The sequence below is a fragment of the Lepus europaeus genome, chromosome 22, assembly GCF_033115175.1.
Source record: "Lepus europaeus isolate LE1 chromosome 22, mLepTim1.pri, whole genome shotgun sequence".
NCBI lineage: Eukaryota > Metazoa > Chordata > Mammalia > Lagomorpha > Leporidae > Lepus > Lepus europaeus.
The window spans coordinates 14,608,757-14,680,845 of record NC_084848.1 but is presented as its reverse complement, the minus strand read 5'-3'; the positions used below and the strand labels follow the sequence as shown (position 1 = coordinate 14,680,845).

General features: G+C 37.7%; 1 pseudogene; it reads right to left on the bottom strand.

The window, feature by feature from the left end:
• Positions 1–25,991: 25,991 nt before the first annotated feature.
• LOC133751189 (heat shock cognate 71 kDa protein-like) lies at positions 25,992–48,189 on the bottom strand (annotated as a pseudogene).
• Between the last annotated feature and the right edge of the window lie 23,900 nt (positions 48,190–72,089).

The window sequence follows — 72,089 nt, the reverse complement described above, 5'->3', positions numbered from 1 at the left end:
TGCATCTATATGACAAACCAGTTTTTTTTTATTTGTTTATTTATTTTGTTTGAAAGGCAGATTTACAGAGAGAGAGAGAGAGAGAGGGAGAGAGAGAGAGCATATTCCATCTGCTGGCTCACTCCCAAAAGGCTGTAACAGGCAGGGCTGGGCCAGGCTGAAGCCAAGAGCCAGGAGCTCCACTCAGGTCTCCTACATGGGTGCAGGGACCCAGGGATATCTGTTGCTGCTCTTCCAGGCACATTGACATGGAGCTGGATCAGAGGTGGAGCAGCCTGGACTTGAACCGGTGCCCATATGGGATGCTGGGTGGCAGGCTGTGCCTGTACCGGCAATGCCAACTCTGACAAACCATCTTTTTGATCTTTAACTCTTCTTTTCAAACCAGTCGCTGTCATTGACTCCCCTTTTACAACTCTTTTGTCCTCCAAGGTGATGAAATTCCTATTAAAAGTGAACACTAGCTATTTATTAAACATTTATCATCCACTTAGAAAATCTGCTTTGCTGTGTCCAGAACAGCAGAGTGTCAGGTTAACCTGACTTCACAAGCAGACACAGATTATATTTTTAAAAGATTTATTTTATTTATTTGAAAGACACAGCTACAGAAAGAGGTAGAGGCAAAGACAGGAGTTTTCCATCCTCTGGTTCACTCTACCAGCTGCAATGGCCAAGCTGAGCTGATCTGAAGCCAGGAGCCAGCAACTTCTTCTGGCTCAGGTCTTCCAAGTGGGTGGAGGGACCCATGGACTCGGGACATCCTCTGCTGCTTTCCCAGGCACATTAGCTGGGAGCTGGGTCAGAAGTGGAGCAGCAGGACTTGAACCAGCACCCATATGGGAAGCTGCACTGCAGGCTGGGGCTTTAACCAGCTATGCCATAGTGCCTGCCTCAGATTAGAGATTTTAATGTGGGGAAACCAGGGGACACTCTGTCCACTGCCAAAGGTGGAGGCAAAGTAGAGGCCCAGATGTCTGGTTACTCCAAGTATACTATCAATGGTGATGCGATTGATTTTCATAAAAAAAATGAGCAGTTTCAGGAAAACAGGATTTCATGATGAGGGAGTTTAAACACAGTGAAACAGGGAACAATGGGGAGGTTTGTTGTTTACAAGAAAGATATGTTTGCTTGGAAGCTGGGATTAAGAGCACAATCGCAATGAGGAGAAACCTTGAGGGAGACTAATTATTAACTGTGGCAAATGGCCCTCTTACAGTTTACCAGCGCCCACAGCATTTCCTTAGCTGCTTCAGTACCTCGTCAAACAACCTTTGCCATTGTTAACATAACTTGACCTATCGCCTTTGCAATTTGGCCAGGCATATCTTCAGCAGAATTCAGGCCATACAGTAAGTTCTGAAATCTAGGCCTTTAACAGAAGCCAGGCCACGCGGTCGTCCCCAACACTGCTGAAAACACCGTCCTGCAGCATTCATTGCCACTGGAGTGAATGGAGTTCCAGTTCCTGAGGCTTAGATTCTAGTAGCCGTGACTTTTTAATAAAGTTCTCCTTAGCGTTTCTGTCCATTATCTCTGCTTCTTCCATCCACCACCTACTTAGCATTCTTCAGACATAGTCTGTGTATGTTGACTTCTGTTCCTTCTGCCTGAAATGACTTTCTTCTCCATTTATATTGCTCCAAGTTTGCCTTTCCTTCTAAGTGAAGTTATATGTGCTATTTCCTGGGAGAGATTGTCCCTGCTTCACTCAGGTGGAAAGAATAACTTTCCCCTCCATATTTTGATATCATTTTCTCATGTCGTTCAAATGGAAGTATTTACTGTAAGCCTCACTTATTTATCTATTCATACTACTTGCACCAATAAACCATATGCCTCCCAAGAACGGAAACTGAAGCAACTGACAGCATCCTTGCCCACAACAAACATTAGATAAATATTTCATGAATCAATGAATCTGCCTGCCTAACACACAGAAACATGGACTTGACAAAAATTTCCTATTGCTCTCATAAGAAGTATAGACATTTTGTAATACTCAGAGAATCAAACACTTTGAGAGACTGAAACAAAAGTCACTAAACTTAAAAGCTTTAACACATTTGAAGGTTTTTTTTTTGAGGTTTATATTTAAATAGACAAATTATAGTTTGGTAAGAGGAGACACTATGTCATGGCACACATAACTCTGCCTAAGGAATACTTGGGCTTGTTCATCGTAGAGGTAGAATTTAGACTAAATCCTGACCTAAAGGAATATTTCCAAGTGAGGTAATTGAGAATGGCTACCAAATTAAGAAAAAGCAAGATCAAGTTATAAAAATGCCAACTTATGAAAGGAAATTAATAACAATCAGAATAATTGACATTTGCTGTGCTAAGAACTAAGCTAAGATTCTTAATAATCCCCATAAACCTAGACATTAGGAAAAATTATAATTCACAACCTACCAAAGCTACTGTAGTGTATTAGAAGAAGGGTTCTCCAGAGAAACAGATAAGATATGCATATATGTATATATAAGTTAAGTGTCCTTTACCTCAAAGAGTTGGGACCAGAAGTAGACTTTGAAATATTTTCATGTGCATAATGAGTTTTAGCATGAAATTCATTTTGTTTCACATATACCTTATACACACAATTGGAAGGTAATTTTGAACAATATTTTTTATAATTTTGCACATGAAACAAACTTTCATGGTATGGGATTTCCCATTTATGGTGTCATATTGATGATAAAATATTTTAATTTTTGAGCATTTTGAATTTCAAATATTTCAATTAGGGATGAGAGAGAGGTGGAAGGGAGGAAAAATATTTCTTTTTTTTTTTTAATTGGCTCACAAGATTATGAATTTGGTTGCCAAATTCAAAATCTCCAGGGCTGGCTTCCAGGCTAGGGACCCAGGGAAAAGTTACAGTTTAAGTCTGAAGGCAAACTGATAGCAGAATTCCCTCTTATTCAGGGAGGTCAGTATTTTTATTTATTGCAAGGCATTAAGCTGAATGGACAAGGCCAATCTACATTATGGAAAATAAGTTTCTTTACTGCAAATCCAAAACTTAAATGTTAATGTCATCCCTAAATCATGTTCACAGATTCATCCAGAGTAGTGATTGACCAAATATGTCAGTACCATGGCCTAGTGAATCTGATTAAATTAACTGCTGCATGCAGCCAGTAGAGATCAAGTCAACTGGCATGGCTCATATAGTGGATTTGTGGCAAACTTCCACTTATAACACCCAGCTCACAGACCCAGGAAGAGGTTAGATTTCTGGAAGAGTTGATACATTATTTTAAAAACTGCTTCTTTACAGGAAAGTTAAGAGTCAAGAAATATGGCCCTCTTCAGATGGGTCTTCTTGGCCTTGGACTTCCCAAACTCCAGACTTCAGGAACACAGAATACATTCAGTGCCTTTGAATCAGCATCAGGACAGTTGCAGGGCCTAGAATTTAATGGCCAACAGACACATGAAAAAATGTTTAAGATCACTAGCAATCAAGGAAATGCAAATCAAAACCACATTGAGGTTTCGCCTCACCCCAGTGAGAATGGCTCACATTCAGAAATCTACTAACAATAGATGCTGGAAAGGATGTGGGGAAAAAGGGACACTAATCCACTGTTGGTGGGAATGCAAACTGGTAAAGTCACTATGGAAGTCAATCTGGAGATTCCTCAGAAACCTGAATATAACCCTACCATACAACCCAGCCATCCCACTCCTTGGAATCTACCCAAAGGAAATTAAATTGGCAAATAAAAAAGCTGTCTGCACATTAATGTTTATTGCAGCTCAATTCACAATAGCTAAGACCTGGAACCAACCCAAATGCCCATCAACAGTAGACTGGATAAAGAAATTATGGGACATGTACTCTATAGAATACTATACAGCAGTCAAAAACAATGAAACCTGGTCATTTGCAACAAGATGGAGGAATCTGGAAAACATCATGCTGAGTAAAATAAGCCAGTCCCAAAGGGACAAATATCATATGTTTTCCCTGATCAGCGACAACTAACTGAGCACTAAAGGGGAAACCTGTTGAAGTGAAATGGACACTATGAGAAACAGTTACTTAATCAGTTCTTGTCCTGACTGTTTGTGTACAATGTAATACTTTATCCATTTTAGTATTTTAGTATTTTTTTTGTCCTAGTACTATTGGTTGAACTCTGTAATTAACACACAATTATTCTTAGGTGTTTAAAATTTAACTGAAAAGTGATCCCTGTTAGGAATTTGGAAAACATTATGCTGATTGAAATAAGCCAGTCCCAAAGGGACAAATATCATATGTTCTCCTGGATCGGTGACAACTAATCGAGCACCAAAAAGGAAACCTGTTAAAGTGAAATGAACACGATGAGAAATGGTGACTTGATCAGCCCTTGCCCTGACTGTTGATGAACAAATTAATATGTTATCCCTCTTAGTATTTTTGTTTGTTTGTTTGTGCTACTTAATACTTTTGGTTGAATACTGTAATCAATACACAGTTATTATTAAGTGTTGAAACTTAACTGAAAAGTGATCGCTGTTAAATATAAGAGTGGGAATAAGAGAGGAAAGAGATGTGCAATTTGGGACATGCTCAATTGGACTTGCCCCAAACGGTAGAGTTAGAAACATACCAGGGGATTCCAATTCAATCCCATCAAGGTGGCATGTACCAATGCCATCTCACTAGTCCAAGTGATCAATTTCTGTTCACAATTGATCGTAATGATAGGACTAATAGCCAAAGAGATCACATAAACAAGACTAGTGGCTGCAAATACTAACAGATAGAATCAAAAAGGGAGAGAACGATCCAACATGGGAAGTGAGATACACACAGACTCATAGAATGGCGGATGTGCTAAACAGCACTCTGGCCTCAGAATCAGCCCTTAAGGCATGCAGATCCGGCTGAAAAGCCCATGAGAGTATTTCAGGCTTGGAAAGCCAAGACACTCTGGAAAAAAAAATGACCTAAATGAAAGATCTCCATGAGTGACATCCCAGGGGAAAGAACAGGTCATCAAAGAAGAAGGTACCTTTCTCTGAAGGGAGGAGAGAACTTCCACTTTGACTACGACCTTGTCTAAATATGATCAGAGTTTGTGAATTCAAAAGGCTTCCATAGCCTTGGCAACTCGTGATAAGAGCCCAGGGTGATTACTGATGCCATAAACAAGAATGTCAATTTGTTAAGTCAACAACAGGAGTCACTGTGCACTTACTCCTCATGTAGGATCTCTGTCCTTAATGTGCTGTACATTGTGATTTAATGCTACAACTAGTACTCAAACAGTATTTTTCACTTTGTGTTTCTATGTGGGTGCAAACTGTTGAAATCTTTACTTAATATATGCTAAACTGACCTTCTTTATATAAAGAGAATTGAAAATGAATCTTGATGTGAGTGGAAAGGGAGAGGGAGTTGGAAATGGGATGGATGTGGGTGGGAGGGAAGTTATCGGGGGGAAGCCATTGTAATTCATAAGCTGTACTTTGGAAATTTATATTCATTAAATGAAAGTTTAAAAAAAGAGTCAAGAAATGACAGACTAGTTACAAGTTCCAAATCCAAATGATTAAGCTTAGGGTTCATAGCCAAGCACAAACATAATCAATATGAGAACAGGTGTTGAACAAGAAGAGGTTTTGCAACACCTAATCACCTTCTGGGACAGTTGAGGGCATGTATGCATTGGTGTATTAACTTCGATTTCAGGAAAAGTATATTTGAAATCAGGCTGACGAGTCTGGAGGACACACAAAAAAAGTTCATGGTGACTCCCTATGTCCAAAGTTACAGGGGTCCAAGCTAAGTATAGTAACAAAATAGCTAATCTGGACATAAAAGATGTCAAGTTCAAATTCACAAAGCTAGAAAATATGGAACTCTTACTCTTATTTTGTAATTATATAACTGACCAGGTTTATAAGATTTGCTGAGCACATGAAGATATTAAGAGCAACCAGTAAAATTCAAAGATCTTCATTGAGAGTTGCTTACCAAGAGATGGTATTGTAATTCTACAGATAGTCAGCCCCTGAAATCACAAACCAGAAAAATTATAGCCGCATGAGATAGACTATTTCATGTTGAGAAAAAGAATGTGCATTGCATAAATGAAAGAATGAATGAATAAAATGAGAGTAAATGACTTCATTGCTTAGCAAAGCACATACACTATGCTCTTCAGATGTGTAATCTAATTTATTCCAAAAGATACTATTTAAAGACAGGTGTTTGTATCTTTTTTACATCAAGAAAAATAAATAATCAGTCCAAGGAGCCTTAGCTGCTCTTTTTAGCTATGGTATGTGATGGTATGCGGACCATGGATGGTTATTTCCAAATCTCATGTTATTTTCATTACAATAAGTCAACCCTCTTAAAGAACAAGCCAAACACATTGGTATTCTCCTGATGTTAGAGGGTGAGAAGATGTACAGCTATTAATGTTCCCTTTTTACAATAAGCTCACTGAACTTTGATAAACATCAGAATCACCTGTCTCAGGGATATTACTCCCAAAGACATAATGTCCCACAAATTGTCCTAGGACATACATCCACTCTTCACTCTATACTGTAGAACATCTGACAACATCCAAAGCTTCTCTCCATACCAATGGAAAAATTGAGGGCTGTCCCAAGAATTTCTCCCTACCAGAAACCTGCTGTCTACCCTTGTTACTGCCTGTCACAGATGGCTCTGTTGACAGGAGTCTGATTGGATGCCTTTCTGATTGATTCTAGGCCAGATGTCTCACGTGCGGGGGCGAATGGCAGTATCCTGTTTGAGGAGTTACTGCTGGGCTTCCAGCTCCTGATGAACCAGGACGAGTCAGAGAGCAACTTCACATTGATTCTAGTGGATCCGAGCACAGAATATCAGCCTGCTGTGTGAATCATTCATATCCAAAGCCATCTTTAAATCCTTGGTAAACAGTTCAATAAATTTAAAGGAATTGCAATTGCTCATAAATTATAAACACTTCAGCTGTCTGTATAGTTTTATCAGCATATAAACAACATGATGAAAGCAATAAAACTGATTATTTTATGAACTATAATATGGTAATATAGTTAGAGATTCTCCAAAAATATTTAAACTTCCAAGGAAAGTTCTAAAAGGAATTGTTACTGAAAATCATCATATATTCACACACTCTTAAAAATTATGTAAAGACTTAACATTGCTTTCTACGTAAAACAAAATCCATTTCTTTTTGTGTTTTCAGTACCTTATTATGTCATAAAATGGTCTATGTTAACTGTGTCAGCACAGGTAAAGAATTCTTCTTCTATTTGTATCTTTAGGAAAAGAATATAGAAATACATGTAATAGTTACACAATCACATGCCTAAATACTAGTATCTAGGTCATTCTTTGGCCAATAATTTTGGAAGATCTATTATGTACTAGACTCTAAGGATTCAAGTAGGCAAAGCATAGAAGGAAGAAAAAAACCGGCGCAGGTAAATTTTATGCATATAACCAGCTCATTAAACATAAATAGAATAGTGGAAGGATGCATGGATAATTGGAACTGGGACTTAACTGTGTTGTTGCCCTGCAAATTTATTTTTGTGGAGCTCTAACCACCAACATGACTGTATAACTATTTTATGGGATTTTTTTTTAATATTTATCTAATTATTTGAAAGGCAGAATTAGAGAGGCAGAGGCAGAGAGAGAGAGAGAGAGAGAGATGTTCCATCCACTGCTTCATTCCCCAAATGGCGGCAATGGCTGGAGCTGGGCCGATCTGAAGCCAAGAGCCAGGAGCCTCTTCTGGGTCTCCCACATGGGTCCAGGGGCCCAAGGACCTGGGTCATCTTCTACTGCTTTCCCAGGCCATAGCAGAGAGCTCAATGGGAAGAGGAGCAGCCAGGTCTCAAACTAGCATCCATTTGGCACTGTAGGTGGTGGCTTTACTAGACATGCCACAGCACTGGCCCCATTGATGGTGTCTTTTAACAGGTAATTAAGGTTAAAGCAGTCTTGAGGGTGGGATCCTAATTCCATAAGTCTGGTGTCCTTGTAAGAATAGGAAGAGACACCTTGAGAGGATGTTGTTCTTTCTCTCTCTGCAGGCAATGGAGAAAGGGCCATGTGAGGGATACAGAGAGAAGGCAATTATCCACAAGCCATGAAGGGACCTCACCAGAAACCATCCCTGCCAGGACCTTGATCTTGAATTTCTAGGTTCCAGAACTGTGAGAAATTGAAGGTCTATTATTCAAGTCACCCAGTCTTGAGACTTTTTTCCTGTTTGATTTGCTTATATTAAATCATAAATGATTGGTATAGCCAGTAAAACCACTGCCTGTGGTGCTGCTTCCAATATGGGTGCCAGTTTGAGTACTGGATGCTCCACTTTCAATCCAACTCCCTGCTAATGCACCTGGAAAAGTCCTTGAGCCCTTGTACCACGTGGAAGACCTGGAAGAAGCTCCTATCTCCTGGCTTTGGATCCATCCAGGTCTAGCCATTGTGGCCATTTGGGGAGTGAACCAGTTGATGGAAGATCTCTCTGTCTCTCTCTCTCTCTCTCTCTCTGTCTCCCTCTCTAACTATACCTTCCAAATAAATAATTCTGTAAAAGAATTATAATTGAAATAAGTACTCATTATAACTCTCATTATAACTTTACAATAATATAGAAGGCATATAACACTTAAAAACATGAAAGTACTTGACTTGGCCAAACACTTCAAAGACAAACATGCTTAAAGAGCTCAGAGTTAACATGAGGGCTGATTTGCAATGGAGAGAGGAAATTCCAAGGGATTCAAAAGATTAAAGGTAAAAGTAGAAAAGATTGGAAGAGATTCTGTCACTCAGAGCTGAGACAAAGTGCTTGTGCCTCAAATTTCACATGTATCAGGCCTTCAAGTTGTACATGAGCTGAAGGCCCTGGGAGCAGAACAAGGTGCAAGAGTACTTTCTTATTGTCACGTGGTGTTATACTAAATACAGTGTCACATCATCAGCCACCCTGCAAATTCAGAATCAGTGACGTGGAGTTTTCCATAAAACTGCATCTTGAGCTAATAGAAAATCATTCTGCCTGTTTAAAAAAAATCATGAAGGCATTATATGAAAAACTGAGCTAGAGATAGGAATAGATAGTTCATTTAAAAAGCCATAAAAATGGAGAAATTCAAATTCATTCAAAATTAGAGAAATGCAAATTGAAAGTCTACCTCAAGATACTATGTTTTATCTCTTTGGGAAAAATCCATAATTTTAGTAGATAGACTCAAAATAAGAAAGCTATAAAACAAATGACATAATTATAATTATGTGAGAAAATTTTATTTTTAAATTATTTATAATTATTTTTAAGCCATTATGCTGATGGTGAAGTGAAAATTGTCCTCTGTGCCTGTGACAATGTATGGAGAAAATGAATAATTATATTGGTGTTCATGATGTCTATGATTTTTGCCTTTGGAGAAAGAACATATGAAAAACTAAAAAGGTTAAGTAAAAACCATATTGAAATGGAAGTGTTTATATGAAATTGTTGGGGCTGGTGCTCTGGCATAGCGGATAAAGCCACCACCTGCAGTGCCAGCATCCATAAGGGCACCTGTTTGAGTCCTGGCTGCTCAATTTCAGATCCAGCTCTTTGCTATGGCCTGGGAAAGCAGTAGAAGATGTAGAAGACAGCCCAAGTCCTTGAGCCCCTGCACCCATGTGGGAGATCCGCTCCTGGCTCCTGGCTTTAGATCATTGCAGCTCCAACCATTGTGGTTAATTGGGGAATGAACCAGCAGATGGAAGACCTCTCTCTCTCTCTCTCTCTCTCTCTGCCTCTCCTTCTCTCTCTGTGTAACTCTGACTTTCAAATAAATAAATAAATCTTAAAAAAGAGAAATTATTACAAATTTTCTCTTGTAAAAATATGCACTTAAGCAACCCAGTAATAATAAACACTTCTCTTATCCATATTTTAATCTCTAAAGGGCATATCTTGTTGAATTTCCCAACATTCCTTTTAGAAATGCCTTACTTGAAGCTTTGTATGGTAAGGTACCAACAGTTTTGATGGCAACAAAGATATAAAAGACTATTGGGGTTGGTTCAAATGACTCAGGAACCATTTTTTAAAATTTCAAGCTGGCCACATATGAGATATATTGAGTATCAGAAAGATAATTACAGCATATTGAAACACATCAAATGAATTTCATCTGTTAAAACTGTGAGCTCATAATTTTACCAAAAATTCTATAGTTAACTTCTAAAAGCAAATCTTAATTGTTTTCTTTTAAAGGATTCTAGAATACCAACTCACCAGTGGAAAAACTTACAAATAAATGGAAATATTCAAGAATTTATAAAGATTGCCTTTCTTTAAAAAGTTCTACATCAGTGTTTTTACATAGATGATTTTATACTTTATTTAAAGTAATTAATATAGAGGTTGATGTGTGGCCCATAGTTTAAGATAACAGTTAAAACACCAAAAACACCAGCTCCTGGCACCACATTTCCACTAAAGCAGAACCTGGGTAGCCAAAGGTGATGGTTAAGTAGTTGGGTTCCTCCAATCCTCATGGGAGACTTGGTTTGAGTTCCTGGATTGATTTCAACAGTGAACCTGCAAATGGAAGATCCTTTTCTCTCCCCACTGATCCCCCATCTCCTCCTACACTCTTTCTGTCACTTTTCCTTTCAAAATAAATAAATGAATCAAAAAAGATGGAGCCCAGGGTTAGAAAGTAAGAGGAGTACAAAAGAAACAGGGCACCTGCATTTGAACTCTAGCCCTGACTCCACAAAACTTAGAGTCAAGCCTGGTCACCTTCTGTTGAGGTGTTGCCATTTTTCACAGCAGCCACTCCAGTCATTTTAATATTGATCATAAATCCCAAAGAAATCTGCTTATATTGTTACAAAAGTCTGGACTTTAAGGACCAGCCACATGAGACAGAGTTCATCTCTGAAGCGGCAGCTCTAGTGCTGGGCTGGGGAGCACCTGTGTTATCACTTTCCCGGAAGTAATTTTGAATGTTGGACTTTGTTGTAAAACCTCCTTTAAGCGCGCCCTGCACACTCTATGGATTAGTAAGGCTCAGTTTTAATCACATCATCTATTTTTTTTTCAACACCTTAAATGATTCTCAACTATTTTGAACGCTAAGTACAATCGTACAATCTCTACACTTGCTTCTCAAGAGCATTATAATTATCCCCTTAAGATTTTCCAAGGCTTATCACATGCCATTTCCATAATTTATCCTGTAGTCCAGGGATGGGCCACAGGGTAAATACTTTAGACTTTTTTGGACAGAAAGTCAGTAATAAGAATCAAATTTGCAAGGCAACCACAGACAATATGCAAACAAGTAGGCATGGCTGTACTTCAATTAAATTTTACTTACAAAACAGGATTTGGAGTAAAACCATAATGTGTTGCTCCTGATGTGGTTGAACTGACTTGTTGGCTCTTCCATGAATAGTTTCTATGTGTTTACACTATTTTCTCCAATTCTGCATTCCTCTGTCCTATTCAGGATTTATTCCAAACACTAGATCCTTTGATAGTCTGCCCCAAGCATCCTATTAAATAATCCCTTCTATGCTTATAACATGGTACATAACAGTTCTTACTAGCTTGCATTTTAGCTATGTATGCACCTGGTCATTTCTCCAGTTTCACATCTAAAGGCGGGGATGCTTCTATTTACTTTTCTGAGATCTGGTCTTTCGGCTTTATTAGTTTATTCTACCAACATTTTGATACATATAGACAGAGCAAATTGAGTGGATCTGAAGCATCCATTCACCATTTAGCTGAAGGCCCAAAGCTTCCCTCACTCAATTCCTTCACTACTCATAGATTCAAACCCTTTGAGGAATCCAAGCTCTGCCCCTGACACAGTGCTGTGCACACTGCTCTGCCTTCTATTCATCTACACTGATTGGCTCAGAAATGAGCAGGATATCAAGCAGAGCTAATGAAAGAGACTTGCTGGGGCTGCTGATCTACTGTGATGTCTTCATTCCACCTAGTTTAGACATGGGAGTGTTTAGAACTAGGGCTTCCTGCAGAAATGCCACCAAAACATCGAATCAGCAAATAACACCAACACACAATAAAAAGGTAAACTAATTATAGAGATGGGTTCATGGAGAAATCAATTTTTCCTTCCACATCAAAAACTAAAAATGCCTGATTTTCCCCCTCTACCCTGCACATATGCCCCCAATCCCAGCCTTATATTCTATGTGAGGCAATAAATTTTCTAATTTGAAACCAGTTTGGATTAGGTATATTTTATTTGCTACTAAAAACAACAGTTTGATGATGTAGTTACCAAAAACACTAGAAGAATAAATGAAATAATAACCCCATTACAGGAAGCAGTGGTCAATTTCCAAAAGTTCACAAGCTTCCATTTCCTATATCCAGAAATGATCAAAAAGAGAGATTGTAATGTCTGATCCAACTTTTCAACATTTACCTAAAATCATTCCAAAGACAGAGGATTTTGAAGAAATTGAAGGAAAGGAATGACATTTGTTAACTTATTTCTGAGGTCGACATTAAGTATGACATTTGTCTTCCATAAGGTGTCTTGGGTGAAAGCAATTATTTGGCACTCTGTCCTCTTGGAAGCTGTGACACTTGTTTTAAGTTTAAAGTTAAAATAAACAAACAAAAGTAAAGGAGGGAGGCCTGGATGCCAAAATCTTCAGTGACAAAACGCACAGACAAAATGATAGTAAACAGAGGAGAGCAGCTGCCCCTGGTCTGCCTCTCAGTCGGAAAGTACTTGAACAACATTATTCTTAAAACATTGCTTTTGACTGGATGAAAAGTGATGTTTGCTCTTCATTTCAGGATTTTCATAACTAAAAAAAATGTTTTCAACATAGAAGTCACCATTGAAATGGAAGAATTAATATCAGCCTGATTGTGAGACAATAAACACAATTTAACAGTTATTCATCAACATAAATGACCTTTCATATGTGCCACATTTTTATGCACCAAAGGATAGAGTAATAGACCTATGCTTTTGTAATGCAATGCTCTGTAACTAATGATTTTTCGAAAAATAATTTTCCATTCCTAATAATTTTAGGAGGAAGCTAATGATTTTAAATGATGAATAGTCATTTTTAAAAGACTGAATCTTTGTAGTTAATGGTTTCTTATAACTAATAAGGAAATACCACCCCTACAATTTTCGGGAGTATTAAACTCTGGGTGATAATGCATCCTGAAGATTCTTTTATCAATGGGTTGCATATTTCTATTACATTATTTTGTTGAAAATGCATATTTTCTACTATGACTTCCTAAATATTAGAATACCAAGAGAGAATCCAAATGTTTCTCTCTTTATGTTGAATTTGCAGTGACATCCTTAAATTCTAAACATTTCTCTTTGTTCTTGTAATATCTTAAACCCTCTAGAAGGCAACTTTAAAGCAGAAAAAATAACAGCTGAAGCAAATAATTTTGTTTTTTATTAGAATGATTCTTCTCAAGTGAGAACAATTATCCCTGTCTTCATCTGTTTTCTGTTGTTATAACAAAATACCTAAACCCTGATAATTTAGAATGAATGGGAGTCTATTTAGCTCTTGCTTCTGGAGCCTGGGAAGTACAAGAGCATGACACCAGCACCTGAAGGCTTCTTGTGCATCACAGCATAGTCAAAGGAATGGAAGGCAGCCCAGACTGAGACACAGCAAGTACGCTGGCACAATCTGTCTTCCTCAAATAAAGCGACCAGTGCTATCATAATGGTCCCACCTTCATGACTTCTTCTAATTCTTTTTTTTTTTTTTTGACAGGCAGAGTTAGACAGTGAGAGAGAGAGAGACAAAGAGAAAGGTCTTCCTTCCGTTGTTCATCCTCCAAATGGACGCAAAGGCTGGCACGCTGCGCCGATCCGAAGCCAGGAGCCAGGTGCTTCCTCCTGGTCTCCTATACAGGTGCAGGGCCCAAGCACTTGGGCCATCCTCCACTGCCTTCCTGGGCCACAGCAGAGAGCTGGACTGGAAGAGGAGCAACCTGGAGAGAACTGGTGCCCCAACCGGGACAAGAACCCAGGTTGCCAGTGCCACAGTCAGAGGATTAGCCTAGTGAGCCACGGCGCCAGCCAGACTTCTTCTAATCTAATCACCTCCAAAAAGACCCCACCTTCAAAAACCATTACCATGTGAATGTGGGGAGTAAGTTTCCAATATATAAATATTTGAGGGATACATTCAAACCATATCAGTTTCCCACATCCTGAGAATAGTTGACAATGTCTGGAAATATTTTTGGTTGTTACCAGGGATAGACACATTATTGCCATCTAACAGGTAGAATCCAGGGATGCTACTAACACCCTAAAGACAGACTCCTAAAACAGTTATCTAGTCTAAAATTTCTAAAGTACTCACCAGGTGTTACTCAAAAAGTCATATTTTAACACTAAATGAAAATGAAGCATATCATTTTCTTGTTTATACCCAGCCCAACTCTTTATTCTTTATGAAACATTAGCAGTTTTGATAGTGATGCCTGTCAGAATGTATACCACCACCACCTGCCACCCCCCAACCTCTCTGCTGCTCAGCTAGAATGCTGTGTCTTGCTGGTTTCTGCTCTGCAATGGACACTATGGCATTTAAGAGGCCAGCAGACATGTTTATGCCGTCAGCCACAGATTTCAGCATCTAGACTGCTACTGGGATTTGTGTAAGTTGGGAAATGCAGGACATTTTAATGAGGGTTCTTCTCATCTGTCTAAGGTACAGAGAACATCATCCACAAGTCACAACACAAAATGAAATCTACAAAAGATCACAATTTCGCATTGGCTTCAAGGCTTTAATCCATGATTTTCTGCACTAGAACAGTGAATATGTGTGAAAACAGAGCTAATTTCCAGTTTGTGTCTAAAGTATATTGGTTCTTTCTAAAAAGAGCAAAGGGTAGTTTATGGAGTCTAATAACAAAATGGAAGTCACTTTGAAACCTTGGCTCCAAGAGCACACGAATGTGCTATTTCACGTTGGCTCACACCTCTATGCAGAGTTCCAGAACAGCTCCATTTGGTCACAGCTCTGGCAGATTGCTGTCACCCAGAGACCTTTTTATAAGACTGAAATTGAGCAGTGCAGTGTGAAACCCACCACATTATTGGATCACATAGATATACCTAGTGGTCTGGAGCCTTATGAGGTAAAATTCACTTCCAAGTTTAAATTGCTGCCATCCTGAGGTGAATGGAAAAATACCAACTGGCTTCTTCCAAGCTTATAATGACCTATTCTTATTGGGCAAGGAATTGCAGGTAAAGGAGTGCTCGGATATCAGAATAAGTAACTCAGGAAGGTATTGTCCATATAAGAAATTAAGAAAGGAAATTAATATCAATAGAATTCTAGATATCATGGATATTATCCTTCTGGAAATTTGCACTCATTGCAAGAGATAACAGATGAAAATGAAAGTCAATTGAAAGGTTAGACTATCATTTGGAAGAGACAAACCTGTTGCTCTGTTTCGAAGGTCCTGGAAACCGAGATAATATATACCACCATTGGCATAAACAGTTACAATGCTTAGCTCTGAGGTGAGTTAAGTAGCTGATCTCTGTTAGTAGATTATTTAAAAGACTATGGCCCCATTTTTGTGGAATTTAACTTTATTTTCTAAAGTTAATTCCTTAGCCTATGTTTGTTCTGAGGTAGACATCTATTATGTCAGTACATCCTTTCTGTGGATCATAATTTAAACCCTTATGAAAATGCAAGGAGGCATGAAAAGAGGTTTACAAGGGCTGGCATTGTGGTGTGGTGGGTAAAGACGCTACCTGTGATGCCAGCATCTCTTATGTGTGCTGGTTCATGCCCCACTTGTTCCACTTCTAATCCAGCTACCTGATAATGGTCTGGAAAGGGTAGGGGATGATGGCTCCAGGGTTTGGGAACCTCAGCCAGAGGATGAAATACATTTATCTTTCTGTCTCTTCTTCTTTCTCTGTATCTCTGCAAATGTGTCTTTTATAAAAAGTGGTTTAGAGAGAAAGAATACCAACATGAGGGATCAATCTGAAAAGTAATTCATTTGAAACATCTTGTGGTGCTTTATTCCTATTATTTCTGTAGACATAATTTCTATCACTTAATGACTCAGGTAAAACAGAAACATCATTCCATTCTGTTCCCTTTTTTGTGGTGAAATATGATGGACAATGTTGGAAAGTGCTATATAACACACACACACACACATATATATATATAAACATTTTCTAATCTGCTCTAGAAAATGAGGAGAATCTTATCCTTAATTGTAGATTTTTTTTATTTGACAGGTAGAGTTATAGACAGTGACAGAGAGACAGAGAGAAAGGTCTTCCTTCTGTTGGTTCACTCCCCAAATGGCTGCTACAGCCGGCACCACGCCAATTCGAAGCTAGGAGCCAGGTGCTTCCTCCTGGTCTACGATGTGGGTGCAGGGGCCCAAGCACTTAGGCCATCCTCCACTGCCCTCCTGGGCAACAGCAGAGAGCTGGACTGGAAGAGGAGCAACTGGGACTAGAACCCGGCACCCATGTGGGATGCCAGTGCCGCACACAGAGGATTAACCAAGTGAGCCACAGCGCTGGCCCCAATTGTAGAAATTTTTAAGACAAATCATAATTCATTGAAAATATGTTTCCTACTGAAGCCCACATTTTGTCTCAACTTGTATGGAAAACTAAAAAGTCCAATTGTTGCCAGCGCCGTGGCTCAACAGGCTAATCCTCTGCCTTGCGGCGCCGGCACACTGGGTTCTAGTCCCGGTCGGGGCGCCGGATTCTATCCCGGTTGCCCCTCTTCCAGGCCAGCTCTCTGCTATGGCCCGGGAAGGCAGTGGAGGATGGCCCAAGTCCTTGGGCCCTGCACCGCATGGGAGACTAGGAGAAGCACCTGGCTCCAAGCTTCGGATCAGCGCGATGTGCCGGCCGCAGCGGCCATTGGAGGGTGAACCAACGGCAAAAAGGAAGACCTTTCTCTCTGTCTCTCTCTCTCACTATCCACTCTGCCTGTCAAAAAAAAAAAAAAAAAAAAAAAAAAGTCCAATTGTCCTCATTTAGATTATCTTTATTCATTCATTAAAATCTTTATATTCACCACCTCCTACCTGCAAGATGCTCTACCAAAGATAATTCAGGATTTAGTAGCTCCTTTGTCTAATTTTAATGTGAATTATATTAGTTATGGGAGCAGAAATTTAAAAGGAAGGAAAAGGTGACAAGAAAATAACAAAGTTCATGAACAGCACTTGATGTTATTTTCGACAAACTATCTTGATCCCTGACGATGCTTATCGTGTAAAAAACCTATACAAAATGAAATATCATTTATTTCTGCTAAAATTTTATTTGTATTTGAAACATGAAAATATTTAAATACATATGATAAACAATTTTAAGTAGTACCTTAAAATCCATAAATTAGTTATGGACAATTTCAAATGCTACAAATGCTGACATTTCATTCTAGAAGGTAAAATGTCTGAATAAAATCAAAGAAAAAAACAAAAATGAGAAATAACACATAAAAGAGAAAAAGAAAGTAACAGGGCCAGGAATAAAAGGGCAATTTATATTTTTTCTTCTACTGATTTGTAAGAATACTATTATCATTCAAATAGTGCAGTTATGAAGCTACAGCTTGAAGATTGCTATTAATCTGCAAAATGGTAAAGTTAAACACCTTGAGACCTAGAGAGGCCTTGAGTATGATTTCACCCAAACATCTTGTGACTTCATATGAATAAAGGAACCCTGGATTTGGTTACCTGCATCCTTTCTACCAACAGGACTCAAAATAACTCAACCAGATTGAGAGTTGATATTTTTCTCCCCTGTAATGATATCTGAGATTCAGAAGTCACATGCAAAGTGAGGCATGGATTAAAGATCTAAATCTACAACCTGACACCATCAAATTAGTAGAGAGCATTGGAGAAATCCTGCAAGATATAGGTACAGGCAAAGACTTCTTGGAAAAGACCCCGGAGGCACAGGCAGTTAAAGCCAAAATTAACAATTGGGATTACATAAAATTGAGAGGTTTCTGTACTGAGAAAGAAACAGTCAGGAAAGTGAAGAGGCAACCAAAAGAATGGGTAAAATATTTGCAAACTATGCAACCAACAAAGGATTAATAACCAGAATCTACAAAGAAATCAAGAAACTCCACAATAACAAAACAAACAACCCACTTAAGAGATGGGCCAAGGACCTCAATGGCCAACAGACACATAAAAAATGTTTAGGATCACTAGCAATCAGGGAAATGTAAATCAAAACCACAATGAGGTTTCACCTCACCCCAGTGAGAATGGCTCACATTCAGAAATCTACCAACAATAGATGCTGGAAAGGATGTGGGGAAAAAGGGACACTAACCCACTGTTGGTGGGAATGCAAACTGGTAAAGCCACTATGGAAGTCAGTCTGGAGATTCCTCAGAAACCTGAATATAACCCTACCATATAACCCAGCCATCCCACTCCTTGGAATTTACCCAAAGGAAATTAAATTGGCAAATAAAAGAGCTGTCTGCACCTTAATGTTCATTGCAGCTCAATTCACAATAGCTAAGATCTAGAATCAACCTAAATGCTCATCAATAGTGGACTGGATAAGAAATTATGGGATATGTACACTGTAGAATACTATACAGCAGAAAAAAATGAATTCTGGTCATTTGCAACAAAACGGAAAAATCTGCAAAACATCATGCTGAGTGAAATAAGCCAGTTCCAAAGGGACAAATATCATATGTTCTCCCTGATTGGCGACAACTAACTGAGCACCAAAAAGGAAATGGACACTATGAGAAACAATGACTTGATCAGCCTTTGTCCTGACTGTTGATGAACAACTTAATACTTTATCCCTTTTAGTATTTTTTTTTGTTCTACTTAATACTATTGGTTGAACTCTGTAATTAACACACAATTATTTTTAGGTGTTTAAATTTAACTGAAAAGTGATCCCTGTTAAATATAAGAGTGGGAATAAAAGAGGGAGAAGATGTACAATTTGGGACATGCTCAGGCTGACTTGCCCCATATGGTAGAGTTAGAAACATGCCAGGGGATTCCATTTCAATCCCATCAAGGTGGCATGTACCAATGCCATCTCACTAGTCCAAGTGATCAATTTCAGTTCATAATTGATCATAATGATAGGTCTAAGAGTCAAAGGGATCACATAAACAAGACTAGTGATTGCAAATACTAACTGATAGAATTAAAAAGGAGAGAACCATCCAACATGGGAAGCGGGATACACAGCAGACTCATAGAATGGCAGATGTCCTAAACAGCATTCTGGCCTCAGAATCAGCCCTTAAGGCATTCGGATCTGGCTAAAAAGATCATGAGAGTATTTCAGGCTTGGAAAGCCAAGACACTGCAGAAAAAAAAAATGACCTAAATGAAAGATCTCTGCGAGTGAGATCCCAGTGGAAAGAACAGGCATCAAAGAAGGAGGTACGTTTCTCTGAAGGCAGGAGAAAACTTCCACTTTGACTATGATCTTGTCTAAAAAAGTTCAGAGTTGGCGAACTCAAAAGGCTTCCATAGCCTTGGCAACTCATGACAAGAGCCTCGGTTGATTACTGATCCCATAAACAAGAGTGTCAAATTGTTAAGTCAACAACAGAAGTCACTTTGCACTTACTCCCCATGTAGGATCTCTGTCCTTAATGTGTTGTACTATGTGATATCATGGTCTAACTAGTACTCAAAGAGTACTTTACACTTTGTGTTTCTGTGTGGGTGCAAACTGTTGAAATCTTTACTTAGTATATACTAAATTGATGTTCTGTATATACAGATAATTGAAAATGAATCTTGATGTGAACGGGATGGGAGAAGGAGTGGGAGATGGGATGGATGTGGGTGGGAGTGAGGTTATAGGGGGAAAAAGCTACTATAATCCAAAAGCTTTACTTTGGAAATTTATATTTTTTAAATAAAAGTTTTAAAAAAAGAAAAGTAAGGCAATAAAAGAATGAAATAATCTACTGATGCCTGGGGCAAAGCCGTAATGAAGAAATTGAGGTACTGGGCATCTGAGAATATTCATTCATTTTAATCACAAGTTGACATCAATATGAAACATGAAAGATGATATTTTTGCCATTTTATGCATGTATTTATAAATGTTCCAGGCATTTGTAACCTAACTTCAATAATTGTTGAGTACTTTTCTGGGATTGCCAGTCAGATGTGGTTGGATGGAAATTCACTGAGATGAAACTGGATTACAGTGATCATCAGGGGAGGCCCTTTTTGCCATTACACATTCAGCAAAGCATTAGAAAATAGTTCCAGTACATCTGCTGATAATGGCATTTGGCATTTGGGACAAGATTATTCAGATCATCTGTGATATCTTAACAATGATCCAGTTCCCAACTTGCTAATAATTCATGTATTTTGTTATAGAAAAAGAAAACTTGTTCTTTGTGCAGAAACACATATAACATATAAGTTTAATTTTATTTAGAGATGAGCATTGTGATAAAAATTCTAAATGAAGTGTAAATTTTTATCAATAGTAATGAACCATGAGTTTTCTGGACAGAGTAAGTAAAAGGCCTTATGAAGATGTAGGCTCTACCACAAATTCAACATTATCTGTATGACTATAAAACACAATGCTAAAAATGGTGATTAGAAAACAGGAAGCTTTGCCTGATTAGAGTGTTAACATGATTTAAATGAAAAGCTCAGAAGTAGTGCTCTTCCAAATGAAAATAATGATAACAGATAGTTTAATACAAATATAAATCCAATCTTTGTCTCCAATCTTGTACAAGTTCATTTGGCTCATAACTGAACCCACATCAATGGTCCCTAATCTGACTCATCATAAAAAAAAAAAAAAAAAAAAAAAAAAAAAAAAAAAAAAAAAAAAAAAACCCGGTTGCCCACCTATACCTACTGGATGAGAATCTCTGAAGAAACTTCACAGGATCTGTATTTTTCAAACAAAACCTCTCCTAGTACTTTTTATTTTCCATTGGGATTGTGTACCACTAGTCTGAATGAAATTTACTTTTGAACAAAATAAAGTATCAGAAAAAAGAAGATTCAAATCCATTTATATAAAACAAAAATCATTCAGATATAAGCTCAATGTATAAATGGACAGCAGAATAGAAAGATAAATTATTTGATAATTTATTCTCCCCTCTAAATTCACTGGGTCAATAGGTTAAGGGATTTGTAAAGAAAAAAGTTTTTCTCAAAAATAAAGCCTATTTACAATGGATCCTTAAAAGTCCAATGAAAGAATATCTCATATCTTTGTGAAGAAGGCATTACATAAAGTAAAATAAAATAAAATAAAATAAAATAAAATAAAATCATAGTTCATTTAAATCCATGCCTCTAATATACGGCCTACAAGATGACTTTGTGTTCGCTTTGACATTCCATGATCTTTTAAAATGAGTAAGGTAATAAATTTTGTATCCCTATGTTACAACTGATAAATTTATATCCAAGAATTTGACAAACCAATAACAATTCTTCCAAATTCAAGGTGACTTTGAAATGAATTCATTCAATAAACATTTATTAAGAGAGTATTTTGTGTGCCAGACCCTGTTTTGTCTGATAAGGCAAGATTCTTTTATTAGCTTAGCATCCATTAGAAGCATCACAAATCATACATTGATTTTTTTATGGGCATATAAGAAATATGATATACTGAACAATACAAGAAATGGAGTGATTCAGTTAATTTGTATGAAATACCAGTAATGTGAGATGAAAATTTAGTACAGTGTTTAAGTTGCCACCTGGGATGCTTATACTCTATATCTCAGCGTTGGTCCAAGTCCTGGCTCCTCTGCTTCTAATCCAACTTCTTATTAATGTGCGTAATGCGAGGCAGCAGATGACAGATGAAGTACTGAAGTCCCTGCCACCCACTAAGAGGCCCAGATAGAGTTCCTGATTCCTGGGGATGGCCTGGCCCAATCCTGGCTGTTGTGAATTGTGGACGGAAGAGCTCTGTCTCTCTGTGTCTCTTTGCCTTTCAAAAAACATTAAAACAAACAAATATAAATTTAAAAAAGAAGAAATACCAGTAATGTATTGCCGGCTGTTCCCTCCAACATCTGGAATTCAAAGTCATTTATTCCACAGCTGTAATGTTCAAGGTTTTGTTTAAGCGTTAGTACAAAAGCAGAGTACCTAGAATTGTGCATATTCATACTACAAAATGAAAATATTACAGCCTGAAGAGTTGGTATTTCTTTGTGTTTTTTCAGGGCACCACAAATCATTTCTTGATTTAAAAAATAAAAGGACACATCTCCCAAAATAAATAAACCTAAGAAATCTTTCAGTGGAAAATATAAAGATCATGTATTAAAAATAATGTATGTTTCACATAATCGTTGTAGAAGACCTAAGAACAACAATGTATTAAATGCATTCATTGCATTTTTAAAGAAAACATTGAATTTTGTCAGAACTGATGGCTATATTTAAGAACTTAACTTGCACATTTACATATATATTGAGGTTAGAACTTCTAGGTTCCTGCATCCCATTGATGGAACAGAGTTTTAATAATGATCTTGTTTTGATGGAGATTCAATTATATTAAAGTTATTTAAATGTACAGATATTTTTCCATAGTAAGACTCAGGTGTTAAAGGATATGATTTATAATTTTTTATGTTTTATTCAGATGTAATATTTTTATGATTTTTAAATATCAACTGAAGCAAAGGAGATTTTGACATAGGTGTTTAGTTCCTCAAATTAGTTTCACTTGTTTAAAGCAGTTTTTCTAGCTTACCAGGTCCCATATCTCATGCTATCATTAATCTTTCCTTTTTTTTAAAGATTTATTTATTTATTCGAAGTCAGAGTTACACAGAGAGGGGAGAGGAAGAGAGAGAGAGAAGTCTTCCATCTGCTGGTTCACTCCCCAGTTGGCCGCAATGGTTGGAGCTGCACCGATCTGAAGCCAGAAGCCAGGAGCATCTTCCAGGTCTCCCATGCGGGTGCAGGAGCCCAAGGAGTTCAGCCATCTTCTACCACTTTCCCAGGTCATAGCAGAAAGCTGGATCAGAAGTGGAGCAGCCAGGTCTCGAACTGGTGCCCATATGGAATGCCAGCGCTTCAGGCCAGGGCGTTAACCTACTGCATCACAGTGCCGGCCCCACTAATCTTCCTATAGCCAAAAATATAAATAATATTCACATTTCATCGCCCATGTGGGAGACCAAGAAGAAGCGCCTGGCTCCTGGCTTCTCATCGGCCTAGCTCTGGCCATTGTAGCCATTTGTGGAGTGAGCATTTGATGGAATCTCTCTCTCGCTCTCGCTCTCACTCTTTCTCTCTGTAACTCTGTCTTTAAAATAAAAAATTAATAAATCTTTTTTAAAAGTGTGTTATGAAAAAAAGCTATACCAAATTTCAATTATTTTTCTTCTCAAGTAAATTTATCTTTTAGTTCTATTTCCTATCAACTCTTAGAAGTATTCATATATGATATCTATCTATATATGTACATACACAGACACATCCTTTATGCTGAGCCATATCATTCTGGATATGAGATTTGACATCATTTTAATTTCAATAACAATAACAAAAAAAGTGAATACCAATGACAGCAGCACAAAGCATCTGTGAATACAGAAAAACTTCCCAAAGAGTTATTTTCCCAATTTCTCACTTGGAATCTTCTTCAGTATCAGCCCACAGGCTTTTATGGAGTGGAAGAACTCAAGTTCCTGGCTGCAGAGACCACTAGAATGACCTACACATGCATGCAGTAGTGAAACTAACAGAAATGTTTCTTGGAAAGACTCTTTGCTCCCGGATTTCAACCTTAAGGTGTGTAGCAGTCATCTTGCATCCATGTAAAAATTAAAACAAAGCACAGACAAAAGCAAGAGACAAGAAATGTATCTTGGTTACCTAGTTTCAGCCTTGAGGCAAACAAAGCAGTATTACACATATGTGAGGCAGTCAATCTCAGTTTTTGTTCTTAGCTTCTTTTGCCACTTGAACATGAGAGACTGCTGATGTGAAATGTAAAACACTGACTGTCGCTTATATAGAATTAACATGAAAATTTCTGCAAAGAATTCACAGAAAGGGAGAAATTATTTAATGTTGAGATTATTCTTCCTTAAGGTAACTAGCACGGGTAATATACCATATTTCACTTTTTTCTTGGCTATCATAATTAAAACTATAATTTAATCATAGGTTGCATATTAATAAACATCTTTGTCTAGGTTGGAGTAGGTTATCTTCCCAAAATCTTATTTCCTCTTCCACTATACTTTGTATGTATTTTAATGTTCCCCTGTGCCAACATCTCTTACTGAAAACTATTTGAATGGAAAGTTTTTAATTATTGAGAATAAGAAATAATAAGCAATCTAGATTTCTACATCATTAGTTAGGAAATTCTCCTTTAGAAGTGTTATTTGAAATTAATCAAAGCTCTACACAAAGTAATAAGTATTTTAAATGAAAAAAAATAATACTAGTATTATTTAGCAGATAAATCAGATAGCTATAAGTTTCCAAGAAATTACTCTGGATTATGAGTGAATCCAAAAGATAACTGTGCACAAAATTAAATCATTGGTTTGAGTGAGAATAAATCAAATAAAGAAAACATGCTTTCTGAATTAATAATTATTATATTATTGAACAACTGATGAATACGCATACAAACAACAAAGACATATGTGTATCATTATATTTAAAATTACCCTCTTTTTCACATGGCTAACTGGTTTTTATTTTTGAAACCAATGACACAGACAAAATAAAAACATACCTCAGGGCATAAAGACATTCAAAAAATGCCTGGTTTCTCTTCTGGTTTGTCCTTTTACTGTGTGTATTGAGAGGCAGATAACAGTAGGAGGCGATTCTGAAATAGCAGCACCAATGGATAGCAGAATAATTCCCCAGTATCTCACTATGGTGATAGATAAACCTTGACGGTGAGAGCAGTGTCTAAAATCCTACACTGATGGGTAATAACATCATTCAAGCAACAGAAATACAATGTGGATAAATTCAGTACAAAGAACAATGTTGCTGACAGGATAAGAAGATGCTCCAGGAATCAAACGATATACAGAAAGGAACTTCAACAAAACTGGCACCTGTTCTGAAGTCTGTGTAATAGGATGAGCAACTGAAACCTTTAGGGACTGCAAAAGGAATGAATGTGTATCATCCCTGGAGAGAATTTGATGACTGAACTTTACTCACTCAGTGACCCTTGGTTATGAGAAGCCAAGACTGATCAACCAAGAACAAGGACTCTGAGACAGATTCAGTTTCCCATAGGAACACCAGGGTGTCCCTTCTAAAAGAAATGGGAGGGATTTTTGATTAGCTCACCACAAAAGACAGGGCTACAATCCAAAATAGTCCAGAAAGAGAAAAGTAGCTACAGGATGACTGGCAGAGAAAGAAAGCCAAAACCTTCAATTCAAGAGAAATATTCTGAGAGAATGCTTGATAGACTTTTTCTGAAGACAAGTCATGAATTGTAGTTTATGACCGTGTGTTTGTGCATGGTTATTTTAATGGGAAGAGCCAGTCAGTTATTTGTTCCTTTCCAAATTTCCTAGGGAGGATGCAAACAGTTTTAAAACATCCAACACTGGAACCATTTGCATTCTTCTGTCTCAATTAATAATACTAATTTTAAAGTCATTTTCTATTTAAACAGCTTTTTAAAACAATTTATTTGCCAATTTTAAATACAGGTTTATTTAAGACATTACATTTTCCACTTAGATACAGTGCTTATATAGTTCAATGTTATTTCCTTTCCTTGTGTACATGTTCCATATTCAAGTATTAAGAATGTCCAATAATTTACTATAGCAGCTAAACTTTAAAACTGTCACAGACTTGCCCACAAATTTGTGTCCTTCCATCTTTTACTGTGTGGGACAATTCTACATCTCCACTGGGATTTGCTTAATCAAGTTCTTCAATGGTGGGCCCTGAAGAAGCCCCACCAGATGGAGGAGCTCCCCAACCATGGAAGCCCTTCCTCCCCCAGGCATTCCTCCCGGTATGCTACTCTGATACAGCTTGGTGATGGTGGGGTTGCAGACTTGCTGCAGCTCTTTCTGATGATGTTCAGTCTTCCTTTTCTGCAGTCTGGTTCTTATCCAGTCGATCATTTCACTGCATTCGTCAAGACTCTTCTCTTTATCCTCATCACTGACTTTGCCTTGACGTTTTTCATCTTCAACAGTTGCTTTCACATTGAATGTACAGATTCAAGTGAATTCTTAGAGGACACCTTGTTCCTCTGCTTCTCATCTTCAGATTTATACTTCTTAGCTTCCTAGACCATACACTCAATGTCTTCCTTGCTCAAATGGCCCTTGTCATTAGTAATGGTAATCTGGTTCTCTTTTCCTGTACTCTTGTACAGAGAAGACACATTAAGGATGCCACTGGCATCAATACTAAAAGTGGCCCCAATCTGAGGAACACCACGGTGTGCCTGTGAGTTCAGACTTGCCAGCAGATTTTTATCCTTGGTCATAGCATGCTCACCTTCTTAACCTGAATGAGCACACCAAACTGATTGTAGTAGTAGGTGGTGAACGCCTGCATCTGCTTGGTAGGGATGGTAGTATATTGCTCAATGAGGACAGTCATGACTCCATCAGCAGTTTCAACACCAAGAGAAAGAGGACTGACATCCAACAGCAAGAGATCTGGAACATTCACAGATTTGTCTCCAGATAGAACGGCTGCCTGGATAGCTGTAACAGGGTTGATGCTCTTCTTAGTTCTCTTCCATTCAATAAGTCTTGAAGAAGCTTCTGAATCTTGGGAATTCTAGTAGAACCACCCACTAGGATGATATCATGGATCTATGACTTGTCTAATGTGGCATCTTGAAGGGCTTTCTCTACAGGGTCCAGGGTGCCTTCTGACAGAGATGAAGGTTGAAAAAAGATGAAAAGTTCAAAGATGAAAAGTTCAGCTTGCAGCTCTTCAAGCCAGACATGGGTAATCATGGGTAATGGAGGTACAGAAGTTGATTGCTTCATAGAGAAAATCTATCTCAATTCCCATTTGGATGCTAGAAGAGAGGGTATATTTATCTCGTTCACAAGCAGTATGGAGGTACCTGACAGCTCTCTAGTTCTCACTGATCTTCTTCTGTTTGCACTTGAACTCAGCAATAAAGTGGCTGACCATTCGGTTGTCAAAGTCTTCATCGACGTGGGTGTCTACAACTGTGGGTCTTACTTCATCTTCAGTTATGAGGATAAACACATCAAAAGTGCCACTTCCCAAGTTAAAAATCAACACATTTCTTTCAACCCCAACCTTTTTGTCTAAGCCATAAGCAAAAGCAGCAGCAGTTGGCTCATTGAGAATTCTTTTTTTTTATTTTATTTTAACTTTTTTTTTTTTTTTTTTTGGACAGGTAGAGTTATGTATAGTGAGAGAGACAGCGAGAAAGGTCTTCCTTCCATTGGTTCAAACCCCAAATGGCCGCTATGGCCAGCACTGCGCCGATCCAAAGCCAGGAGCCAGGTGCTTCTTCCTGGTCTCTCATGCGGTTGCAGGGGCCCAAGCCATTATGGCCATCTGGGGAGTGAACCAGTGGATGGAAGACCTCTTTCTCTCCGCCTCTGTCTCTGACTCTCTGTAACTCTGCCTTTCAAACAAATAAATAAATCTTTAAAAAAAAAAAAAGAGTAGTCATAGCATTTTTTTTATTGAATAAAGAAGTACAGTGCTTTTTATTTGTGATTTATCAGTGGATTTAGCATATTTGCGAGGTCTAACAATCACTTACCACTAATTCTAGAAAACTTCCATAACACAAAAAGAAACTCATTAATTTCACCCATTAGTGACCCATTAGTAGTCCCTCTCAATTCCCAATACCTGGCTTGCATCCAACCCCTGGCAAGAATCAATATAATTTCTGATTCTATTAATTTGCTTTTTCTGGATATTAAATAATGCCAGAATCATTAATGTAATAATCCAATATATGCCCTTTTGTGTCTGACCTCTATTACTTAGCATAATGATTGCCAAGGTCTCCCTTGTTGAATCACGTATCAGTATTTCGTTTCTTTTTATGGGTGAACAATATTCCAGTGTTTGTACATTTTGTTTCTCCATTCATCAATTGATGGCAATAAATTTCTTCCCTTTAGCTATCATGAATATTGATGGTAGAACACATTTTCAACTGCCTTGGATGTGTGTGTGTGTGTGTGTTTGTGTGATTTTGGATAATGTGGAAATTGTATATGTAATTCAAATAACCCAAAACATTTTTCAAAGCAGTTACACCATTCTAAATTATCATAAACTGTATGTACAGGAGTCCAATTTTTCTGCATCATCACCAACATCTGTTATTATCTCTTTTTGATGGGTGCCATAGTACTGTATATACAGTGATATCTTATTATGGGTATGATTTTAATTTCTCTAATGACTGATATTGATCATCGTTCTATGTGTCTATAAATTTAATGTTATTAATGTGATCATTTGTATCTCTTCCTTAAGGCAAAGTATATTAAATCTTTTTTGACACTTTAATTATTTCAATTGTCTTTTTAATTATTGAGTTGCTTGCTTTCTCCATAAATTCCGAATGCAAATACAAAATTAAATCTATTATTTGAACATATTTTCTCCCACCCTGTGGCTCATCTTTTTACTTACTTAATGGTATCCTTTCTTTTGAACAACAATTAAAAAAAAAATTGATGAACCCTAATTTTTTTACTTCACTTTTTTGTGCTTTGGTGTCATCCCTAAAAAAATCATCGCCAAATCCAATGTTAAGAATATCTGTGCCACCAGTGCCACTCCTCACTTGGCTAATCCTCTGCCTGCAGCACTGGCACCCCAGGTTCTAGTCCCGGTTGGGGCGCCGGATTCTGTCCCGGTTGCTCCTCTTCCAGTCCAGCTCTCTGCTGTGGCCTAGGGAGGTAGTGGAGGATGGCCCAAGTGCTTGGGCCCTGCACCCACATGGGAGAGCAGGAGGAAGCACCTGGCTCCTGGCTTTGGATCCGGACAGCGTACCGGCTGTAGTGGCCATTTAGGGGGTTAATCAATGGAAGGAAGACTTTCTGTCTCTCTCTAACTCTGCCTGTCAAAAAAAAAATACATATTTGTGACTACATTTTCATTTAATTCTCACATTTACATCTTTGAATCACTTGGAATTAAGTTTTTTTTTTTTTTTTAATGTGGTGTGTGATTGACTTTCAAATTCAATCTTTTGCATGTGGATATCCAGTTGTTCCAACATTATACGTTTAAAAGCCTATTTTCTAATTTGACTTTTCTGGAATTTTTGTCTAAACTCAGTTTATTTTTTACTTTATTAATCCCAGTATTTTTTCCCCTATAGGTCAATCTAGCTAAAAATTTTCAGCTTGGTGGATTTTTTTCAAATAACGGACTTTTCATTTGCTGATTTTTCTCTATTGTTATTATTCTCTATTTCATTAATTCCTGCACTAGTGTTTTTCTTTTATTTTTCTTGTTTTGAGTTTTTTTTTTTTTTGCTTAATCTTTTAGTTTAGTAAGGTGAATGGTTAAATTTTTGATTTGGGATCTTTCATTTTTTCTCCTTTTAATATAGTGATTTACAACTAAATTTCTAAGTATTTTAGCTGTGTGTCATAAATATCAATGTCTTAATCTCAAAATATTTCTAATTTATTTCTGTGAATACTTATTTTTAGATTTTTGCTTTTTCACTTTAAAAATTTTATTATGATACTGATTTCTAATTTCATTACACAGTATCTGAGTGCATACATAATATAATTTAAACTTTTAAATATTTTAGGATTTCTTCTGTGGTCTAAAATATGATATACAATACTTGTTTCATCTGTATTTTACAAGAAATATATTCTGTTGTTGGGTGGAGGGTCCTATAAAAGGAGGTTAGGTTTAGTTGCTGGGAAGAGAGTCCAATAAATGTCCATTATGTCCAGTTATTTTATACTTCTGTATATAAAGCCTTTTATTTCCTCCTGACCTTTTATCTAGTTTCTCTATAAATTCTTGAAATTGTGATATGGAATTCCTGACGTGTCACTGTTGAATTTTCTGTTTTTCCCCTTCAACTCTGTTATTTTTTTTTATCAAAACATTTTTTAGCCTCTGTGTTCAGCTGCAGATGGACTTACAGTTTTTAATAACAAGAGGTTGACCCTTTTATGAACATTAAATATCTGTTTTTTCACACTAACATTTAAATTGTTTTTATTTATTCAAAGGCGGAAAGAGAGAGAGAATCAGATAGCAAGCCCTCTCATCCACTGGTCCATTCCTCAAAGGTCCTCAAAGGCCAAAGCTGAACCAAGCTACAGCTGGGAGCCAGGAACTCTATCCAGTCTCCCCAGTGAGTGGCAGGAACCCAGTAATGGGAGACTTCACCACTTCCTTCCCAGGGGCTGCAATAGCTGGAAGCTTTACCCAGGAGCCAGAAGCAGGTATTGAATGTAGACACTTTGATATGAGATGTGTACTGAACTGTACACTTCAAATGGTTAAGATGTCAGATAATGGCAATACTCTAGTGATGAGCTTTTGGGGTGCTCCAAATTCATTGTGCCCTCTCCAATGGCTGTTGGACTGCTGCTTCCATGGCTGCATGATTATGAGGCTTTTGTTTTCATGATCACTTCAAGGATGGAGAGAGAGGGATGAAAATAACTTGAAATGATGTAAAGCTCGTGGTTCTTATTGAGATTCCATCTTTTTTGTGAATAATGCTCTTTGTATTGTTCTGGGCCTTTGGATAATTCCCCGAGTTCTTAAAATGTTGCTGGGATAGTCAAATCACATTTTTTGCCAGTTGGTGTTCTCTTTCTTCTGCTTCTTTTTTTTTTTTTATGGCAGAAAAGATTTCTGGAGGACTTTTCTTTGTCATTCCTATATCCCTGTGTATTTCAAACAGGGTTAACTGCTCATTATTAAATCATTCTATGCTTTTTATTCATATTCAAATAACGAGCATGTGGAGATTCAGGCCATTAATTTCTAAGGTATGCAATACATGCCCAAATCTATCACTTCCAGGATTATCCCCTTGTTTATAGGAGTAGCTGCAATCTTAAGGAACTAGGCCCCTTTCATAATGAATTCTATCACAGTGATTTTCAGATGTTTGATTTGGGGTATGATATCCCCAATGACTGATGGTTATCTATTGTACATTGTATAAAGAGCTCCTTTTAAAGCTAGTTTGAAAACACATTTAAATGCACAAAATCTTTTTTGTTATACATTTATAATGAATTTGTTTGTAATAAATAACAGATCTTGGTGGGTATTTAGGTATTTGTTAAGACTTTCCTGAGGATGCCCACATCCCATATCAGAGTGCCTAGATCTGAGTCTTGACTCTTCTGGAATCCAGATTCCTGGTGATGCACACGTTGGAAGGCACCTGTGATAGCTGAAGTAGCTGGGTTCCTGCCATCCATGGTTGGGGGATGTGGGGCAGACTGAGTTTCTCTCTTCTACTTGATCCAGTTTCTGTTGTTTCAGGCATTTGGGGAATGCATAAGTGGAAATCTATGTTACTCTGCTTATCAAATAAGTAAAATAAATTTTAAAACTCTTAAAAAGTATCCGTGTCTTTTCACTCTGGGAAAGGGAAAGACAGAGCAAAACATTACAGGATTTCCATGAGATGAGCTGAAGGAGATTTTTACAGCTCTTTTAATTGATATCTTTTAAATGACAACTGTTTTTAACCTCGTTCAGATGCAATTATCACAGACCACGGATTCTCTTTCTTTAGAACCCTGGAGGGGAAAGATGCACAATTATATTGTCAGATATTTAAACTGAAACAAAGTCTTAAATGCACATTTTACTTTTTATGAATAGTATTTAAATAATTAGAATTTTACTAAATAAGACAAAAAGCACCAGATATACTTCTCACTGCTTTATATAACTATTCACTGAATTCAAAATGCTAATTTCCATTAGCTGTACTTCATAATGATATACACTGAACACAATACTCTTTATTTACGCAGGATTTCAATGAATGCCAAAAAAAGAGAGGAAGTGAAGATTTTGTGCATTTAAATATTTTTCAGTCTGGCTTTAAATAGAGTTCTTTATTTATAAATAAAATTCTTTATTGCTTATCTTGGGCAATGCATACCCAAAGTGGAGGAAAAGCTTTCAGGAAAGTCACTAATGTAACGAATGTTAAACACAACCCATCAGGGTTCATAAAGCACTTTGTGATATACCAGCTGCTGCAATTCAAAATTACTTCCTGTAACATTCACATTATGAAGAAAACTTTTTAAAGGCCACTTCAAAGAAGAGCAATTTATAGAATTTGGGATTCAACGGAAGTCTAGATTCCAACGACTCTTTAGGCACACTTCTGACCATTTTAACTACTGAAACTCTATCATCTACTAAAAACTCCACTTAATTAAGCATTCTGCTGCCTCAATATGCTGTTTTCCCATTGTTCATGAGCCTTTTCTAAAATATATGATGTACTCTGACTTGTCTAATAATAAGTTTCCCTGGACATCTAAAAACGGATCTACTGATAAATATTACACAGAGAGCCAAAAATAAACTGAATCCCATTCATACTAAGAAGTAGTAACTACTAAGTTAAAAGGAACAAGGTCATTGTTCTACGAGAATGACAGCTTGTACAAGTGTACATTGAGTCAGCAGTAGCGCAGACACTCGAATGTCTAAAGCCCTGGATTCTGCCCTTGCTTGATGAGCACATGGCCTTGGGTGAATTGTGTAAACATTCTGTGTATTGCTTTCCCATTTATAAAATAATAATGACATTATTCATATGCAAAAGTGCTAAGTAAAAATGGATATTTATACATAATAGCTATTTTTTAATAAGCAAAAAAGTGTGTTATGTAGTACAAGATTGACTTGGGAGTCTCCAAGGTGTTAACTTCTGGACTTAGTAAGGGTAAGCAGGAAATCAGAGATCTTTTTCCCCAGGGGAAGTAACTGGAAAGTTCAGGAATTTTTCTTTTAAATAGTATTGAGAGTGATTGATTTCTGTGTTCAAGGAACAATCTTCAGATGATCTGTGCTGTTTCCCATGGGCTTCTGGCTAGAGGATTTTATTAGCATAGCTTTACTGTATTTAGTGATTGACCCTAAGGATATTTACTGTTCCTAAAGGTTGACTATGCTGCAAACCTAATTCATATCCTGGGAGGCACCAGCAGTGGTTCAAATAATTGGTCTCTAACAATTCATGTGTGAGAACTTGATTGGGTTCCCAGCTCCTATAAATCCAGTTATAACTTGCTGCAGCAATAGTGTCTGGGCCAGTGCTGTGGTGCAGTGGGTTAAACATGGACTGCAGTGCAGCATCCCATATGGGCACTGGCTTGAGTCTAGGCTGCTCCACTTCGGATCCAACTCCCTGCTAATGTGCCTGGGAAAGCAGCAAAGAATGGCCCAAGGGCCAGGGCCCCTGCACCCAAGTAGGAGACTCAATAGAAGCTCCTGGCTGCAGCTGGCTCAGCCCTATCTGTTGCAGCCATTTGGGGAGTAAACCAGTAGAAGGAAGATCTCTTTCTCTCTCTACTTCTCTTGCTCTGTAAATCTGCTTTCAAATAAATAAATGAATTATTTTTTTTAAAAAAAAGAGTTGTGTCATAGGTAAACACAGTCCCAGTCTTGCTTCAAAGCTGCAGTGACAGGGAAATTAGGAAACCGAGTGGCTGAAAACTAGTTTGACAGGCACCAGCTTTTAGTGGGTGATAGACAAAGTCAGCTTCAGGACGTTATCCCAGAGTTGATTTTATCATTATCAGAGCAATATCTGTCCATCATTAACAAATAGGTTTGTTGATAACCAACACTTGTCTAAGTAGACTGTAATTTAGACTGTCTTTGTTGAAGTATGCTGATAAAGTTCGAGAGAAAGGCTGAACATAAGTGAAATTTGAATGATTAATCCTGAGATGACACCTGAAGACTACATGTTGACAAACTGACACAGGTGACAAACCTAACATGGGAAAAGTTTCACAAATGCTTTCCGCACTGCGTTCAAGGCCAAATAACTGCTGTGGAGGAGTGATAATATGAGATCACTGGGAAATGCGAATTGAGATTAATCTCTATTCTGGAAGACAACAAAACAAGCATCGAATTTGGTAGGAACTGACCAGGGCTCTTAGTTGATGATTCTGTGTATCTGGAATAATCCTGTCTTTAGCCATGCATAGTCATAGAGATTTTATTTTGTCTCAGGTTTCTCACTTATAAAATATGGGTGAGAACAGCAGATTAAAAGGAAGATGCTGGCCAGTGCCATGGCTCAATAGGCTAATCCTCAGCCTTGCGGCGCTGGCACACCGGGTTCTAGTCCCAGTCAGGGCACCAGATTCTGTCCCAGTTGCCCCTCTTCCAGGCCAGCTCTCTGCTATGGCCCCGGAGTGCAGTGGAGGATGGCCCAAGTGCTTGGGCCCTGCACCCCATGGGAGACCAGGAGAAGCACCTGGCTCCTGCCTTCAGATCAGCGTGGTGCGCCGGCCGTAGCACGCCAGCCGCGGTGGCCATTGAAGGGTGAAGCAATGGCAAAGGAAGACCTTTCTCTCTGTCTCTCTCTCTCTCACTGTCCACTCTGCCTGTTAAAAAAAAAAAAAAAAAAAGGAAGATGCTATGTTGAACTTTAATCATGGATAACAAGGAAAAATTTTTATTCACATGCCTTTCAATATGTGGGACATACAAGGAAATTTGTTCCTTGCTTATTTGAAATCCATATGTAATTAAGCATCCTCTGTTTTCATTTGCTGAATATGGCAATTCAGATATGGATAATAATATGTTGGGAAGATTAATTAACATGTATTGAACATTTAGAACTGTTCCAACACAATGTGAGTTAGTTAGCGTTCATTAAAATTAGAACTACTATCACATTAATGTGCATATAAAATACTTATGAATTGAGATATATTTCCCATTTACAAATATGTGGCTATTTTCACATCTAAAAGTCATGGTCATGTTATGATAATAATTATTTACTGTATACTCATGCTACTTGAGCCCTACCTTCTAGCATAAGTGGCAACATAATGTTTATCTTACTGTTGAGGGTTTTTTTTTTTTTTTTTTTTTTGAGAAATCAAACCTTTAGGAATTCATTGCTTGTATTGTAGTTAGGATATCTGCTCCCTAATTTGGTTATCTTTCCATTATAGAAAAATAGAATGATGACTGGCTTCGCATGAGTGGGTCAACTAGCTGGACTCTTTCCAAGCACTGATGGGTGAAATGAAATTGCCTTAATTCAAATTATATTTCATTTATTTTATAATGAGAAAAATGGAAAGGGCTAATATTTCAAAGTAGAGTGGTCCCCCAATAACTGAGTGGGATTGTTTTCAAGACCCTCACAAATACCAACATCTGTGGAGGCTCAACTCCCTTTTCTGAAATGGCATTGTATTTGCATATAACCTATGCATTTACTCCTTATTTTTAATAAAAAGGCTTGAAATAAACTCTAAAATATTTATAATATCTAATACAATATAAATGATTTGAATAACTGTTGCACTGTACCATAGAGGGAATAAGAAAAATCTGTACATGTTCAGTACAGACGCAATTTAATTTTTGAATATTTTCACTTCATGATTGAGTTGAGTCCATGGATGCAGAATCTGCAGATACAGAGGACTGGTTTATGCAGCTGGATGTCTTGTTCCCTAGGAGGACACAGAGAGCCCCCAAGAGACTTGGGGATTAAGAAGAAAAGAAAGAACACACCTTTCCCACCTGACGGCCTTGGGAGTTGGCAGCCTTCCCTGAGCTCTCCAGCCAGTATGGCATGTGGCTATAGATGACTGCATGGAAATCCCAGGGAGGTGGCTACGGATAATGCAAGCCAAGTGCTCTTCTCATACAAGCGTGCTGAAGGGACATAAATTGCTCTCCATATGACCACAAGTTTGCAGACAGGACACGAGAGCCGCTTGTGCACAGTAGCCTTGACTTGCAGATAAGATATGGACTTCATAACCAGAGACCCAGTGATAAAACTGGTGTTTCTGTAGATATCATCACAAAACAATTCAAATCACTGATTAGATGCCATCTCTGAGAACAAGATGTCACATGGCCCTCTCAACTTCAAACCCAACGCCTCTCTAGCAGGAAAAGAGGCCGGGATGTACTTAAAATGTCTTCCTGAATCAAGAGAAATGCTGGAGTGGCTATCACCGTGGCTGAAGTCGAATTTAAGATGAAGGGGACGTCTATTTATTGTAGCTAAAGGCAGTCCCATTTCTCAGCTTTCCCCCAGCGCTCTGTGTGGTATGACTTGAAGATTTGTGCTTGCCTTTCATAATGATAAAACCAGTCTAAATACTGCTTACATCATACACATCCACAACAAACTTATGTAAAGGTTTAAATGAACACCTTATTGTATATATGAAAACCTTTATAGAGAAGTTAAAGGGAGCACTGATTGAGCACCTACTATGTCTCAGACACTGTGCTAGGTGCTTTATAAATGTATTTACTTTGATCTTGGCCACAATCTTAAGATGTTTGATATTTTACAACTATTAAATAAACCTAGGCTAAAAGAGACTGATTAATTTGAGCAAGTCAGACAGCTTATAAATACTAAGGCTTGGATTTGAATGAGAGCTGCTCACGTCAACATAGAAGCTCTCTGGGGTATCACAGTGAAATCTCTCCCTGCTAAGCACCATTTGTTATCAGTAGTCACTGTTCAGCTTAACCATGGATAACCCAAGTGAATTTCATAGGGATCTTTTAACTCTCTTCTATTTATATGTCAAAAGTCTAATCAGAGGTAGCAGCTTTGGGACTAGAAAAATTTTGGCAAAAACAATTTTTAACTTCCTCCATCAAAATAAATACATATAATACAGAAAAATGTGTTTATTTCACCCCTGATGACAGGAGAAAGAGCAATTGGATTTTTTACAAAAGTCTTGGGTTAGAAACAACAAAAGCAACAGAATGGCCCTAGAATTTCATTCTAAAAAAAACATGTTTTTCACTAAGAGGAAAAGATACTGAGGGTACATTTGAAGTTGGCTTTAAGTGATGACTGCATGGAGTCCTCCTCACCATATCAAGTTCAAGAGATATTGTCTGGGATGCCCTCATCAGCTCTTAATTAAATCCTGACCACATGGTGTTCCTTCACAGAGAGTTCAGACTTCCTATAAGATTTGTCTGTTAATCCTGGGTCAACACTCTAGAAATTGGCATAAAAGGTTAAGTTTCCACATATATTTATTTCCATTAAAGTAGGACGCTGAGGATTTTTCTTCTTTTTTAAATGATGTTATGGACATGTTGAAACTTCAAGGTGATGTCTCTGGCAGTTTATCTCATTTCATCATTTTTCCTGGAAATTTCTCATCAATTAATTTGTAATCTACTTTGCCGATTTTGCTGCAAGTGCATTTTCTTAATTAGCCTATGTGAACGGACATTTCTTTTTTCAAAAATGACTGCCTGGAGAACATTATTTCAGGCTCACCACTGCCTAGGAAAATAAAAAGCTCTCTACAGAATTGAGAGAAAAGAATCTCAAAGGGTATTATTTCACTGTTAAGCATGGTTTGACAAAACAAATTCAATTAAATTGCTCACATTAGAGTCATTCTCCTCTTGCTACTGAGACTGAAAAATGGATTGGTCTAAATATCTTGATGAAATAGTCACAGAATGCACATTTTATCATGGAGACAAATCACTTCACATAAATTGAAAATATAATGCAATCAATGTTTTACATATTGCCTTTAAGACATTTTTTGTGAAAAAAATCCATCTTGATGCCACACTCTCATTGATCCCAGAAAACTTTAGCTTTTTAAAATACATCTCAGATGCAGGAACTAGATTTTTCACCTTAAAATAATTAGAACCAAATGACACCAAATGCCTACATCTATGAAAAAAGGAATGACTAAGCTAGATTACGCTTAATTTAAACATTTCAGCTCTGCAAAAAAAGACTTTCAAAAGAATCATCAAAAGAGAAACCACAGACTGGCAGAAAATATTTTCAAAAGACAAATCTGGTAAAGAACTATTATACAAAACTTAAAAATTTTAAAACTAAAATTAAGAAAGAAAAAAAAAATGGGCCAAAGAACTTACTAACAATCATCTCAACAAAGACTGAAAGACTGTATACAAGTGGTAAAGAAGCATACAGCAAGGTGCTTCATATTGAATGTCATCAGGGAAATTCAAATGAAAACAACAAATAGACATCATTACATCCAGTTATATGTGGCTGACATCCAGTTTATGGCAACAGTGACATTGGTAAGGAGTAGAGCCATTGGAGTTCTCATCCATTGCTGATGGGAATCCAAAATGGTACAGTCACCATGGAAGGCAGTTTAACAGTTTCTTACAAAACTGAATGTAATTTCACCATATGACCCTGCAATCATACTCCGTGTATTTATCCAAAAGTGATGAAAATTTATGTCCACACCAAAATCTGTGCATGGACTCATCATTACCAATGATGCCCTTCAGAAGGTGAACAGAAAATAAACTAGCACATCCAGAGAACAGAATATTGTTCAGCACTAAAAAGGAATGAGTGATAAAGCTATGGAAATGCATACCGCAAACTTAAATGCATGCTACTCAGTGAAAGAAGCCAATCTGAAAAAGACAGCATACTGCATTACCCCAATTGTATGACTTTTTTTAAAAAGGCAAAATTATGGAGGCAGTAAAAAGATAAGTTCGTACTTGCATTATTCTAGAGATTTCAACATTTCATGGAGCAGAATAATTTAAAAGATCACTAGCATTTCCTCTGTCTCTAAAATAATTTTAAAGAATTCCTGTGGAATTATAAAAATTTACCCATGTTAACAGATTGTGCTGAAAGTTACAAAAATGTTTCATTTGTAACCATAAAATTTTTTCCCAGAAACCTATTATTTAAGAAACACAGACTTTATGCATTCCATAAATACAGCTTTAAGAACATAGTGATTCTTCCCACCATACCCACCCTCCCAGGCTTCCTCCTCCTCCCTCTCCTATTTCCATTCTCATATTATTACTAAGATCTATTTTCAACTAACTTGATACACATATGATGAACTCTACACTAAGTAAAGAGTTCAACAAAGAATATGAAACAAAAACTGTTTCTCAGCAACCCAGGAGCCAGAAACTCCACCTGGGTCTCCCACCTGGGTGATAGAGACCCAAGTACTTGGGCCATCTGCTGCTGCCTCCGAGCCTCATTGGCAAGAAGCTGGATGGGAAGTTTGGAGTAGCCAGGACTCAAACTAGACACTCTCCTATGGAACGCAGGTGTCCCAACTGCAGCTTAATTTGATTCACCACAATGCCCACCCCTTAAACTGAAATTTAAACAACTGGTTCATTGATCTAAAGTCAAATCACAAGTTCTCATTCAGAGTTCTAGTTACAATGACATTAAGTTGTTTAAATGGCAATATAGAATGCCACGTCAGTACCTTCCAGGTTATTAACAATATTCAACAAATACAATCGGTAGTTTTATCAGTAAATTCATGGTATATTAATATATTGCTAATTAATAATTCATGTATAATATATAGTAAAATATTGAACGGATAGCTTTTATTTTTTAAGACATTTATTTATTTGAAAGGTAGTGTTACAGAGAGAGGGAGCGATGTCTTTCATCTCTGGTTCACTCCCCAAATGTCTGCAATAGCTGGAGTTGGGCCAGGCCAAAGCCAGGAGCCTGGAATTCCATCTGGGTCTCCCTCATGGGTGCAAGGGCAAAAGCACTAGGGCCATCTTCCACTGTTTTCCCAGGTGCATTAGCACGGAGTGGGATCAGAGGTGGAGCAGCTGGAACTCAAACTGGCACCCCTATGGGATACCTGCATTTCAGGCAGCTGCTTAACCCACTGTGCCCTGATGCCAGCCTGTTATTCTGCATTAAAAAGCCAATCATAACAATGTAAAACTAATTCAAAAATTGAAATGTAAACAGAAATAAACAAAAAACAATATTTGATACTCTAGATCTTGCTATTATAGAAACATACACCAAAAATTGAGAAAGCTTGCATGAAGACAGAATTTGATAGGCTATCTGAGAATTATTTCCAAGTTGGGGCACTTCTAGGGTAAAAGGGCACTACTATTAATGGCAGAACAGGTCAATCCCAACTCCCGTGAAGGGTCTACTGGTCGCCTGAGTTATTTAGTCTCATTAAATAATGGAGAGGGGTGAGTTCTGGAATAGAAGTTAAGACACTTGTGACACCTGCATCCCATAACAGAGTACTGGATCTGCTTCTCATTCCAACTACCTGCTAATGTACACCCAGGGACACAGCCAGTGATGGCTCAATTACTCTCATCCATGTGGGAGACCTGGATTGAGTTCCCAGCAACTTGCTTAGTCCTGCTCCAGCTCCAGTTGAGGACATTTGGAAAGTGAAACAGCAGATAGGCTCTCTCCTCTCTTCCCTTCTCTCTCACGCTCATTAAAAAAAAAAAAAAAAAAAAGAATGGAGTAGATGTAAGAAGACCAAGGCGGGGGAGGGAGGAGGGTGTCTCTGCACTGGAATCAAAAGGGATTTGGACTCAGATTGGAGGTATATAGAAGCCAGACAGCACTTCTGAAGACAGCTGCCATGGCAAGAGCTGGGCTTCCTTCTGAGCACGGGGAAGCTGTGGAAGCAGAATGCATGGACCCACGTTAGCAGAAGTGGTTACCTTGGAAACAAAGAGGAGGAGACAACTGAGAGATGTGGAGGCAGAGTGGAGAGAATGTAGGAGCTGCCATTGAGGGAACAAGGCAGTTCAAGTTCAAAGACCTTGGAGGGTGCCAATTTCCTAGTTGTACACTCTTCTCTCCTTATAAACTCCTTATTGCCCTTTTATTGGGCTTGGAGCTGCATATTCAAAAACAGCCCTTTACAGTGTGGAAGCAGCCTGTAAGTTCCAAACATCATGAAACGCTGCTGCCCAAAAAATAGAAAACTCTGTGGGTGAGCAGACAGATCAGGTGACCTCTCAAAGGTAATATTTTCTTATGCCACTAAAGCATGCCTAGTGTGTAAAAGGAGTAATATATTAAACCCTGTTCTGCTTGAGGGGTCTTCCAAAAGTCTCCAGATATTAGCTAGCTGAGATCTCTTCATCCTTCAAAATTAAAGTAAAAGGCAATTCAGCCTGGGAATTAAAATGCTTCCAAGATTTCTTATTCTGCCCTTTAAGAGTAGAGTTAGGGAAGTTTCAGATAAGAACGGATATTATGTTGTAAAACCTAAAATGAATGATGAAAAATATTCTTAATGTGAACAGAAAAGCAAGCAATTTACTAATCTGTATCCTCCACCTGCTACCACCACTCCTATTGTTCTGGAGAAAATCATTTCAAAACTTGTCAGCCTACCTAGGAAATATTTACATTTTGCATTTTTAGTTAGAATGGGAAGAAAATGAATAATTCTGCCCTGGGATTCAGACCAAAGCTTTATAATTTTGTTGTGTGTTGCAGCTGTGAAATGCTCATTTTTGACACTATTCTTGCTTTTATTAACTTGGATACAATAGGCTTTTTAAAGCATTATTTTCTTTCCACATGTCAGAGATGTGCTTAGGAATGATTTTTCCAGGAGGCTCAGTATATTCACAGACCTATAGGCAGGAATCTTTTTTTTTTTTTTTAAGTAAGAATTCAAGTAAGAACTGCAGCTGTAGACCTTAGGTAGATTTTGAGAAAAGTTAATATTCAGTTGTTACAATCACAAGTCTCAGAACAACTTGTAGAAATATCATTTAATTTTAACAATTTATGACAGTCATTTGCTTCTGAATCCACTTGCTAGGCTCTGGTCATGCCCGGGAGTAATTAATTCTCAGCCCAATGAAAGCTGTCACCTCCTCTACCAGGTGGGGAATAAGTGTGTCTCTTTGTTCTCAGCAATGAATTCACTTTTCAGGCAATGCAAATGGGAAACATACACAGGAAGGGAAAATAAAACCAGCATACATCAAGAAATCACAGAGACATGGAAAGGAGTAACAGCTTTTCTTTTTTTTTTTTTTTTTGAGAAAATATCAGATCTCACTGTGAAGTGAAATGTATACGTAAATTTAGAATATTCTGGGGAGATGTGAAACTATTTCAACTTTAATCATAAGCCATTGATTCCTTTGTAGAATGTGCCCAGGGCAAACGAGATACCAGAAAGCCAGAGGAATTAGAAAGTGATGTACAGGAACAAAAGCAAAGCTGAAAAGCACAAGATTGGTATATGCCTCATATATGATTTCAAAATAATATTTCAGAGAATTTCATATTAAAAAGGCATATTAAAGTAATAAATATGTGTGGGGATGAGTTATGAGAGAATACAAATTACATTCTAGAGGACCTAAGATAATTATTGGGGAAAATCAGAGGCACAGACAAATGATAAATCACATATACAGCCAAAGTTGAAAGGTCAAGCCAAATGACCCGAGTGGTGGGAAAGAGCAGTTGGGGCCATTTTTCTGAGAAGAAACAAGAGATTTTATTTCTTGTGCCAGATTTGAGCTAGGATCCTTGGAATGGGAGAGGAAATGAAGAAGTGAATGGGAGAAGAAACATCTGGAAAAATGAAGATTTCTTCTCCATTCCTGATCCTCCAAAGTGTGCAAATTTTAAATTCTTCAGAGTCAATCTCTAATATCCTTTGTTTAATTTATAAAGAAATATAATATACAACATTCCAGGAAAGGTAAACAGACAACTTAACAATAAATGCATATGGATTTAGAGTTGATATCAGAGATGTTTCTTTATTTCCTGATTGTCACACACAGGTATAAATGACTTTTCTGAGACAAAAACCACACAGAGCCAAAGGTTAAGGAAAGAATCAGATGGAATGCCTGTGATAGGTGATGGGATGTTGAGGAAGACTAAGCAAGTGGGGCCAAGGTAACCCGTAAGATCTTAACAGGTTGTGACAAAGCTACAAAAGTGCTTTTTTGAACTTCAAGAAATAATAAATGAGTTGTTTTCAGGTATTCTTCTCTCAATACACCTACTTCATGAAGAATTACTTGAGGATAGGAGTTGGAGTGAGAAATGAGTTCTTATTTTATGAGCTTCCTCTCTCCCATTTCAATTTTACAAACACATTTAGAAAACAAAGCCATCTATTCAGAGTGTCAGGGAAGGAGAGTGTATAAGAGTGGTAGAAGAGAATGCAGGTAACAAAGATTTCCTCCTCACCTAAACTCTAGTCAGCCCTCTATGAACTCTCTTCTCAATGAGACCCCAAGCTTTAGACTTCCTTGTTTGTCCAATTTTAGCAAGAATCCTGCTTACTTCAGCAAGAATTCCCCACTCTCAATATCTGATCAGCTTTGATATCTGCTCAAAGCCCTCATTCTCTATGCCCCAGGAACTATCTGTTCACCCTTTCCTGCACTTCAGCAAGAATTCTTAACATTGGTTTAGCCAAAATTCCCCTTATTCCTGATATGCTTGTTAGGATTTTCATCCACCAACACCTGTTGCCACTCACACTGCTATACATTCCCCTTCCCTTCTGTTAAGTGATGAGTCTGATCTTTGTCACCTACTAAAAAAAATTCATTGTAGCTGCCACCTATGACAAGAATCTGATTTATTATTTTTTATCAAGTGTCTCGAATAATTTTGCTCTTTAAAAAAAAAGATGCCTCTAGATTTTTCAAGTACTTGCTATGCGGATTTTAGGAGAGAAAGAATGGAAGAACAGAGGTCTAGCAGAAATATTACACTAAATTTTGATGATAGCAAAGTGGGCTTTAGTAATTTTGGGGACTACATGCACATGGTAGTTATTTCTAATCCAGGCCTTGAGTCGATAGAAAAGAAACACTTCCAGATAAGATCAAACAGCAAGGTGCTGTCTAATGGATAAACAAATGACCTCACAAGGCTGGAGATTAGAATCTTGTAAGGTCAGGTGCACCACTGCTTTCTTTCAGGCAGCTGAAGTAAGAAAGAGGTGGATATTTAAAAAAAAAAAAAGGCAAGCAAGGACACTTCAAGCTATGGCAAGGAGGCTGGGAGGCTGATGTATCTAGCACCTGCATTCCAGGCACTGTGCAGGGGCTTGATTTTAAATCCTAATGGCTTACAAAACAGTCCCAAAAGTTAGAGGGTATAGACACTTAGAGAAATCCTTTAGCAAAAGCTTCAAGACATCTTTTTAATTCACATAATTCACATTAAAAAATGCACCTCCAGGAATTAAGGGTGTTACCTACAGCACATTTCAAACATTAAGATGGTCAATAGCCCTTCTTTCTCCCTAATGCAAAAGTCATACTTAAATAGACCATTGCGTATTAAGGTAGAAGCTAAAAAGTAAAACTGAAGAAAAGGCCGTTTATTTCAGTTATATATACTGGAAAAATCTGTGCTGCAATTCTAGATGATTGATTCTGGGGAAGAATTATACATGGAAGGTGCATGAAATTGTTTTCAATTGATTTCTATTATTTTATACTTACCAACCTCTAAACTAAATGGACCAAAAATGTGAGATACTTAACAGTAAGATGGTTAACCCACAAAGCTACTCCATTGCCTATGCTGATGATTCTGAGGTTTTAGGTCATGGTCAGTACGCATCAAAATCATCTAAGGGGTTTGTTACATGTCTGCATTCCTGGGCTCAACCCACATCCACTTACTGGCTGGGCTGTAAATATTTGCCTTTAAGCAAGTCCCCCAGCACAACATCATGAACCAAAAGTTTGGGATCCAATGCATTACTTCTTTTGTGAAGCTCCTCAACTCCCTAACTTGACGTTATTCCAAAAATAACACAATCAGTCAAAAAAGATAATATAATACTGAAATATGTAAGTAGCAGAAATGACCACCCTCATCTCCCCAAGTCCTTCCCTGGGATGCTTCCAGTGCTTCCTGTTTCCAGTGCTACAGCTGGTGGCTTTTCTAATTGATCTGTGCATGTGACCAGGAGTTACTGCTTTTATTATCATTCTGGACTCCTTTTAGAAGAGATTCTAAAAGTACAAGCTCTCAGGCTCTACTCTGCTGGAGGATCTGATCCTGCAGGTCTGGGCCTGCTACCAAAGATCTATCTTTGCCAAAAGTACTCCCCAGTGAATTTTGAAATCACCTAGGGTTGGGAATCAACCAAAACATTGACCGACATTGAGAGCTTGTTGGAAACAGAATCTCAGGTCCCACCCCATATCAACTGAAATAGAGTCTGCATTTCAAAATGTCCAGGTGATCTTTAAACCATCCAAAGTTTGAAAAGGACTGAGTCTGTGTGCCACAAATCTGCTGAACTAGGTCAGTGATGCCCAGGTAAGAATTTATTATAAAATAGAAAAAGAAGCAAAACTTGAGCTAAAGACGTAGCCTGTGGCTTGATGGAAAAGAACAGAAAGCAATGCTGAAATGCCCTACAGGTGAACAACATATTTCAGGAGCAATCATTTTCCCTGAGATGGACCAGGTCCCTGAAGAGCCTGCTGGACAGGGGTTGATTGTGATTTTACTGGGCTTCGTTTGCTAGACATCCTGCTCTTGACTTCCAGGTGAAGCCTGGAGTGCCACAGATTAACAAGCTTCCAGCTGCTAGTGTTATTTTGAGGGTAACTTTAGGCGTGATTGTATATGTTTGCCTCACTTTATATTGTACATTAACTGTCTCTCTGTTTACTTATAGGGCATTACTAAAAGTAATCAACTTAAAATATGTCCCTTCTGTGTCTCTCTGTCTACCTTCTCTTCTATCAGCACACACACTGAAAATCAAGAGTGCAGCAGAAAGATCCCAAACAGCAAACCAGAAGGACGAGGTTTCAAACTCTTCTTTTTCTACATTGTATTCAAAACACAATCCAATGAACTCCTAAACTGTGCCAGGGACTTCAAATCAGACCTGAAAGAAACATATTATTCTAGAGCTGGTGTTGTGGTACAATGGGTTAAGCCACTGTTTGCTATGCTATGCCAAATTCCAACATCAAAGTACCGGTTCAAATCCAGCCACGCCACTTTTGATCTAGCTTCCTACTAATGTGTCTGGGAAGGCAGTGTAGGATGGCCCAAGTACTTGGGACCCTGGCACTCACGTAAGAGACCAAATGAAGTTTCTAACTCCTTGCTTCAGCCTCTCCCAGACCTGGCTGTTGTGGTCATTTGGGGAGTGAATTAGTGGACAGAAGATTCTCTCTCTGTACTTCCCTCTCTTTCCATTACTCTGACTCTCAAATAAATAAATAAATCTTTTTAAAAAGTATTATTCCAATTTTAATATTTTGGCATTAAATCTCTAAGAGTTTTTTTTTAGAAATCCAAATTTTGTCTGAAATTACACTTCTGATAAGGGACAAAAACCATCTAAACCCAAACTTTGAGTCCTATTATATAATGCTACAATAATGAAGACAAGTAAGAGGTATCAGCATGAGACAATGGGACAAAGACAATTCAGTGGGAAAATGATAGTCTTTTGAAAAAAATGGAGCTTTAAAAATGAGATATCCTTATTAAAATAGAAAGAGAAGAAAAAGTACAAAAGAAATTTGGTTGATAAACTACAATATGTACAAAAGTAAATTCGAAGTTTATCACCAGCGTTGGGCTTTTAGCCTAGTGGTTAAGATGCTAGTTAAGCTATCTGCATCCCATAGCACAGAATTTGGATCCTAGTTCCAGCTATGCTCTTGATTCCAGCTTTCTGCTACTGCACACCCGGAGAGACAGTGGTGATGCCTTATTTTGGTTCCCATCATCCACAGGGGAGACCTAGATTGAGTTCCCAGCTACCAGCCCTGGCCCAGCACAGTCTGCAACTATTGTGGGAAGTTGAGGACTGAACACCAGGCAGGAACTCTCTTTTTCTGTTTCTCTGTCTCTCTCTCCCTCCCTGCACCCCCAACCCATTTGGCAAACAAAAATATATTTTTTAATTACAATGTGCTGAAATTCAAATTCTAAATATTTACAACTTACAAAAAGAAACATGAGAAAATTCTTATACTCTTCACTTTCACTTTTCAATGAAAGAGTTCTTAAATCTAACATCAAAAATACAATCCATAAAAGAAAAAGGAGATAGATTACATAGATTACATTATCTCAAAACTAAGAATTCCTGTCTTTAAAAAAAAAAGCAATTAAGAGAGTAAAAAGAGAAGACATAGAAAGTAATATTTATAATCATATATTTGAAAAAAGATTTGTATCCAGAGGATATTAAAAAAAAAAAACTCTGAAAACTCATTAATAAATAAACAATCAACCTGACTTAAAATTGGGCAAAAAATGGGCCAGCATTGTGGCACAGTGGGCTAAGCCAATGGCTGCCACTTAGGATCCCATATCAAAGTGCTGTTTCAGAGCCTAGTAGCTAAGCATCCAATCCAGCTCCCTGGTAATATGCCTGGAAGAGCAACAGGGGATGATCCAGGTACTTAAACCCTGCTCATGGGTTCTGCCAGGCCCAGCCAGACCTTTGCAGATATTTAGAGTGTGAACTAACAAATGAGGGATCTCTTTCTCTCTGTCTTGCTTCTATCACTCTTTCAAATAAATAAATTTTCTAAAAATCCCTTTTTTAAAAAAAATTGTGCAAAACAATTGAACAGACAAATCTTTTAAAAAAAAAGAATGGCAAATAATCATATGAAAAGATTTTCAACACCATGGATAATTCAAATTAAAATCACATTGAGGCTTTGGTACCTGAAGCAGTGAATATGCCATTTGGGACACTTATCCCATATCAGGGTGCCCAGCTGCAACCAGCCCTGGTCCTGATTCCAGCTACCTGAATATATGAACCGTGGGAGGCAGCAAGTGATGCTTCAACTGGTTGAGTATTTGACACCCATGTGGGAAACCAAACTGAGTTCCCAGCTCTTGGTTTTAACCTGGTCAAACCATAACTGTTTGCAAGCATTTGAGGTAGTAAAGCAACAGAAGGAAGATTCTCCCTCTCTCTTTCTGCCTGTCAAATAAAATACGTACAGTTTGAAGCTTTAAACATTACAATTGTCGGCTACCAGTGTTAATGTCCTCTGACTCAAAGTAAGAAGCAATGGAACGCATGTTGATGTTAGTTTAGCAAAGCAGAGGTGGGAATGTAGAAAATTTCAACATTTGGCCGGCGCCACAGCTCACTAAGCTAATCCTCCGCCTTGTGGCGCCGGCACACCGGGTTCTAGTCCCGGTCAGGGCACCGGATTCTGTCCTGGTTGCCCCTCTTCCAGGCCAGCTCTCTGCTGTGGCCAGGGAGTGCAGTGGAGGATGGCCCAAGTGCTTGGGCCCTGCACCCCATGGGAGACCAGGATAAAGCACCTGGCTCCTGCCATCGGATCAGCGTGGTGCACCGGCCGCAGCGCGCCAGCCGCAGCGGCCATTGGAGGGTGAACCAACGGCAAAAGGAAGACCTTTCTCTCTGTCTCTCTCTGTCCACTCTGCCTGTCAAAAAATTAAAAAATAAAAAAAATTTAAAAAAAAGAAAATTTCAACATTTTACGCAAAGTTGACAATTTTTTTTTTTTGTAATTGGCATAAAATATCCAGGAAAAAGTCAGGTGATGTTTCTAGGTGTAAATCTTTGAACAAATTCTGTTTTACTTTTTTTAAAGATTTATTTTTTATTTGAAAGGCAGAGTTACAGAGAGGTAGACACAGAGAGAGGAAGTTCTTCTATCTGCTGGTTCACTCCCCAGATGGTTGCAAAGGCTGGAGCTGTGCCTATCCAAAGCCAGGAGCCAGGAACTGATGCACATGTGGGACGCCGGCACTGCAGACCAGGGCTTTAACCTGCTGGGTCACAACGCCGGCCCCCAAATGCTGTTTTAAACACACACACACACACACACAGGCACACACACAGACACGTGCAAACACACACACATCTTCCAAGAGCTAAAATCAAGAATAATATTCACCATTGGGTGTATTTTATAATTTAAAAAAATTAAAAATTAATCAGCACTTACTAAATGCACTATAGTTATTTCATAGTTCAAATTAGCTTGCATTGTTTCCAATAAGTGTGAAACAATTACAAACATTACAATATATGTACAAATAATTGAATTATAAGTGACATCTTATAAAATTAGATTAATTATTATAATACTATAGACCTCAGTTGCTGAACCCCATTACTATCTCAGTAAAAATTTCTGTCCTATCTCTAACAGAAACACTTGGTTGCTAGGATAATTTTTGTATGCATATATACCTTTACTTCCTGTTTTCATTGACTGTCAACAGTTTGGAAAGATTGAATGGACAACATTAGGTTATATTGTTATACATGTTCTTGATTCTCACTTGGAAGGGGAGAGGAAGCGGGAGAGGGGAGGGTTGCTGGTGGGAGGGAAGTTATGGGAGGGGGAAGCCATTGTAATCCATAAGCTGTACACTGGAAATTTATATTCATTAAGTAAAAGTTAAAAAAAAGAAATATAAAACAGATATGCGTGACTGAATGTAAGTGTACAATGTATTTTCATGAGTCTTAAATAGTCTCCAATGGGGTTCTGTTGCTTCAGTCAGTGGTTAAGTCTGAAAATGTTTTGTCATTTACCTGCTCAGAACTTCCCGGGCGCCTGTTGTGGAGCAGCAGTTACTGAATTGGATTAAACGTTATTTTGTACAGATAGAACTACACTTCTTATGACAGTTGCAAAAAACACATGAATGAAAATAAAATGGATACATTAATTTTATCTGTTTATTAAGGAAAAAAGACAGTAATTGTGCCAAATTTAAAATGCATATTTGTGGCAAGAGGTGAAAAAATAGATAGTAAACAGTGCCCTTAACTTTTAGAGTTGAATGATAGTGATGTTTGTTTGCCATAGTTTAAAATACTTGCAACTAATAAACTTGAAAGAAGCAGTAAAATGTTTAAAATTTTATGCAGTGTTGGTCCAGTGCTTATGGCTTGATTTTTGATGGAGAACTGGTTTGTGAATACAGACAACTGTTTTATCATTGGCATAAAAAGGGGTGATCCAGAATTGGGTTTATTTTTATTAACATAGTTTTAAAGAAAATCTGTGCCTTCCACATATTTTGCCAGGATAACAAACATTCCGTGTACCCTGAGATTCTGTTAAAGTATCGTGACTTTTCTGCATGGTCCCACATATTAGTTTTTAACAAGTTACTTCTTTTCTTTTTTTTTTTTTAAAGATTTATTTATTCATTTGAAAGTCAGAGTTACAGAGAATGGAGAGGCAGAGAGAGAGAAAGAGAGAGAGAGAGAGAGAGAGAGAGAGAGAGAGAGAGGTCTCCCATCTGCTGGTTCACTCCCCAGTTGGCCGCAATGGCCAGAGCTACGCTGATTCGAAGCCCTGAGCCAGAAGCTTCTTCCAGGTCTCCCATGTGGGTGCAGGGGCCCAAGGACTTAGGCCATCTTCTGCTGCTTTCCCAGGCCATAGCAGAGAGCTGGATCGGAAGTGGAGCAGCCAGGACTCGAACCAGTACCCACATGGGATGCCGGCACTGCACACGGCAGCTTTACCCGCTACACCACAGCTCTGGCCCACAGGTTACTTCTTAAAAAGTTAAAGATTCTAAGTATATTGCTACTTGATATCATGTTTAAATATTGCCTCAAATAATATATCAATATATATATATATATATACATATATATGACATAATGCTTGTAGTTTTTATTCCTTTGATATTTCCTTTTTTAATGTTCAGGCCCCAAATTCACATCTATAAAGTATCTATTACATTTATCTTTCTTTGTTCTTTCCCAGGCTGCTTCTGGGGAATGCCAGAAGTAAGTAAGATTGTTTGCCTCCCAAAAGGAGAAGGCTAGAATAAACAGGGATGTTTGACATTTTCGTGTTTTTAATGTATTTAATATATTCTGAGAGCTGTCCTGTTCATCAAACCAACAAGTATGAGAAGAACTTGAAAAATCAAAAGGGAAGCTCAGCTTTTCCAGGTTAATTATATACAAGTAAAATGGTATCAAAACAAGTACATTTACACAAATGTGTACCTTTCATGTTCATATACAAAGACTGCTAAAATATGTATAAATAAGCCAATTTTTTAGAAAACATATAATACCTAAATTTGAATAGACATTTTATTATCAACACCCTTCAGACAACTTCTCATATAATGAGAGTTAGGTGATCAGAAAAAGATAATTAAAAATTCATTCTTGACTTTACAGGGAGTTGCCAATGAAACTACCTTACTCTTGAAAAGTACTCGGGTCAGTTTCACCTCACTGGCCAGGGTTGTTGCTGATTACAAATTAGACCTAGAATTCTTTTCCAGAGGCCAAGGTGTAACTGGAGTAATTGATGATACATCCTCTTATATCTTTATTAATCCCTTGGGTCAACTGGGAAAATGATTATAAAAATTTAAGGAAAAAAATGTACGTGACTTTTCCAGGTACTCTAATGGCTAATGGGATTTGCTCAGCTGGCTGGTTCAGTCAACAATCCTGAGTGTCAGAGTCCAGGTCAATATAGCAGACTGCCCATACCCTACCAATTGGACCCCTCCTGATGACAGACTATATTAAGCACTGTGTAAGACAAATTAAATAGACTTCTCAATATTTTTTGGCCAGATTAATTGCAACAGGGAAGCTTGCTAGAAGTAAAAACAATCAAGAAACAAGGGGTGGCTGTTTATGGGGAAACAAATCCCCATGTGTTTCTTGAAATTCTGTACATCTTTCAAGAAAAGCACAAACTGGCATCTCATTATAGATTATTTCCCAAGGAAGTTTGAAAAGCAAAGAGATATGAAAAATGGAAACAGAGTCTCTCTCACATTTAAGGGAGATTTCTTTACTGACCAACATAACAAAAAAGAACATTTCTCTATGGTACTCAGGATATGTTTGCATGCAGTTCATTTTTAAAAGATGTGGGATACCCCAATCTTGGAGCCTCAAGAAAGCTGATTAGTGTCCATCAATGTCCCTTTATGTGTCCCTATGGTTTTTCATGGCATAAGGAACTGGCACAAATATGACCTCATGATGCTTTCTATGTTGTAATAAAGTCCTTTGTCTCTGACCCAAGAATCTTTTATCTTCGTAGTTTGCATCCATTAAATGGTAGCAAGCTGGCTGGTTAGTTTGCAAGTAAGGGTAAAATCTCAAACATTCTGTAGTTCTTTATTCTGTTAAATTCTTTTCAAAAGATCATAAAGGGGCCCTGGCACTGTGGTGTAGTAGGTTAAGCCTATGTCTGCAGCTCAGGCATACCATATGGGTGCCGGTTTATGTCCTGGCTGCTTCTCTTCCAATCCAGTTCTCTGCTGATGTCCTGGGAAAGCACTGGAAGATGGTGTAAGTGCTTGGGTCCCTATACTCATGTGAGAGACCTGGAAGAAGCTCCTGGTTTCGGATTGGCCCAGATCTGGCTGTTGTGGCCATTTGTGGAGTGAACCAGCAAATGGAAGACCTTTCTCTTTAACTCTGCCTCTCAAATAAATAAATATTTTTTTAAAAAGATCATAACAAAGAAAATCTAGGCATTGTTTCAGATTAAAAGAGACTAGAGAGGCATGACGTCTATTTGCAATGTATCATCCTGCACTGGATCTTCGCAGATAATAGACACTTGGTAAAACTGAAGTAAAGTACATTAGAGGAAGTATAACACCAATTATAATTTCCTGAATGTAATATTTTTTCCATATATTATGGAAAAATACAGTGGCATAAAATAAGATGACAACACAACATACCAAAACTTATGAAATACAGCAAAAGCAGTGTCAACAGGGAAGTTTATAGCAATTCATAAATGCTAAAGTAGGGTAATGAGTCCAAGTGAAAAAATTATGCTATTTGTTTACTTTTGCCTATGCTTGAAAGTTTATATATTATGAAAAGTTATAAATTTATACAGAAATATAAACAAGGAAAAAAAAGACCATAGAAAAGCTTAAAAAGAGCTATATGTTAGAACTAATTTATAAAGATAATTAATAAAAACAGTATAGGCATATATCAAGATATAGTTTTCCTTACATAGGAATTGATACCTGCCAAATAAAAATAACACTGAGATCTTTACTAATTATATACTGAATCGATCTTCTGTATATAAAGATAATTGGAAATGAAAAAAAAAAACCTGGTGTTAAATTGGAAATGGCATAGAAAATTAATTAATTTTTTTAAAAAAATATTATGTAGGATCTCTGTCTTTAATGTGCTGTACACTCTTATTTAATGCTATAACTAGTACTCCAACAGTATTTTTTTTCACTTTGTGTTGCTATATGGGGGCAAACTGTTGAAATCGTTACCTAATATATACTAAACTGATCTTCTGTATAAAAAGATAATTGAAAATGAATCATGATGTGATTGGAAGGGGAGAGGGAGCGGGAAAGGGGAGGGTTGTGGGTGAGAGGGAAGTTTTGGGAGGGGGAAGCCATTGTAACCCATAAGCTGTACTTTGGAAATTTATACTCATTAAATAAAAGTTTAATAAAAAAAAAACCAGTCACAGGATGCAATACACAACAGATAAAACTTGCTTAAGGTTCAAACGTCCATTATCCTTCGAATGGATAAATGATGCATGCTAAATTCTGAGAATACCATACATCAAATAAAGCTATTGCCTTACACAAAGCACAGATGAATTTCATAATTATAATGGAGTAAAAATACTCAAAAAATATAACGTTTCTCATACATGATTCCAATTTATATACAGCTCAAAACTAGGCAAATATAAGATGCCAGAAGTTAGAATACTGATTAACTTTAGGGAAGATAGAAAAGCTAGTGATTAGGTGAGGGCATTAATCTTAGGTACTGATTACCTTCTAATCTTTGACTTGGGTGGTGGTTAAACATGCTTACTTTGTGATAATTCATTGAGCTGTATAGTCATTGTTTCTTGGATTTTCTAGATGTATGTTATACTCAAGTGAAAAAACTAAATACACACTAGTTATACACATATACAACACAGCAAAAATTCCAACTTTTTTTCCCTTCAAATTCAGGCAGAAAGGAAATTAGAGATCTTGCCAGCCAGCATTATGGGAGAGCTCCCAAGCCAGAGCATTACGCTATTTATTATAATAATTAAAATCATTAATACTAATTATTAATAATGTTGAAAATGCCAAACATCCTGTACTTGCTATGTACGCTTTCCCTTAGATTATCTCATTGAATCCCCACCATTCTAAGTCATATAACGTGCAAACAATTTTTCCTCATTTTGCACAGAGAAATTGAGTTGTAAAATCAGGTCAGGTACTAGTTTGTGAACATGAATCTGGCAAATGGTGGAGCTACCATCAGAAAATAGACTGTACTGCTCTGTAGCCCTTCAGCTCATCACTATGCTATACTGATTTCTAATAAAATCTTTCAGATATATGGGGTGTGTGATCCACTGAGTGGGAAAAATTTGAGAAGCAAATGCACAGAATTACCCCAAAGCTAAAATAAAGTGAGCATTGAGAAGCAATTGCTAAGCAAAGGGGTGTTAGCAATAATATTTTTCTTTTTACAGGAGTGAGGAGACTGTATCCGGTTGGAGCAGGCCATTAAGCTTGAGCAAAAATTCACTGAAGCAAAGGCACCTATTGTTTATCTCACAGAATAACTGGAGGGTTTTCCAGAGAGAGTGAGGGAAAAGGTAAATTACCTAGCGGAAATGTCAGCAGGACAGGGCTGCACACTAGGGTCTTTTTCATGTACAATTGACAACAGCTAAAAATAAATCGAACCTGGCAATGGCTCCCCATGTTCCTGTAGCCCCAGGGTGCTACTTTCATTTTAATAAATGATTGAACAAAGTGTTTAACTTCTTTCTGTATCCACAGTGATATTCAGGGCAGAGGAAACACATTATTGAATATTTTGCCTTGCCCTGGTGGTATACAGAAGCCTGTCCTTAATAACTTGGACTGAAAGACTACGTGGGCTTACTATGAAGAGTGCAGGAAATGTGTTGTACTGCCATTAGTCGTGAAGGCCTGTCCTAGGCCTCCACATCCCTCTGTACTTCCTAGTGACAAGACAAGGTAAGGGTGAGACTCCTGGCTAAGTGAGGGGTGTGCAGACTGTGATTGCACAATAAAAGAAAATTAAACAATAGCTGTGAGAAGTGATATTTTATGGTGCTAGGTAACAATAAACTGGAAGAGAAACGGGAAGGAGAAAGTAATAAGTTAATGAAGAAAAATAACACTGTTGGAAAGAGGAGCTGAAATCAAAATAATAAACACCAAGTACTTATCAGGCCCATTACAGAAGGAAAATATTAGGGAAAAAGAGAAACGCTTTTTCTTTGAAGTTTCTTAAAGATAAGATCTATGTCACTCATTTTTTATACTTTTCATGGTGCTTTGTACACTGTCATATTTTATGACATTGAATTGATTCAACGCCTTATTATTTGTTAAATATTATCTGCCACAGATTACTTGTGGAACATAATATTAAAGCAAATAAAAAGCTGACATTTCTCATCCTTCAAATAAGGACTATACTGAGGCACTGGTGTGAACCCCTTTAATTAAATTCTCACAATAACTCAGGTACTTTTTATGTCCACAGTTTATACATTAGGTTAAAGTCACAGATACACTAAATAGGTTGCTTAGATTAAACAACTGATAAAGGGCAAAGCCAAGATCTGAATCAGTTCTTTCTTTTTTTGTTGTCTAAAAGAGTCACCTAATACATGTTGAGTAACTTGTATTTTGTTATCTGTGTTAGGGAAACACAGGGAGACTACTTAGCGGAAAATATTTGTTGAAACCATCAGAACTCTGATTAGCCAACTGGCATTATTGAAACTGCCTTAATGCCAGTGTAATGCTTTATGGAATTTAGCCAGTCCTTTTCCTACACTGTGAATAGAAAAAATTAACAAGGAAATAATTATCTCGCACAAAAATTAAGTTCTAAGCACTAGAAGAGTCACACAAACAAATTAATTTATTGGTTTTGTTTTCTGTAAAATCACCTACGCAATTACAAATGAAAGAAGTTCAGATAGGGGCCGGCACCTAGGCTCACTTGGCTAATCCTCCACCTGCGGCACTGGCATCCCATATGGATACCAAGTTCTAGTCCCGATTGCTCCTCTTCCAGTCCAGCTCTCTGCTGTGGCCCGGAGGGCAGTGGAGGATGGACCAAGTGCTTGGACCCTGCACCCGCATGGGGGACCAGGAGGAAGCACCTGGCTCCTGGCTTAGGATCAGAAGAGCACTGGCCATAGTGGCCATTTGGGGATTGAACCAACAGAAGGAAGACCTTTCTCTCTGTTTCTCTCTCACTGTCTATAACTCTACCTGTCAAATTAAAAAAAGTTCAGATAAAACAGTATTCCCTCCAATATTGTTAGATAATTATTAAATTTATATTCTAATAATATTGGAACTTGGAAGACATAAATTCCAATGAAAAAATTTGGAGATTCATTTCATTTTGAAAACATGATGTCTCCTATAGACACTTTGTATGTAAATTGGGAGGATATATGAGTCAGTAAAGACTAGTGATTTATTCAGGAAAGGGACCATCAAGGAGAGTAAGCATGGACAATCTTAAACAAGATTGTTTTTAAATATGAAATCCTACGTAGTAGACCCTGATTGTTCATGCATTTTAGAGAGATGAGTGTGTATGTGTGTGTGTGTGTGTATACTCTCTGATGACATAATGACTCTCCATGATAATCTCTAGAGGACAACTATGACTAAGAATAAAAGGTCCTAAAAAGAAATCACAGTTCATGTCCCAGCTGCTCCTCTTCCGATCCAGCTCCCCAATGATGGCCTGGGAAAGCAGCAGAAGGTGGTCCAAGTGCTTGAGCCCCTGCATCCATGTGGGAGACCCAGAAGAAACTCCTGGCTCCTGGCTTGGATCAGCCGAGCTCTGGTCATTGCGGCCATATGAGGAGTGAACCAGCAGATGGAAGATCTCTCTATCTCACCCTCTCCCTATCTGCAACTTTGCCTCTCAAACAGATAAATCTTAATTTAAAAAATCAGAAAGAACAGAGAAGAAGTGTAAAAACAGGGACTAGAAAATTATATCCCATGAATTAGAGAGCAAAAGATTTAAAAAAACAGTTAAATCTAGAAAGAGCATTAGTTTGAACATTAGCTTGAATTAGGGGAGGTATAATTTCCAGCCCCAGCTGCCAGCTGCCAGTTTGTCTTTGAGTCAATCATTTTGCTTTTTGGGGATTTTTCTAAAATAAGAGTGTTCCTGTATATAAATTTCTTTGACTCCTTCCGTCTCTTCCATACATCTTATTCCTTGATCCTAAAAGTGAGAAGGGGCAATAGCATTTGCTGTTTTAAAGAAGGAAAGGAGTCGTAGTGGACTCAATTAAATTAGGAAAGATGACCCTGTGATATTTTTAAAAATTTTTTTGTTGCTAACATTAGCAACACAGTGAATGGCAAACCATCTTATATAATTATAACTATATAGGATAATCTCTAAAATATACTACATACTCAATCCTTATATAGGTCATGGTGAGATTGCAATGTCTATGTCATGAAGTCAGTCCAGGAGGCCAAGCATAAATATCACCATAGTCTAAACCAGCAATGGATGAAGAAAGGCAAAATGTAAAAATCTGAGATGGGGGGGGACCAAGCAAATGATCAAGATAATTGTCTGATACCTCAATTTTAATTACATTGTATGTTTGTATTTGTTGAATTATAAAATGAACAGCTATGGCTTAAATCAGACTACCAGTTTAAACAGCAAATTTCCAAAGCATACTTCATCCAGTGATTTAAAAAGCACACAAAAAAGGACTTCAGAAATACTGGATTATTCATTCCAACTCTTTAAGATCCAGTAGAACAAAGAATTTTCTTCCGCACATAGCTTGGTTTAGAGTCATGTTTTAGAGAATTTCATGTTACATTGAATTATGTTTTTTAAATGAGGTTTAAGAAGCAGAAGGACCAATATAATTTAGAAAATATTCTTTTGAAAATGTTAATTATTTTAAAGTTTCACAACAAGATAATGACCCCTTCAGCCATCTGGAAAGTCAAATTATGTGGAACACATCATGATGGGAAAATAAGGTGCTATACCACGAATTACATCTTCCATGGCATCAAGTCATGGTTTCCATAAAATACCACAAGGCACCAACACAACCACCTGGATTTCTTTACCTGCAAATGAACATGTTGAAAGCTTACCTGTGCCTCTTTGGGTGTTTTCTACTTGGTATGCAACTGTTTCTCTGCCTCCTATGATGGTTATTTACAGGCTACTGCATACTGATTTTCATATGCTTTCTTCCTTCTTCGGACCAATGAAGCAATAAATAAGGAGGTAAAAAAGAAGCGAAGTCTCTAAACAGCCTCAGAGCAGTGGTGCAGAAAATAGAAAGCAACTCCCTGAAGGTGCAAATGCATTCATAGCAAATTCCCTCAGCAAACACGTAGTATCATCCAGCTAATTATATGTAATTGTCCCCCATATTGAAACAATAAATAATGTAGGAGACCAGTGCTGCTTCTTGGAGATTATGACTCTATATAAATAGAAGGAAAACAAAAGAGGAAAAACTGAAAATACATGGTCCACACTAAAACTCATGCCATGGGAATTTTATAGTACTGTTCACTGGTATCAAATGTTCTACATTGTGAATCAAATATTACATGTAAGAATTCCAAAAGTCTGAATCAAAGTTGTAGACTTTCCAAATTCTGGAGTGGCTCTGAGCATGCTATCTACTATGAGTGAATAGATAAACCACTGATAGCATTTGACAGCATTGCTAGCCTTGGCCACTTTGCCAGGGTTGCAAGATCTCAGAATTTTGGGGGCACTTGGAAAGATGAGCATGTTGTCTTAAAACATGATATAAAGTATTAGTGACCTATGTCAGTACCATCAGTGTGACCAGGACATTCATTCTTAGCCTGTACATGCCCCCCCCCTTTTATATGCTGAAATAATCTCTTATTTAGAACAAAATCTCCAATGACAAAAGCAAAGCCATTAGCTTAATGTTATGACAGCAAATGTTCATTATAAAGCCCTACCTCTCCTTCCTCTAACACCTTGAGCTGCCTAAATCCATGTCTTTATGCACAAAAGAAACAACTCCTTGCTTGTTCCACAATTTCAATTTATGAACAGTCACGCCTTTCTCTATGCATTTTATAACCAGTCTATTTTTTCCTTCATTTAAGACAAAAGCCCAAGTCTTTTCTGCTCTTCCCCATCCCACCAGAACAAGGTGAAGATTATAACTACACAGTTACATAAACACAGCCCATTTCTTGCCTTTATTCTGAGAAGACAGAGGAAGCCTAAGATTCAAGTTTGTCAGTGCAGACTTGTGGAGGCTGGACTTCCCATAATTGTCACAACCATATATCGACTTCCATGACAATCTTCAATAATCCTCAGCAACACTAATCCAGACATGTTTATTTATCCGTATGTACATCTGTCCATGCACTTGTTTATTTTCCCTTTCAGAGTATGTGCCCAGCACTTAATTTGCACTGTATCATTTAATCTCACTTCACTAGACATTTTATCCTACATTGCTGTATCATCTTTGTCACTTTATTTCATCGATAAAACTGCAAACTGAATACACAGAACTTGGTTTACATATACTTTGATTGCCTCTTCTCTCCCTGACTCCAATTTCTGAGTTATTATAATTTGGTTTAAATGGTTAGTAAGCAAACAGGCATCTCAATTCATTTTCTAGTCTAAGAATTTCTCCTGGGGAGATGAAATGTTTCGCTCATCTTTTGTCTCTCCAGAACCTATCATGGCCTAGTGCATATTTTTGAAGATTTATTTAGGTAGTTGGCTATTTAACAGCCAGAGTGACAGAAGGAGAGAGAGAGAGAGAGTAAGAGAGAGAGAGAGAGAGAGAGAGAGAGAGAGAGAGAGAGAGAGAATCTCATTATATTAATGGGTAGCTATAAATCTGCTATGATAAATTCCTGGAGGAACCCCTTCAAATATCTTCCCATATGCAAAGTGTTACTAAATGAGAGGCCAGTGCTTGGTGTAGTGGGTAAAGCTGCTGCTTGCAGTGCCAGTATCCCACATGGATACCAGTTGAAGTCCCAGTTGTTCCATTTCTGATCCAGCTCACTGCTAATGTGCCTGGGAAAGCAGCAGAAGATGGCCCAAGTGCTTGGGTCCCTGCACCCACGTGGAAGACCAGGAAGATGCTCCTGGCTTCGGATCAGGCCAGCGCCAGCTGTTGCGGCCATTTGGGGAGTGAACCAGCAGAGGGAAGACCTCTCTGTTTCTGTCTCTGCCTCTGCCTCTCTGTAACTCTGCCTTTCAAATAAATAAATAGATCGTTTTTTAAAAAGTTACTAAATGAAAATCTATCATGAAAGATTTATTTGTTCTGATGAATATATAGTGATCTAATGTAAATGAAGGTCTATATTTTTATCCTATGGTCTTTGCTCAAATGTCACTTTTATTCAGCCAATATCCTCCACTTGGGAGCTCACAATGGGATAGGCAAATGGATAAATAAAAATCCAGAGTAAGGAGGAAAGGTAGGGGGACCAAAATAAATATAACAACAGCAAAAAACAAAATAGAAAACATATCTAGTATATATATATACAAAGATCCTGGATTAGTTACATGTAGAGTACACAAAATGCCATAGATAGTCAAAGTTTCTTTAGGATGTCTTTCAATAGAAGATGGATTTGGAGTTTATTTTCAAAGCCTGGGGAAACAAAATGGTAGAAGGCAATGCATGGACCATGCCCCATGGTGTCTTTCTTTGACACATGAGTATTTTTTAAAATAGCCTGATGGACCACACGCCCCAGGAACTAGCTGTTCATAGCTAATTATCCAAAGACTTGAAGAAGCCAAGCTGTGCAAAGTCAATTCAACTTTGCTTAGTACAGCCTGAAGCTACCTTAGTTAAACCTTAGTCATAGTGTTCCTAATGAAAGGAGCAAAACAGAGTAAAAACTGCAAGTCCAATTCAATATAAGTGAATAAATTCTAATAGGTAAAGGCACACGACAGTCAATAATGGAGATGATCAGTATTATTCTTTCACTAGAAGTCCAGACTGAAAAGAGATTGCTTTATATTTACTTTGAAGATAACTCATTTGTGATTTAAATTTATAACTTACACTGATGCTACCTTTTGTTCATAAAGAAAACTACTATTTCTAATTGATCAGAAAATAAACTAAAATGTCAAAAAAACAATATTTTCAGTGATTTTACCATCATAAAATTAAGACATGAAAAAATGCTCACAACATATATTGAGTGAAAAAATCATGTAAAAAGATCAAAAACATTGATGCATCCCCGCAAAACAAATTTTGCTGCTAGATCTAGTGAATGCACATCCTGTTGCCTATAGAGACCAACACTGAACCTTCCCAAAATGGCATAACTCCATGCCTACCAGCCATCAACAGCAGGCTGATTACTGGATTCTTTCATCATACAAGTGTCAAAAATTCATCTTTACTAGAAAAGATGTGATCTGGTTAGGTATTTACCTCCCTTGTTTCTAGTCCTTCTGCTTACTTGTAGAAATAGAGACCATTTTACTCAGTGTCATATCCTTATAACATTAATTCTGACCAGGGAACTCATATCAATAAAGAGGCTTTGCAGTGGGCACAAGCCTTCAGCATTTACTACTCGTACCATGTAGCTTATCACCCAGAGGTAGCTGACCTGATACAACAGTGAAATGGTCTGCTGTACACTCAGGTACAATACTAGAGAGATAAGTGTTCCTGAAAATTAGTGTTATGTAACAAAGATGAGCCACATGCTCTGAATAAGTAATCAATACACTGTTGTTCTCCTCACAGCCATAATACCTAAGAGGAGTAAAGGGTGGAAGGACGAATGTTTTCTCTCACTCTTGTACCTAACAATCCACTGGCTAACTTTTATACCTTGTTTTGGAAATTTTACACTTTATTGGTTAGACTCCCTTAGTTCTTAAGGATGGAATGTTGTCAGCAGGTGATACATCCAAATTTCCTTGAGTTGAAAGTTGAGACTGACTGACATCTGGTAATTTTGGTACAGAAGGTTGAGCACCATTCCAAGAAATCCTACTCTGAACATATAAGTCCTAGTAACTCTCAGGTATGTGGAGCAAACACCTAGTTGAGACAATGAACTACAAGGGAGTTACCACAATCACTCTGGGGACATAGCATTTAACTGCCAGTGCAGAGCTATCCATTTCTTGCTGCAGGGATTTTGGAAATGCCTTCTATTGGAATGGCAAAACCATAGATTGAAGCAGTACAAATTACTCTGGCTCCACTTGGAAGTCTATTGCTAAGTCCAAAGGCCCAGTTAGGCACATTGAGAAATTAGCATGAATATAAGCATATTTGTATTAAGCTACTGAGATTTTGGTATTGTTTGTGACTACCATATGATCTAGTCTCTCCTGATCAATGTAGAAATCAGAATCAGTGCCAGGATAAAAATTGTGCTATCATAATAAATTTTAAATATGTAGTATTGGAATAGTGGACAGGGATACAACGAAGCAATTCAGTTAAGGAAGAGCATGGCCTATGTAATGCAATGGCAAAATATTAAACAAGTGTTCCTGCAATAATATTGTGAGTAAATGTTTGAGGTACTTGCAGTTCTATGGTATAATATAAGAAAATAGGTATTTATCTCTGTGTGTTAATTGCTATATTGGTTTATCATATCTAATGAGAAATGTTGAATAAAGGAGAAGTTCTAATCTCTTATAGAAAAGTGAGTGCTTAGAGGGAACAATGTAGGTATATGTGTCAAGAGTTTAGCACACAAGTCTGAGAGAGAAACTTGATAGTTTAAGGATGTCTTCTTTTGCCATCTACAAGCTTTCAGTTTAACTACTTGTCCAAAACCAGCAACAGATAAATTATTTTTCCTCAAATATTACCATATCCTCACAAAAGTTTTTTTGTGCCACCTACTCTTGAGCTTCTAGGACTCGCCATTCCCTGACTATTAAATGTTGCTCAGTGTATTAGCCCTGGAAGACCTGATTTTGGTAAATCATTGGACTTCTAAGACTGAGAAATACCATTTCTCAACTAGGAGACTTATAACTTTGGACATCTTTCAGGCAATGCAAAGCTAAGAGTAAATAATAATTCTTATAACTCTCCCAGCCTTATGCTAAAAAGTAATTTTTAAAAGAATGTACAGGGGCCGTCGCTGTGGCACAGTAGGTTAATCCTCCGCCTGTGGCGCCAACATCCCTAAAGGGTGCCAGTTTTAGTCCCAGCAGCTCCTCTTCCAATCCAGCTCTCTGCTATGGCCTAGGAAAGCAGTAGAATATGGCCCAAGTCGTTGGGCCCTTGCACCAGCAGGGGAAACCAGGAAGAAGCACCTGGCTCCTGGCTTCGGATTGGTGCAGCTCCAGCCATTGCAGCTATTTGGAGAGTGAACCAGCGGATGGAAGACCTTTATCTCTGTCTCTCCCTCTCACTGTCTGTAACTCTACCTCTCAAATAAATAATAAAAATAAATAAAATCTTAAAAAGTAGAATGCATGACTATACTTCTCACAAAAAATATAAAATTAATGTATGCCAAAGATTTTGTGTGACTCACTACTTAATAAATGTATCTATAAGAAACTACAACCCATTCAAATAAGCATCTGATTTATATAAATGTTTTATCTCTAAGAGAATACTTTTCATTTCTATTCACAGGAATCATTTGTAAATCCAAGAGCACAGAACAGCTGCATTGCTATCACACTTCTACTACTTAACTCTCTCTCTGCAGATTTGGGATAATCAAAGGTGAAAGTTATAGAACACTATAACGCTTGCATGATCTACTAGATCATGAAGGGAAGGTACATATTCATGTATTTGGTAGCAGGTCCTGGATACCATTGTCAGCATTGCACAGACAGATCATAGGTGATGGAACAAAGGGGAAAGAATTGGTTCAGGGTCAATTTCGTTGTAAATCCTGAATAAATGATATAGCACCTTACATTAGGTATGTGCCCCTTGTGTCAACTATTTTGTTTTTGGTTGTTGGACTCATAGTTAGAAGTCCAAAAATAACAGAAACATTTGCATATAACACCTTTTATACATACTAGAGTATTTAAAAACATCAATTAAAGATAGAATTAAAAGATAAGTAGAGGCCGGTGCTGCGGCTCAATAGGCTAATCCTCCACCTGCGGCGCCGGCACATCGGGTTCTAGGCCCAGTCAGGGTGCCAGATTCTGTCCCTGTTGCTTCTCTTCCTGTCCAGCTCTCTGCTGTGGCCCGGGAGTGCAGTGGAGGGTGGCCCAAGTCCTTGGGCCCTGCTCCCACATGGGAGACCAGGAGAAGCACCTGACTCCTGGCTTCGGATCAGCGCACCAGCCATTGTGGGGTGAACCAATGGAAAAGGAAGACATTTCTCTCTCTCTCTCTCTCTCTCTCTCTCTCTGTCTCTCTCTCTCTCTCTCACTGTCCACTCTGCCTGTCAAAAAAAGAAAAAAAAAAAAGATAAGTAGATTCTGGTGCAATTTTTTTATAAATCTATGCATACCTTTTTGTATAACATATGTTTTTATGAACTTTTGAGGACCCTTTGGAGTATCCCAGTTGGAAGAATACTAGTGTATGTTAGGTAGCTCCATAAAAGGTGAGATATTTTTAAGAATGAAAATTAACCAAATATCCTGTGGGCTTCCTCACAAGGTGATGAGCCTCCTACAAATTGTATCCACTTATTTGAATGTTATACCAGACATGAGAAGGTTGAATTAGCTGACTTCCCACGCCTAGATTTTATTATTATCAAGATCAAATGATACTTAAGAGTACATAGAACCAATCTCATGTTATTTTGTTTCATTTTTACATTTTGGAAACAAAAGCTGTGTGATAGGAGATATATACTAACTTTTACTATTCATCTAATTGCCCATCCAAATTTTTTGAGAGCTTTGTATGTCTTAGTATACCAGGTATTGGGAGAAATTAAGCTTAGAAAGTAGATGTAGTCCATGTGGTCACAGTAGCAGAATGAAGAAAACATTCCACGGCCTCTTGGGAATTTCCACTCCTCCACACTACCTTTCCTACTTAAAGTGCCTCATTTGAAATGGGTCATAAACCAACATAATTTTTCATAGATAATTGAAAAGGATAAATCACTGGCAATTTAATGTAAATCAAGTTAGAATCAGTAATTAATTCACACATGTCACATTTTATATATTTTATATACTAGGATATAATTCACTTATTCCATGTCGTCACGTTTCAAGGAACTAGCTGGTACATGGTGATGGACCCAGCAGTTAAGACTCGTGTGCCCCATATCAGAGTTTTTGGATTCAAGCCCCAGATTCACTCCTGATTCCAGCTTCCTACCAATGCAGACCCTGGGATACAGCAAGTGATGAGGGCTCAATTGCTTGAGTCCCTGCTACCCATGTGAGAGATCGGGATTGAGTCAGCAACTCCTGGTTGTTCAGCTGCAAGCATTTAGAGAGTGACCTGGTATAAGGGAGCTCTTGTAGTCTCTGCCTCTCAAATAAAAAAAAATTAAAAAAAAAAAAAACACTAACTTAATTAAAATAAAAAGCTGGCTGGGTCTACATGCACAACTTCCTCCGAGTTGCATCCTACCTGTATAGAAATGTTCTTTTTCCAGTCCTGGGGAAAACAGAAGGTACAGCAACATAAATTTAGCTTGCACTGTTCAGAACACAGCATGCCTAAGCCCAATGCACTTTATATTTGCAAAGAATTCAAATGCCTTGACAAGAAGTCAGTCAGGAAGGAAGGACTGGCTGCAGAATTAAGAGCATGAGTGTAGCTGTGTATTTTTCTTTCAGTTGGTTAACTGAAAATCAATTTCCTATTTTAAAAGCAGACCCATCAAAGGCAAGTGTCCAATTTTAAGCTAAGCTCTACAATATTCTTTTCAATAAAATGTCTTTCTGCCTCTTTCTCTTTTCTCATTTCAATGTCCTGTTACATATTTCCAAAAGCCCTGCTTTCAAACTTGGTGTGTGCTGTGATTGTGGGGAATAAAAAGCTCTGAAAAAAGCAAAGTATCACTTGCCTCCATCTCCGAGGAGAGGGCCCTTTGAATTAAGACTGCGAAGCCTCATTGAGCCTGCATTGATAATGCCTTCGTGTTGTGGTTTTCTTGCTTTATTTCCTCTTGCATTCTTCTTCACTTCAGGATGTATTGTGGGCCATTATCCGATTTTCATAGCAGCATGCGTGATTACTAAAATGCTGTGAAAGAGAAAATAAATCTTTTAAAAAGGTATTCATGGAAGGCTCCTAAGAATCATATGCCAATATTCTTGGCTGATTATTGGGATTCAAAGCCCAGTGTTGCAAATACCCAAAGGAATTTAACTTTCCTCACACAGGTTTATTTTTCTCTTCTTAAATGCTTAGAGCTCTTGTGATTGAGAGGTTTTCATTTATTTTCTTATTTCATGGTTATATCTTTAGTTATATCCATAATGTGGCCTAGCAAAAGAACACATGACAAAGACACATAACTTTTTCTTTTAATTTACCTAACTGCTGTTGGAACAGGCATTGAGACTAGTGGTTAAGATGCCATGACCCTCACCAGAATGTCTGGTTTTGATTCCCAGCTAAGGTACCTGACTCCAGCTTCCTACTCTGTAGACCCTGGGAAGCAGTGGTGATGGTTCAGGAATTGGGTTCCTTCCACTTCCATGGGTTTTATTCTAGAGTCTTTGCTTCAGTTGCAGCCCAGCCATGAACATTGAGAACATTTGGAGTCAGACAACAGGGGTACTGACTGTCTCTCTGCTCCTCAAATTAGCACTGAATAAAAATAAATAAATAAATAAAATTTAAAATACTACATAAACTCTCTGATGAGGTCTTTACTAATTATATACTGAATCGATCTTCTGTATATAAAGAGAATTGGAAATGAAAAAAAAAAAACCTGGTGTTAAATTGGAAATGGCATAGAAAATTAATTAATTTAAAAAAAATATTATGTAGGATCTCTGTCTTTAATGTGCTGTACATTGTTATTTAATGCTATAATTAGTACTCCAATGGTAGTTTTTTCACTTTATGTTGCTATATGGGGCAAACTGTTGAAATCTTTACCTAATATATACTAAACTGATCTTCTGTATATAAAGAGAATTGAAAATGAATCTTTATGTGAATGCAAGGGGAGAGGGAGCGGGAAAGGGGAGGGTTGCGAGCAGGAGGGAAGTTATGGGATGGGGGAAGCCATTGTAACCCATAAGCTGTACTTTGGAAATTTATATTCATTAAATAAAAGTTTAATAAAAAAAAAACTACATAAACTAAGAATTACTCATTCTCTAAAATCTTTATCTAGACCTTAACTTTGCATGGCACATTGTCCTTTGACCTCAGGAAATGTAAAAGGAGGTTCTGAACAATTTATGACTTAGACAAACTGACAGTAGTAAGCTCAGCATTAAAAAAAAAAATGTAACTGGAAAAAGACAATGCCTGACCAGCATAAGCACCTGGCTCCTGCCTTCGGATCAGTGTGGTGCGCTGGCCACGGCGGCCATTGGAGGGTGAACCAACAGCAAAAGGAAGACCTTTCTCTCTGTCTCTCTCTCTCACTGTCCACTCTGCCTGTCAAAAATTAAAAAAAAAAAAAAAAAAAAGACAATGCCTGAAATGGAAGTACTTCCTATAGTGAGGCTGGATGCAAGAAAAGCACCAATGTTCTTGTCAGGCTAGCAGGCTGATCATTTAAGCAACATCTTTTTCCGCTGTGTATATTATTTACCACAAATTGGGGAAAGCATATGATATTTGTCTTTTTGGAACTGGCTTATTTCACTGAGCATGATGTTTACAGGTTGCATCTACTTTGTTGCAAAAGACAGGATTTTATTCTTTTTTATGTAATGTATATGAGCAAAATTGACATTTTGAGATTTGATTATTTTTTTACAGCTCTTGTCTATACTCTTGAGGAACAGTGGTTTTTGTACTTACTACCTGTTGAATGCTTTATTTAGTGGAGGGTTAATTTTGTGATTATACAATAAACTTAAAGTATGTCATTGTAAAAATTAAAAGATATATAAGAAAGGAGGGGAAAGGGAGAGTGGGAAGGAGGATAGAGTGAAAAGTATAATTTTGCTCTTAAATCTGTATATATGAAAATGAAATACATGAAATTTTTTCACCTTACATAAATAAAACCTTAAAAAAGCTTAGTTGCAAGTGGTGTTTATTAGACACCTACAATTTGCCAGTTACAGGTGTTGGTAGGCTGTGGGCACAGAAAAGTGCATATATATACTTTATTTCTTGTCAATAACTATAATATCTTATACTCTATGCTCTAAGGAAGTAGATATGGGTATTAAATCCTGTAAGAAGAAACAAATATTAAAGCACACATGACATCCCAAATGTGCATCAACTTTTAAATGGATAGACAAAATGCATTAAATGTGTACAACAGAATATCTATTCAAAGGATATGTACAGCAATAAAAAGGAACCAAGTCCTGAAATGTGCTATATGAATAAACCTTAAAAACTAGAATTCCTCTCCTGAAAGCAAGCCACTAAGCCAAGAAAAGTTATTCTCTGACCTTCTCCATCTTTTCTATATGAACCATGGCCATAAAGGAATTATCAGACCAACTTTGAAAGCAGGTCATGAGACGCTCAGACCCAGAAGCCAAGAAATCCTGAACACACAGGCATTGCTGCACCTGCCCCCATCAATCCATTACCATTAGAGCGTATTCTTTTTGTCATTCATGCTGCTCTTTTACTGTCTACCTATCCCATCAGATTTATCAAAAGTACAATTTTCCCTCCTGTGTTATGAGGTCTCCATTTGTAAAGGCATACTTATCACATAAAAGTCTGATTAAATGTGTTTGCTAGGTTTTCCCTTGTTAATGAATCCATCTTTGTCATAGGAGTGTTAGAAATGACCATTACAATGGTTGAAAAATGGCATCACTTCTTTTCCCTACAAGATTAACACTGATATCAGTGGACTAAATAAAACAGAGTACTCTCCCTAATGTCGATAGGCCTCACCCAATCAGTTTAAGACCTGAATAGACCAAAGAGTTTCACCTCTAAATATGGAGAGAATTCTTTCTGCCTGATGACCTTCACGCTAGAATACTGGATTTTTTCCCTGTCTTTTGATTCAGACGTCAGTTCTTCTTTTGTCTTGAGCATGCCAGTCTTTGGGCTGGCATGGCACCACAATCTCTCCTGGTAATCAAACTTTTGGAATCAGATTGGAACCAAATCATTGAGTGTCCTGGGTCTCCAACTTTCCAATGAACTCTGAAAACCTTTAGCTTTGTCAACTGCTAAAATCCTATGAGCCAGTTCCTTAAAATGAATAATTCTATACATGGATGGATATAGATAGATGATATTGGTTCTGTTTCTCTGGAGAATCCTGAATATTATAGCCAATATTTGAAAAAAATGGTAAATTTGGGGGCAGGTATTTAGCCTAGCATTAAGATAGCCATATCCCATGTTGGATTACCTGGGTTAGATTCTAAGCTCTGGGATTTGACTCAAGCTTACTGGTAATGCAGACCTTGGGAAGTAGTGATAATAGCTCAAATAGTTGGATCCTTGCCACCCACATAGGAGACCTGGATTGAGTTCTGGGATCCTGGCTTTATCATGGCCCAGATTCTGCTATTGTGGGCATTTGGGGAGTGAACCAGAAGATGGAAAATTCATTCTTTCTCTCTCTCTCTCTCCTTGCTCTCACTCTCTCTGCCCAACTCATTCTCTTTGCCAGGAAGGAAGGAAGGAAGGAAGGAAGGAGGAAGGAAGGAAGGAAGGAAGGAAGGAAGGAAGGAAGGAAGGAAGGAAGGAAGAAAGAAAGAAAAAGAGAAAGAGAGAAAGAAAGAAAGAGGGCCGGCGCCGTGGCTCAACAGGCTAATCCTCCGCCTAGCAGCTCCGGCACCCCGGGTTCTAGTCCCGGTCTGGGCACTGTATTCTGTCCCAGTTGCCCCTCTTCCAGGCCAGCTCTCTGCTATGGCCCAGGAGTGCAGTGGAGGATGGCCCAAGTGCTTGGGCCCCTGCACCCCATGGGAGACCAGAAGAGGCACCTGGCTCCTGCCTTTGGATCAGTGCGGTGCGCCGGCCGCAGTGCGCCGGCCGCAGTGTGCCGGCCGGGGCGGCCAGTGGAGGGTGAACCAACGGCAAAGGAAGACCTTTCTCTCTGTCTCTCTCTCTCTGTGTCCACTCTGCTTGTCAAAAATAAAGAAAAAGAGAGAGAGAGGGAGAGAGAGAGAGAGAGAGAGAGAGATAGGCTTGGCCAGACCTCTCCCTGTTAACAATCAATGTTCTTTGAATCTCTTTAAAAAGAAAAAGTAAAATTGAAGTTACATTTTGAAGGATGTGTGCTTTTTAATTAAGGAAGGGTCAGGAAGTTAGTTGCAAGTAGAAGGAATAGTGTCAACAAAAAGCACATAGAACTCTGTGTTATCTGTATTAGGGTCACTTAGCTCAGGCCTCTGACTTCTGTCTTTTCTGTACTTGTTCACAACTCTATGTCACCCATCCCATGTTTCTAGTTGCTGTTTCTACTATGATGCCTGTTGTGATCTTCTCTTTCATCTTTATCTACAATTTCAACTTTTCTTTTGAAAATCAAACATGTAAATTCAACAGCCTACTTTAACTTACCATCTGGATGTCTAGCAGGTATCTCAATCTATGCACCAACCAGAATTTCTTATTCCATCTTCTCCCCACCATATTGGCATCTCTCCCAAAATTCTCCTTCTTAATAAGTGTCACTAACATTCATTTAGTGTCATAGGCCAAATTCTGGCATTGTCTTTAATTCCTCACACATCACATCTTATCCATTAGTAAGTCCTTTTGGTTCTACTTTCCCAATATACATATTGCTTGCTAACTTCTCAATACCACTGCTAACAACCCTAGTGTAAGAAACAATCTGATAATTATTCCTGAATTATTTCAATACCTTCATACCCGGTTTATATTTTTCTACTCTTGCTTATTAACATTTTATTTTTCAAAAGATAAACATAATGATCTTTGTTTATTATTAAAATTATTTTATGTACTTGAATGCTAAAGAGACAGATGTCAGACAAATATCCCATCTGCTTCCTCACTCCCCAAATCGCTGCAAAAGCCAGGGGTTGCCCAGGCTAAAATCAAGAGCCTGGAAAGCAATTTGGGTCTTCTACATAAGTGTCAGGGATATAATTTCTTTAGCCAATATTTGCTGCCTCACAGGGCGTATATTATCAGGAAGCTGGAATTAGGAGTGGAGTAGGGACTCTGATTTGGGAAGGTGGCATCCAAAGTAACATTTTAACTGCTATGCCAAATGCCCACTGCTAGAATGATCTTTTAAAATGTAAATAAGATCCTGTCATACACTTCCTCAAAATTCCTCCTGTGGCAGACTCTTCAAACTCTGACAACATTCCCATCAATCGTCTTCATACTCTTGTATGAATGCTCCCTGCCCCAGGTCTAACCGGTTCTGATCTGTATGACCAATAAAGTATACCTGATGACATGTCATTTTCAACAATGTTATAAGACTGTAGTCCCCTAAGGTATTTATCTGCTTCTATCTCTTTATTAAAGGAAATTTTTAAAAATGTGATTTTAAGCTGCTACATTTGGAGCAATTTTTTCACACAGCAGTAGATAACTAGTTTCCAAAATAAATTGAAAACTAATGTCTGTAAATTATCTATTGGATAAATAAAATGTTTAAAAAGTTGCATTGTGTTTGTCATCTCATATTTTCATTTCTGATGGCTTTTTCTTATTTTTGGAGAATGAGAAGTCATTTTGAATTAATGGCTGAAACAAATAAAATTCAGATTACTATCTCAGGAGTATTTAAAAGCAGCTATGGACTAATTGTCTACTTATTTATGAATATATGGCAGAGAA